General features: G+C 48.8%; 5 protein-coding genes across 6 annotated transcripts in view; 3 read left to right on the top strand and 2 right to left on the bottom strand.

The window, feature by feature from the left end:
• Positions 1-205: 205 nt before the first annotated feature.
• LOC129695088 (zinc-binding protein A33-like) lies at positions 206-6,366 on the bottom strand. Its single transcript, XM_055631838.1, has 6 exons — positions 5,919-6,366; positions 5,732-5,827; positions 4,505-4,738; positions 4,117-4,139; positions 3,901-4,019; positions 206-1,320 (listed from the first exon to the last, which is right to left on the bottom strand). Exons 1-6 carry the CDS (start codon positions 6,327-6,329, stop codon positions 806-808), a joined length of 1,398 nt encoding a protein of 465 aa, XP_055487813.1. The 5' UTR covers positions 6,330-6,366; the 3' UTR covers positions 206-805.
• A 7,600-nt stretch (positions 6,367-13,966) lies between these two features.
• LOC129695091 (zinc-binding protein A33-like) lies at positions 13,967-22,125 on the top strand. Its single transcript, XM_055631841.1, has 6 exons — positions 13,967-14,489; positions 14,580-14,675; positions 16,968-17,201; positions 19,925-19,947; positions 20,046-20,164; positions 21,396-22,125. Exons 1-6 carry the CDS (start codon positions 14,079-14,081, stop codon positions 21,926-21,928), a joined length of 1,416 nt encoding a protein of 471 aa, XP_055487816.1. The 5' UTR covers positions 13,967-14,078; the 3' UTR covers positions 21,929-22,125.
• Positions 22,126-28,158: 6,033 nt separating this feature from the next.
• LOC129695090 (E3 ubiquitin-protein ligase TRIM39-like) lies at positions 28,159-36,994 on the top strand. The gene is given in 7 exon segments (XM_055631840.1): positions 28,159-28,581; positions 28,672-28,767; positions 29,795-30,028; positions 33,109-33,131; positions 33,221-33,357; positions 36,256-36,491; positions 36,493-36,994. Coding segments are annotated over 7 exon segments (1,434 nt in total). The 5' UTR covers positions 28,159-28,173; the 3' UTR covers positions 36,793-36,994.
• Positions 36,995-42,800: 5,806 nt separating this feature from the next.
• LOC129695097 (zinc-binding protein A33-like) lies at positions 42,801-49,801 on the bottom strand. The gene is made up of 6 exons (XM_055631846.1): positions 49,238-49,801; positions 49,052-49,147; positions 47,358-47,591; positions 46,482-46,504; positions 46,265-46,383; positions 42,801-43,641 (listed from the first exon to the last, which is right to left on the bottom strand). Exons 1-6 carry the CDS (start codon positions 49,646-49,648, stop codon positions 43,112-43,114), a joined length of 1,413 nt encoding a protein of 470 aa, XP_055487821.1. The 5' UTR covers positions 49,649-49,801; the 3' UTR covers positions 42,801-43,111.
• A 1,293-nt stretch (positions 49,802-51,094) lies between these two features.
• The window catches only part of LOC129695106 (uncharacterized), a 15,606-nt gene continuing 5,752 nt past the window's right edge, over positions 51,095-60,948 (top strand). Inside the window, exons 1-7 of one of the 2 annotated variants that reach the window (XM_055631855.1) lie at positions 51,095-51,215; positions 54,038-54,953; positions 55,590-55,688; positions 57,561-57,668; positions 58,523-58,639; positions 59,256-59,390; positions 60,083-60,235. In XM_055631855.1, coding sequence (XP_055487830.1) covers positions 54,057-54,953; positions 55,590-55,688; positions 57,561-57,668; positions 58,523-58,639; positions 59,256-59,390; positions 60,083-60,235 — 1,509 coding nt within the window. In that variant the 5' untranslated portion in view covers positions 51,095-51,215; positions 54,038-54,056. The remainder of the gene's footprint in view (positions 51,216-54,037; positions 54,954-55,589; positions 55,689-57,560; positions 57,669-58,522; positions 58,640-59,255; positions 59,391-60,082; positions 60,236-60,948) is intronic. The other variant, XM_055631854.1, reaches the window with a different exon arrangement.

Here is a 60,948-nt window from a genome sequence, read left to right as displayed (position 1 = left end):
AGCAAATGCTGCTGCACATGCTATTAATTATCTGAGTCGGCGAACTTTAGGACCCAGGGGAGTCTGGAGCTCAGGACCCGCCGCCCACAGCTGCTGCTGAACCCGCGGGAAGGGAGATTGCTTCAATCTTTATATTTTCACAAAAGTAATTTCTGTTCCTTTGCCGGACGCGGTTAAGGCGTTAAAATGAACGGATCGACAGAGAGATTTCAGTTGCTGTTTATTTCACTCTTCCCACATTTATATTCCCCCTGGTTTTATTTCCGCGCTCACTGGGGATTCACGACGCGGAATTTGGGGATTCAATGGGAGCCGTTCGTTCAGCGCCGACCTGTTGTCCACCGGGTTTCTGCCCCACAGCCCCTGAGCCCCGCTCCTGACGCCGGCCCCGGGACCCATATAACCATATAACAATTACAGCATGGAAACAGGCCATCTCGGCCCTACAAGTCCGTGCCGAACAACTTTTTTTCCCTTAGTCCCACCTGCCTGCACTCATACCATAACCCTCCATTCCCTTCTCATCCATATGCCTATCCAATTTAATTTTAAATGCCAACGAACCCGCCTCCACCACTTCCACTGGAAGCTCATTCCACACCGCTACCACTCTCTGAGTAAAGAAGTTCCTCCTCATATTACCCCTAAACTTCTGTCCCTTAATTCTGAAGTCATGTCCTCTTGTTTGAATCTTCCCTATTCTCAAAGGGAAAAGCTTGTCCACACCAACTCTGTCTATCCCTCTCATCATTTTAAAGACCTCTATCAAGTCCCCCCCCCTTAACCTTCTGCGCTCCCGACCCTTTTACACACAGATTCTCAGCCACTGGTCTTTATGCCAAGGCCCAAAGTAAGGATAAAGTTTCTCCGTGAATTTATTCCCAGTGAAGGTGTGGAGATGGGACTTGGTGTCCGCGTTGTAAAATGAAACCGTCCCGGACTCGTAACTGAGATAAACTCCCACCCTCCCGGGGATGGGACGGGCGGGGAGAGGGGATGGAGGGGAGGCGGATGCATTAAACTTGTCACCCAGCTGCCAGATGCTCCAGACTCCGGTCTCTGGGGTCAGTGTGAGCACTCTCTTCCTCTCCACAGACTCTGCGGCGACTCCCAGACTCCAGCGCTGACTCCCCGCCACCTCCACCTCCCAGTAATGTCTCCCCGATGTGAATCCCTCCGATCCCAGCACACACCACAAGCCTGTAAACCTCTTCTCGGTGTCAGGGAGACTCCTCCGGGTCTCGGTCCATCTCACCCTCTTCCGATCCTCAGACACCTCGAGCCGCGGATGCGCTGTTTCCACATCCAGGGTGACGGAGACTGGGGGGAGAAGCAGAGAATCAGAGAGTCCCCGGGGGTCAGGGGGAGACTCTGGCAGCGCGGCCCCGGGACAGGGGGAGAAGTTGTCCGCACGCCTCAGCCTCAGGCACAGGCAGGCGGACAACTGAAACCTTGCCCAATGTTTCACCCACAACCACATCGGGTGGACAAAGAGACATCTTTCCCGGATTTTCTTAACTGAGCAGAAGAGGGGGAGTCCCCCGGGTTATCGGGAACGGGTGTGGGTGCTGAGCGCGGACGGGGAAAACCAAATGCTGAAAGTGAGGATGAACAAGAGATTACAGGTGGGGATGGAGATATCAGGCGGCTATTCAAATATCTTGCCAGTAGATGGCGAGGGAGAGGCAGACTGGAAGATGAGACAGGTGGGAGTGGAAAATTAGAGGTGGTTAAAGAGGATGTAGATATGTGGGGTGGAGTTGCCGCGATCACACACAACAGGAGTGGACAAGACAGGCGAAGCAATCTGCAAATGTTTTCTTGCTTTCTTGAGTGGAGGGCGAGACAGAGGGAGGGGTGGAGGGTGAGACAGAGGGAGGGGTGGAGGGTGAGACAGAGGGAGGGGTGGAGGGTGCACAGGTTGTTAGATAGAATGCGTGGAGACTTCAGTTTTTAATGTCGCTGGAATAGAGGGGGTCCAGGGGTGGATTTGATGGTCTATCCAACCAGGAACACATTGACCTCATTGTGAACCAATATATGAACTTCACTGAGGGACTTGACAATTACCGGTTTGTCAAGGAGGACTCTCTCTAACTTCTACAGGTGCACAGTAGAGAGCATGCTGACCGGTTGCATCATGGCTTGGTTCGGCAACTTGAGCGCCCTGGAGAGGAAATTACTACAAAGAGTAGTAAACACTGCCCAGTCCATCATCGGCTCTGACCTTCCTTCCATTGGTGGGGTATCGCCTCAGCGCAGAGGGAGAACTGGAGGGAAGAGACTGCAGCCCTAAGATTTTTTTGCCTCCATCACAGTGAGGGGGTGCTTGCTGGACTCACTGTGGTGGATGTTAATTTGTGTTAACTGTCTGTTTTGTTGTTTATTATTGTATGTATGGCTGCAGGCAATGACATTTCGTTCGGACCGCAACGTCTGAATGACAAATAAAGGATCTAATCTAATCTAATCGAGGGGATTTATCGCAGTCGCTGCCTCAAAAAGGCTGGCAGTATCATCAAGGACCCACACCATCCTGGCCACACACTCATCTCCCTGCTACCTTCAGATAGAAGGTACAGGAGCCTGAAGACTGCAACAACCAGGTTCAGGAATAGCTACTTCCCCACAGCCATCAGGCTATTAAACCTGGCTCGGACAAAACTCTGATCATTAATAACCCATTATCTGTTATTTGCACTTTATCTGTATTTAATCATGTGTGTGTATATATTTATACAATGGTATATGGACACACTGATCTGCTTTGTAGTAAATGCCTACTATGTTCTGTGTGCTGAAGCAAAGCAAGAATTTTATTGACTTAACAGGGACACATGACAATAAACTCACTTGAACTTGAACTTGATGTTCCGCATGCAAGGCTGGTCCGGAAAGTGAAGGCAGGTGGGATCCAAGATGTTTTGGTAAAATGCATCCAAAATTGGCTTGGTGGTTTGAGGTGGAAGGTAATGGTGGAAGGATGATTGTTCTGCTTGGAGGTCTGGTGATGGGTGGAGTGCAGCAGAGATCGGTGCTGCAACCTTTGCTGTTTATTTTATGTTTTCATGGCTTGGATGTGAATGTAGGAGGTGTGATTAGTAAGTTTATGGAGAACGGGAAATGTTATGGATAGTGAGGAAGGAGATGAAAGTCTGCAGCAGCAGGATAGAGGCTAGATCTTCGGAAACCTTATGTTCATACAGGGATATGAAAACTGGGGGTTTAACACAAGAAGATGCAGTTTTAAAGTGGATCTGAGTGGTGAGTTTTTCTTCACACACAGATAGTGGTTGATATTTGGAATATTTTGCCAGAGAAGGTGGTGGAATCAGATGTAATCGCTACATCAAAGAGGCGTTGCGATTTAGCAAACGAGGTGTAGAATAATACGGTTCTAATGTGAGCTAATGGGATTTGTGTTGCTGGGAAAAAAGGTGAACATGGACGCGATGGGCAGAAGGGCCTGACTCTGTAATGTACAACTATGGCTCTCTTCCATGGGTGCAGGGAATTCCAAAGGTTGCCCAGTCTCTGCGTGCAGTAATGTCTCCTTGTCTCTGTCCTGAATGGTCCAGCCCACATTCTAAGAGGGTGTCCTCTGGCTCCAGACCCCCTCAGACAGGGGAAACATCCTCCCTGCATCCAGCCCACTGAGCCCTGTAAGGACTTTGTGTTTCACTGAATTCTCCTCTAATACACCTGAACTCTCGAGTACACAGGCCTAGTCTACGCAATTTCACCCAGCACAGCAAACCCATTCTCCCAGGAGCAAGGATTTGTTCAAGTGCAAACAAACTTCGCCTCTGTGATACTTCTCCCAGAGTCCATTAATATTCACATATTAGTATTGCATAAAGATGTCTTAAAAAGGAACAATGGAAATAGTATTAGTTTTACCTCGGTTGATGTGATCAGATGTTTCTCTCAATGCCACGTTGTAGAAAAAGACACAATCATAGTTTACAGTGGGCAATGCACCATCTACCACCGACATTGTTTTGGTTTCATCACTAACCCTGCAAATATTTAACAGCTGGTTAGAAACTGAGCATTAGTTGTTTTTTGAGCTGTACTATAAAAACAAACATTGTTTCAGTCAAAAGCATGTCCTACCTGCTCTTGCGACCAGCTTCCTCCTGAAATAAATAAAACACAAATCTCAATAGACTGAGATGGATCGTCATGATCCTGACGGCGGGTATTTCACCAAATTGCTACAAAAAAACCCTCTGATAATTCCCATTTCCCAACTTTGCCGCTGTCACCCAGACAGAAAGTGGATATTGTCGTAGAGACATCGAACACGGGGGAAAGCATTAGGAATGTCGATGAAAATAACTGCGAGCATGCAACTTATGAGTAAGACCGGGCAGGTTGTGGGATATCAGGGATAGAATATTTTAAGATCAGCGGTGGATTTAAATGGGTGGGGGTTGGAAATATTATCATGACTTGTGGGGAGAATACTTTCACTTTGCCAAACTGTAGTGTAACCCCTCACCTTCAGAAATATCACGCCGTCCTTGTGGTCTATCTGTTCCTGTAACTTTGAGAGTTCTCCCTGAATGGAATTTAAATTATTTTGTATCTCTTGAAGATTTTTCTCCATCGTTTTTACAATCTTCTCCTCTTCTTCCCGGACATTTCCGAGTAACCGCTGCTCTTTCTCAGTGAGAATCTGGTGCAGTTCCACAAACTGGGATGTGATCAGTGACTGAAGGTTGTGTGACTCTTCCTATCAGATGAAAGATGAGAAACAATATATTATGTCACTATTGAGTGCAGAAATATGCCATTCGGCCCAACATGTCCATGCTGGGCTCTGTACGTATCTACACTAATCCCATTTACATGTATTTAATCCATAGCTTTCATTACCGTGGCAATTTAAGTACTCGTCTTGATAATTATGAAATATTATGTGAAAGTAACGCACAATCAAATAATTCCCATTTCCCCAGTATAATTCCCTACAGCCTATTCCATTTCATGTGTCCATTAACCCTCAGTGGACAGAACCAGGTCCCCAGAACTAGCAGACAACAGCACCACTTAGAATTACAGAATTCACAGAGTCAAACAGCAAGGGGTATTGGCTATCGGCCAATACGCCCCATCTGTGCTATTTCCAATTGTCCACATTTGGCCAAGACAGTTCTAAAACTTTTCTCTCCACAAATGTTTGAATATCTTTTAAATGTTGTTACGGTATCCGACTCAACTACCTCATCTAGCAGCTCGTTCCATGTACCCACTACCAAAATTGTCCTTCATGTCCGTTTTAAATCCTTTCCCTCTCACCTAAAACATATACCCCCCCCATTCTCGACCCCCCTACTGAGGGTAAAAGACATATATTTTTTAAGTTGTTACACTACCCGACTCAACTACCTCATCTGACAGCTCGTTCCATGTACTAAAGTTGTCCTTCATGTTCATTTTAAATCTTTTCCCACTCACCTAAAACATATACCCTCACATTCTCGACCCCCCTACTGAGGGTAAAAGACTGACCATCCAATGTATCATTTTGTTTCATGATATTATACACTTGCCACAGACCATTCTTCAGACTGCTGCGCTCCAGGGAGTAAAGTCCTTGGCTGCTCAACCTCCCCCAACAGTTCTGGCCCTCAACTACTGAGCTCTATAGAGGTGCCAAACTATTGCACACATCACAGGGATTAAATCTACACAAACACATTAAATCCACAGTACAAAGCCTCACCTGAACTCCAGAAATGCTCTCTTTCTGTACCTGCTCCATTTTCTGGATCTCTGATTCCTTTTCTGTGAGAGATTCGAAGGAAGATTTCACCTGTTCCTGGGGTGGGGTTTCAGATCAGAGAACACAAAAAGTCAGACAATAAAGAAAAGATTAGACAATGATGAGATCAGAAGTGATTTGGTTTTACCTTGTAGAATTCAATTGCTTCTTCTATCAGCATTAAGCTGTGAGACTTGTGTTCCTGCACAGTTGTGCAAATAAAGCAGATCAGTTTCTTGTCAGTTTCACAAAACAGTTTCAGTTCTTCCTGATGTTTCTCGCAGTGAAGTTTACTTTTCTTCGCGTTGAGATTCAGGCTCAGTGTTCGAGCTTTCTCAGACAGTCTAACCAAGGCCCGATTCACCCTGAGGGTGCGGTTTGCAGATTCCTCTCTACATTCCGGGCAGGAGTTTCTCCCCTCCCTGTCCCAACTCTGTGTGATGCAGGAGCGGCAGAAGTTGTGTCCGCAGTCCAGCGCCACCGGATCGGTGAAGAAATCCAGGCAGATGGGACAAATGATCTCCTGGGTCCAACTCTCGACCTGGTCTTTCGCAGCCATTTTAACTCCGGGACTGCGAGGTTCAAAATGAGTCCCGCAACAAAGCAAAAATATCATCTTTGGCCACAAGAGTTGCTGAATCCTTGCAGTACCTCGAGCGCCCACTGCAATCCCGGGCAATGAATAATGGGCTATAGGTCTGTACACCTGCAGCTGGGGAGAGAGGGAGGCACAGAGACAGACAGACAGACAGACAGAGAGAGAGAGAGACACAGAGAGAGAGAGAGAGAGGCACATACAGAGAGACAGAGAGAGAGACACACACACACACACACACACAGACAGAGAGAGAGACACACACACAGGGAGACAGAGAGGGAGAGAGAGAGAGAGAGAGAGAGACAGAGAGAGAGAGAGAGAGAGAGAGAGAGAGACAGATAGAGAGAGAGAGAGAGAGAGAGAGAGAGAGAGCATCTATGGAGAGACACAGACAGAGAGAGAGAGAGAGAGACACACACACAGGGAGAGAGAGAGGGAGAGAGAGAGAGAGACAGAGAGAGAGAGAGAGAGAGAGAGAGAGAGAGAGAGAGAGAGACAGATAGTTACACAGAAAAGCTGGAGAAACTCAGCGGGTGCAGCAGCATCTATGGAGCGATAGTTGATTGACATTAACTGACACTAAGAAATTAATATTGAATTGCTAAACTTGCTGTTGTGAAAAATTGTACTGCTTACAGCTGTAAGAACGTGTAGCAATCAATAGGCAAGTTTATGTACAGGGACATATCTATCCATGCACTGTAGACTTGTATTTATACTTATGCATTTTAAATATGTATGTCATGTTTTATACTTTGGCAATATAACCATGTATTTTATCATGCCAATGATGTTTTTTAAAATAGAAATTGAATTGAATTGAATGTTCTATGGCTGCAAGCGTTCAGCGTGAAGGTGTCCTGGCCGCATCCAACCAGAGCTCAGAGATCGAGTGGAAAGTGTCCCAAAGTGCTTTACTGACTTAAAATAATAAACTGCAGCCACTAATGGTCAGAAATGCAGGAGCCAATTTACAAACAGGAACATTCACAAATAGATTTTAAAACCGAGCTACATATCAGGAAGTTTTAAAGAAGGAACTGCAGATGCTGGAAAATCGAAGGTACAGAAAATAGCTGGAGAAACTCAGCGGGTACAGCAACATCTATGGAGCGAAGGAAATAGGCGACGTTTCGGGCCGAAACGTTGCCTATTTCCTTCGCTCCATAGATGCTGCTGCACCCGCTGAGTTTCTCCAGCTTTTTTGTGTATCTACATATCAGGAAGTTCAGTTCAGTTCACTACAGTGCCGCGTCAACCATGAAAGACAGGTGTCTAAATGTTTGCGGGCGGCGGGTTCCAACAAAAGATCTAGGATCTAGGATCCTCTAGGATCTTTGGGTTCCACTGGCCAACGGGAGCAACGCCTCCTCAGTTACACCTCCATAGCGCTGGTCCCTGTTCCTTTCTGCCCTGCCTTAGACAATCTCAGGGCAATCTCTTTGCTTTCGTCTCACTTCAGGCTTGTATAAACATAGAAACATAGAAAATAGGTGCAGGAGTAGGCCATTCGGCCCTTCGAGCCTGCACCACCATTCAATATGATCATGGCTGATCATCCAACTCAGTATCCAGTACCTGCCTTCTCTCCATACCCTCTGATCCCCTTAGCCACAAGGGCCACATCTAACTGCCTCTTAAATATAGCCAATGAACTGGCCTCGACTACACTCTGTGGCAGAGAGTTCCAGAGATGCACCACTCTCTGTGTGAAAAAAGTTCTTCTCATCTCGGTTTTAAAGGATTTCCCCCTTATCCTTAAGCTGTGACCCCTTGTCCTGGACTTCCCCAACATCGGGAACAATCTTCCTGCATCTAGCCTGTCCAACCCCTTAAGAATTTTGTAAGTTTCTATAAGATCCCCTCTCAATCTCCTAAATTCTAGAGAGTATAAACCAAGTCTATCCAGTCTTTCTTCATAAGACAGTCCTGACATCCCAGGAATCAGTCTGGTGAAACCTTCTCTGTACTCCCGCTGTGGAAAGAGTGGCTTTCCTCAGATTTGGAGACAAAACTGTACGCAATACTCCAGGTGTGGTCTCGCCAAGACCCTGTGCAACTGCAGTAGAAACTCCCTGCTCCTATACTCAAATCCTTTTGCTATGAAAGCTAACATACCATTCGCTTACTTCACTGCCTGCTGCACCTGCATACCTACTTTCAATGACTGGTGTACCATGACACCCAGGTCTCGCTGCATCTCTCCTTTTCCTAGTCGGCCACCATTTAGATAATAGTCTGCTTTCCTGTTTTTGCCACCAAAATGGACAACCTCACATTTATCCACATTATACTGCATCTGCCAAACATTTGCCCACTCACCCAGCCTATCCAAGTCACCTTGCAGTCTCCTAGCATCCTCCTCACAGCTAACACTGCCCCCCAGCTTAGTGTCATCTGCAAACTTGGAGATATTGCCTTCAAATCCCTCATCCAGATCATTAATATATATTGTAAATAGCTGGGGTCCCAGCACTGAGCCTTGCGGTACCCCACTAGTCACTGCCTGCCATTGTGAAAAGGACCCGTTTACTCCTACTCTTTGCTTCCTGTTTGCCAGCCAGTTCTCTATCCACATCAATACTGAACCCCCACTGCCGTGTGCTTTAAGTTTGTATACTAATCTCTTATGTGGGACCTTGTCGAAAGCCTTCTGGAAGTCCAGATACACCACATCCACTGGTTCTCCCCTATCCACGCTACTAGTTACATCCTCGAAAAATCCATAAGATTCGTCAGACATGATTTACCTTTTGTAAAGCCATGCTGACTTTGTCCAATGATTTCACCACTTTCCAAATGTGCTGCTATCCCATCGTTAATAACTGAATCTAGCAGTGTCCCCACTACCGATGTTAGACTAACTGGTCTGTAATTAAGATTTTCTCGTCCCTCCATTCTTAAAAATTGGGGTTACTTTTGTAAATCCAATCCTCAGGAACTACTCCAGAATCTAAAGAGTTTTGAAAGATGATTACTAATGCATCCACTATTTCTGGAGCTACTTCCTTAAGTACTCTGGGATGCAGCCTATCTGGCCCTGGGGATTTATCGGCCTTTAATCCATTCAATTTACCCAACACCACTTCCCGGCTAACCTGGATTTCACTCAATTCATCCAACTCCTTTGACCCGCGGTCCCCTGCTATTTCCGGCAGATTGTTTATGTCTTCCTTAGTGAAGACGGAACCAAAGTAGTTATTCAATTGGTCCGCCATATCCTTGTTCCCCATGTTCAACTCACCTGTTTCTGACTGCAAGGGACCTACATTTGTTGTAACTAATCTCTTTCTTTTCACATATCTATAAAAACGTTTGCAGTCAGTTTTTATGTTCCCTGCCAGTTTCCTTTCATAATCTATTTTTCCTTTCCTAATTAAGCCCTTTGTCCTCCTCTGCTGGTCTCTGAATTTCTCGCAGTATGCTGCTTTTTATGGCTAATTTGTACGCATCATCCTTCGCTTTGATACTATCCCTGATTTCCCTTGTTATCCACAGATGTACTACCTTCCCTGATTTATTCTTTTGCCAAACTGGGATGAACAATTTTTGTAGTTCATCCATACAGTCTTTAAATGTCTTCCATTGCATATCCACCGTCAACCCTTTTAGAATTAATTGCCAGTCAATCTTGGCCAATTCACATCTCATACCCTCAAAGTTACCTTTCTTTAAGTTCAGAACCATTGTTTCTGAATTAACAATGTCACTCTCCATCCTAATGAAGGACTCAACCATATACCCAAGGCGGTACGTACAACAAGACTGCTAACTAACCCTTCCTCATTACTCAATACCCAGTCTAAAATAGCCTGCTCCTCTACATGTTGATTTAAATAACTATCCCGCATACATTCCAAGAAATCCTCTTCCTCAGCACCCCTGCCATTTTGATTCACCCAATCTATATGTAGATTGAAGTCACCCATTATAACTGTTTTGCCTTTGTCGCACGCATTTCTAATTTCCTGTTTGATACCATCTCCAACTTCACTACTACTGTTAGGTGGCCTGTACACAACACCCACCAGCTCTTTCTGCCCCTTAGTGTTTCGCAGCTCTACCCATACCGATTCCACATCCTCCAAACTAATGTCCTTCCTTTCCATTTTGTTAATCTCCTCTCTAACCAGTAACGCTACCCCACCTCCTTTTCCTTTCTGTATCCCTCCTGAATATTGAATATCCCTGGATGTTCAGCTCCCAGCCTTGGTCACCCTGGAGCCATGTCTCTGTGATCCCAACTATATCACAGTCATTAATAGCTATCTGCACATTCAACTCATCCACATTACGAAGGTACACAAAATTGCTGGAGAAACTCAGCGGGTGCAGCAGCATCTATGGAGCGAAGGAAATAGGCAACGTTTCGGGCCGAGACCCTTCTTCAGACTGATGGGGGGTGGGGGGGGAGAAGGAAGGAAAAGGGGAGGAGGAGGAGCCCGAGGGCGGGCGGAGACAGCTCAAGGGTTAAGGAAGGGGAGGAGGCAGTAAGGGCTAGCAAAATTGGGAGAATTCAATGTTAATGCCATCCGGACGCAAGGTCCCCATGCGGAATATGAGGTGCTGTTCCTCCAATTTCCGCTGTTGCTCACTCTGGCAATGGAGGAGACCCAGGACAGAGAGGTCGGATTGGGAATGGGAGGGGGAGTTGAAGTGCTGAGCCACCGGGAGGTCAGGTTGGTGATTGCGGACTGAGCGGAGGTGTTCCGCGAAACGATCGCCCAACCTACGCTTAGTCTCACCGATGTAAATCAGCTGACACCTAGAGCAGAGGATGCAGTAGATGAGGTTGGAGGAGATGCAGGTGAACCTTTGTCGCACCTGGAACGATTGCTTGGGTCCTTGAATGGAGTCGAGGGGGGAGGTGAAGGGACAGGTGTTGCATTTCTTGCGGTTGCAACGGAAAGTGCCCGGGGAGGGGGTGGTGCGGGAGGGAAGGGAAGGGAAGAATTGACAAGGGAGTTGCGGAGGGAGCGGTCTTTGCGGAAGGCAGACATGGGGAGAGATGGGAAGATGTGGCGAGTGGTGGGGTCACGTTGGAGGTGGCGGAAATGGCGGAGGATTATGTGTTGTATTTGCTGGCTTGTGGGGTGAAAGGCGAGCAAGTCTTCCTTGACAAACCGACTCTCCGTAGTCTTCTCAGGAAGTAGAGGCGCTAATGAGCTTTTTTGATAGTTGCGTTAGTGTTCTCGGACCAGGAAAGATCTTCAGAGATGTGCACGCCCAGGAATTTGAAGTTCTTGACCCTTTCAATCTTTGACCCGTTGATATAAATGGGGCTATGGGTCCCCCTCCTACTCCTTCCAAAGTCCACAATCAGTTCCTTGGTTTTGCTGGTGTTGAGGGCTAGGTTATTGCGCTGGCACCATATGAAAAGTTGCTCGATCTCTCTTCTGTATTCTGACTCATCCCCATCAGTGATACGCCCCACAACAGTGGTGTCGTCAGCGAACTTGATGATGGAGTTCGCACTGTGACTGGCTACGCAGTCATGACTATAGAGTGAGTACAGCAGGGGGCTGAGCACGCAGCCTTGAGGTGCTCCCGTGCTGATTGTTATCGAGGCTGACACATTTCCACCAATACGAACAGTCTGTAGTCTGTGGATGAAGAAGTCGAGGATCCAGTTGCAGAGGGATGCGCAGAGACCCAGTTCTGCGAGTTTGGTAGCCAGTTTGGAGGGGATGTTTGTGTTGAATGCCAAGCTGTAATCGATGGATAACAGCCTGACATATGAGTTTTTGTTGTCCAAGTGGTCCAGTGCTGAGTGGAGGGCCAGCGAGATCGCATCCACCGTTGATCTGTTGTGGCGGTAAGCGAACTGCAGTGGGTCCAGGTTTTTGTCGGGGTAGGAGTTGATTTGCTCTATGATCAGCCTCTCAAAGCACTTCATCTCCACCGGCGTTAGTGCCACTGGTCGATAGTCATTGAGGCACGTCACCTTACTCTTCTTGGGCACCGGTATAATTGATGCCCTCTTAAAGCAGGTGGGGACCTCAGACCTCAGGTTGAAAATGTCCGTAAAAACTCCCGCCAGTTGGTCAGCACAGGTTTTTAGAACACGACCGGGTATACCATCAGGACCAGGTGCTTTTCGGGGGTTCATCCCTCTGAAGGATTTCCTGACGTCGGCCTCTGTGGCTGAGACTGAAATGCCATCACAGCGAATGCGGGGTCTGTAGACCCCCGTTAAGGAGGAACGGTAAGAAAAGACAAATAAATCACAATAAAAGCGAAAAGATGCCCTTGCTCCTTCCACAGCATGCGGGGAGCCTGGACCAGATCAGCATGGCCAAGACACCAGAGTGAAGTTGCGGGGAGGTTTACAAGGTTTATTATTTAATGTCCCTTGTCTAGTCTGAAATAAAGTTCATCATTGGACATAAAAATGAGAAGAAATATAATTGTGTGTGTTGCATGGTTATATACATCTATATCATTGATATATATTGAGGGGGATCTTATAGAAACTTACAAAATTCTTAAGGGGTTGGACAGGCTAGATGCAGGAAGATGGTTCCCGATGTTGGGAAGTCCAGAACAAGGGGTCATAGTTTAAGGATAAGGGGGAAATCTTTTAGGACCGAGATGAGGAAAACATTTTTCACACAGAGTGGTGAATCTGTGGAATTCTCTGCCGCAGAACATAGTTGAGGCCAGTTCATTGGCTATATTTAAGAGGGAGTTAGATGTGGCCCTTGTGGCTAAAGGGATCACGGGGTATGGAGAGAAGGCAGGGATGGGATACTGAGTTGGACGATCAGCCATGATCATATTGAATGGCGGTGCAGGCTCGAAGGGCCGAATGGCCTACTCCTGCACCTAATTTCTATGTTTCTATGTTTCATATTGCTATTATTTTCCCAAATACTGCAGTTGTGGACAGTGTGATTACATTAGTGTGATTAGATGAATGAATTACAGAGTGCTAATGGAATACAAAATCAACTCAAACACAGCATAGTGTTATTATGTGTGAAATGTTTTAAATTTCATGTGCGACACTCCGGTATTCCCTGGGAAACGTCTTTTCATTTTGCACTGTACAACTGTTGCTTGCAAGATGACAATAAAGGTTGATTTCTGAAGGTCAGTCTGAAGAAGGGTTTCGGCCCGAAACGCGCCTATTTCCTTCGCTCCATAGATGCTGCTGCACCCGCTGAGTTTCTCCAGCATTTTTATGTACCTTCGATCTTCCAGCATCTGCAGTTCCTTCTTGAACAATAAAGGTTGATTGATTGATACGAGCTATTTAAAAAGAAATGATTTTTAAAAAATGAAAAAAGCAAATTACCAGCGGCAAAATTTATAAACATTTTATTCTTTAACAAGAATTAACAGAATTATGAACTGACAGAATTATGAATCTAACCCTATATCACGCACAAAAACTGTTCCCCCGCAACGTTGATTACCCTGCGAGTCGGGTCGGGTAGGTTCCGGTTACTAAAATGGGCGGTGAAAATGCCCAGAATCCGCTCCGTAGCTACTACACGTCAGCCCATTGCATTTCGCAGGAGTAGCCTATCTTGCTCCGCTATAAGATCTTTGGTTGGACAGGGCATTGAACACTGAACACTTGCAGCCAAATAACATTCACTGCCCGGGACTGCAGCGAGCGCAGTGGACACACGCGGTACTGCAAGCGTTCTGCAACTACACGTGGAGTGAAAACACATTGAACCAGGAAGTGCGGGAGATAATAAAATGGCTTCGAAACGCCAGGTCGAGAGTTGGACCGAGGAGGTAGTTTGTCCCATCTGCAAGGATTTCTTCACCGATCCGGTGGCGCTGGATTGTGGGCACAACTTCTGCCGCTCCTGCATCACACAGAGTTGGGACAGGGAGGGGAGAAACTCCTGCCCGGAATGTAGAGAGGAATCTGCAAACCGCACCCCCAGGGTGAATCGGGCCCTGGTTAGACTGTCTGAGAAAGCTCGAACACTGAGCCTGAATCTCAACGCGAAGAAAAGTAAACTTCAGTGCGAGGAACATCAGGAAGAACTGAAGGTGTTTTGTAAAACTGACAAGAAACTGATCTGTTTGAATTGTGCAACTGCGGGGGAACACGAGTCTCACAGCTTAATGTTGATAGAAGAAGCAATTGAATTCTACAAGGTAAAACCAAATCACTTTTGATCACATCATTGTCTAATCTTTTCTTCATTGCCTGACATTTTTATTCTCTGATCTGAAACCCAACCCCAGGAACAGGTGAAATCTTCATTCGAATCTCTCACAGAAAAGGAATCAGAGATCCAGAAAATGGAGCAGAAACAGAAAGAGAGCATTTCTGGAGTTCAGGTGAGGCTTTGTACTGTCGATTTAATGTTTTTGTGTAGATTTCATCCCTGTGATGTGTGCAATAGTTTGGCACCTCTATAGAGCTCAGTAGTTGAGGGCCAGAACTGTTGGGAGAGGTTGAGCAGCCAAGGATTTTACTCCCTGGAGCGCAGCAGCCTGAAAAATGGTCTGTGGCACGTGTATAATATCATGAAACAAAATGATACATTGGATGGTCAGTCTTTTACCCTCAGTAGGGGGGTCGAGAATGTGGGGGTATAGGGAGGTTTCACGGCAGTCGGGTCATGACCCATGACCCGTGCTGTTGCTACGCTACGCCAAGTGGAGTACACGCGATGAACTGCAGGTAGGCACTTACCATTGTTTCCAGCGTAGCGGGCCCGTTAAAACCCGCTGAAATTGTCAATTTTTGCGCTGTAAATAATTATGGAAATGGGGATAAGCGTGAGGGACATTTAGCCTACTTCAGAATTCCAAAAGTGAGGAGAAATGACAGTAGATAGAAGCAAGAGCTGAAGGGACAACAACAGCCAGAGTGCTTGGCGAACATTTGCCGTTTGCTCACTGCATTTCATCAACAAAGGCATATTTTGTGTTTTTTCTTGATTCCTTTGGCATCTAAAATGTTTCAGAAGTGATAAATCTGGCTGTAATGTTTTTAAATCGCCCATGGTTCTCGTACATACAAAATGCAAACGCATCTGAAGAAAAATTTACAGCCAGATTTATCACTTCTGAGACTTTTTAGATACCAAAGGTATCAAGAAAAAACACAAATAATGCCTTACTTGATGAAATGCAGTGAGCAAACGCTATAATTCCCAATATTTTCAATGTTTACTAAGCACTTTAGCTGCTGTAGTCCCTTCAGTTCTCGCTTCTCTATACCTTCATTTCGCTTCACGTTTGAAATTCTGAAACATAGAAACATAGAAATTAGGTGCAGGAGTAGAGGCCATTCGGCCTTTCGAGCCTGCACCGCCATTCAACATGACTGATGGCTGATCATCCAACTCAGTATCCCGTACCTGCCTTCTCTCCATACCCTCTGATCCCCTTAGCCACAAGGGCCACATCTAACTCCCTCTTAAATATAGCCAATGAACTGGCCTCAACTACCTTCTGTGGCAGAGAGTTCCAGAGATTCACCACTCTCTCTGTGTGAAAAAAGTTCTTCTCATCTCGGTTTTTTAAAGGATTTCCCCCTTATCCTTAAGCTGTGACCCCTTGTCCTGGACTTCCCTAACATCGGGAACAATCTTCCTGCATCTAGCCTGTCCAACCCCTTAAGAATTTTGTAATTGTCTATAAGATCCCCTCTCAATCTCCTAAATTCTAGAGAGTATAAACCAAGTCTATCCAGTCTTTCTTCATAAGACAGTCCTGACATCCCAGGAATCAGTCTGGTGAACCTTCTCTGCACTCCCTCTATGGCAGTAATGTCCTTCCTCAGATTTGGAGACCAAAACTGTACGCAATACTCCAGGTGTGGTCTCACCAAGACCCTGTACAACTGAAGTTGGGTACATGTCTCTCACACTTACCCCGACTCCCACAATTTTTTTCAGCGCAAAAAGTCAACATTTTGGCAGTTTTTAACAGGTAGGAAAGTACGCGTTTCTAGCATTAATAACATATACCGGAAGTTACGGATGTCCTCCAGATGGATTGAGCGGCTCCGTGCGTCAAGCCCTATGACCCAGTGACCTTACATGCAACCCCCCCTATAGGTTTTAGGTGAGAGGGAAAAGATTTAAAACGAACATGAAGGACAACTTTGGTCGTGGGTACATGGAACAAGTTGCCAGATAAGGTAGTTGAGTCAGATACCATAACAACATTTAAAAGATATTCAAACAAATTTATGGAGATAAAAGTTTGAGAACTGTCTTGGCCAAATGTGGATAAGTGGAAATAGCGCAGATGGGCGTTTTGGTTGGTATCTAACATCCCTTGCTGTTTGACTCTGTGAAGTCTGTCATTCTAAGTGGTGCTGGTGTCTGCTACTTCTGATGACCTGGTTCTGTCCACTGAGGGTTAATGGACACATGAAATGGAATAGGCTGCAGGGAATTATACTGGGGAAATGGGAATTATTTGATTGTGCGTTACTTTCACATAATATTTCATAATTATCAAGACGAGTACTTAAATTGCCACGGTAATGAAAGCTATGGATTAAATACATGTAAATGGGATTAGTGTAGATACGTACAGAGCCCAGCATGGACATGTTGGGCCGAATGGCGTATTTCACTCGAGTTACATAATATATTGATTCTCATCTGACAGGAAGAGTCACACAAACTTCAGTCACTGCTCACATCCCAGTTTGCAGAGCTGCACCAGATTCTCACTGAGAAAGAGCAGCGCTTACTCGGGAATGTCCGGGAAGAAGAGGAGAAGATTGTAAAAACAATGGAGAAAAATCTTCAAGAGATACAAGAGAATTTAAATTCCATTCAGGTGGAACTCTCAAAGTTACAGGAACAGGCAAACCACAAGGACAGCGCGATATTTCTTAAGGTAAGGGGTTACACTACACTTTGGTAAAGTAAAAGTGCACAAAATGGTGGGTTCAATTTCTGAAATAAATGCTGCATTTACCAGTAATTCAGTACTGGGTCAATGTTCCGTCTGTTCCATCTACTCACCACATCCAACAATAATGCCCCAAATTCCAGGAATCCTCTTTTGTCCCATTTCAACTTACATTTATCTGTAATATTATCTTGAGGCCACCCCGTGATTTCCACGTTTTGTTTACTGAATTTCTTGTGGAATTTAGTAATGGCCATCATACATTTCAGTTTTTATTTTTGGTCTCCCCACAAATAGTGATAATATTTCCAACCCCCCACCCATTTAAATCCACCGCTGATCTTGAAATGTTCCATCCCGTTATCTCTGACATCTTACAATAATAGACAAAAGGTGCAGGAGTAGTTCATTCTGCCCTTCGAGCCAGCACCGGCATTTAATATGATCATGGCTGGTCAACCACAATCCGTATCCCGTTCCTGCCTTCTCCCCATATCCCCTGACTCAGCTATCTTTAAGAGCTCTATCTAACTCTCTCTTGAAAGCATCCAGAGAATTGGCCAACACTGCCTTCTGAGACAGATCATTCTATAGATGCACAACTCTCTGAGTGAAATTTTTTTTCCTCATCTACGTTCTAAATGGCCTGCCCCTTATTCTTGAACTGTGGCCCCTGGTTCTGGATTCCCCGGACATCAGGAACGTGTTTCCTGCCTCTAGCGTGTCAAATTCCTTAATAATCCTATATGTTTCAATAAGATCCCCTTCCATCCTAAATTCCAGACTATACAAGCCCAGCTGCTCCATTCTATCAATATATGACAGTCCCGCCATCCCCGGAATTAACCTTGTGAACCTCGGAACCTACACTACACTCCCTCAATAGCAAGAATGCCCTTCCTCAAATTTGGGGACTAAAACTGCACACAATACTCCAGGTGTGGTCTCACTAGGGCTCTGAACAACTGCAGAAGGACCTCTTTGCTCCTATACTCAAATTTGAAGGCAAACATGCCATTAGCTTTCTTCACTGCCTGCTGGACCTGTATGCTCACTTTCAGTGACTGATGAACAAGGACCCTCCCAGATCTCTTTGTACTTCCCTTTTTCCCAATTTGACACCATTCAGATAATCTGCCTCCCTGTTTTTGCCACCTAAGTGGATAACCTCACATTTATCCTCATTAAACTGCATCTGCCATGCATCTGCCCACACACCTAATCTGTCCAAGTCACCCTGCATCCTCATAGCATCCTCCTCACAGTTCATACTGTCACCCAGCTTTATGTTATCTGCACATTTGCTAATGTTACTTTGAATCCCTTCATCAAAATCATTAATGTATATTGTAAATAGCTGCGGTCCCAGCATTGAGCCCTGCGGTACCCCACTAGTCACTGCTGGTCCCAGCGCCGAGCCTTGCGGTACCCCACTAGTCACTGCCTGCCATTCTGAAAGGGACCCGTTAATCCATACTCTTTGTTTCCTGTCTACCAACCAATTTACTATCCATGGCAGTACCCTAACCCCAATACCATGTGCTCTCATTTTGCCCACTAATCTCCTATGTGGGGCCTTATCAAATACTTTATGAAAGTCCAGGTACACTACACCCACTAGCTCTCCCTTGTCCATTTTCCTAGTTACATCCTCAAAAAATTCCAGAAGATTAGTCAAGCATGATTTCCCCTTCGTAAATCCATGCTGACTTGGACCGATCCTGTTACTGCTATCCAAATGTGCCGCTATTTCATCGTTTATAATTGACTCCAGCATCTTCTCCACCACCGATGTCAGGCTAACTGGTCTATAATTCCCGGTTTTCTCTCTCCCGCCTTTCTTAAAAAGTGGGGTAACATGAGCTACCCTCCAATCCACAGGAACTGATCCTGAATCTATAGAACATTGGAAAATGATCACCAATACGTCCATGATTTTTAACTCTTGATTCATCTTGCGCTCTATATCCAGGCTATCGTTTGGTGGCCTGTAGATAACTCCCATTAGGGTCTTTTTACCTTTACAGTTCCTCAGTTCTATCCATACTGACTATACATCTCCTGATTCTATATCACTTCTCACCAGGGACTGAAATTCATTCCTCACCAACAGAGCTGCCCCACCCCCTTTCCCCCACATGTCTGTCTTATCGATAGGACGTATACCCTTGAATATTCAGTTCCCAGCCCTGGTCATCTTGCAGCCATGTCTCTATAATTCCCACAACATCATACTTGTCAATTTCTAACTGAACCTCAAGCTCATCCACTTTATTTCTTATACTTTGTTCATTCATATATAATACTTTTAATCCATTACTCCCCGCACCTTTCACATTGATTGCTATTTCACTTGGACTTACTCTCCTATCCCTTCCTGGGCGTTCTGCCCCGTTAATTCTGGTGTCTTAACTTTTCTTTTACTCTCTTTCCCTTATCTCCGTTTTGTCTCCTCTCTTCTCCAGATAAAATACCTGGTCTTACTCGTCAGTTGCATACTCGCAGTTATTTTCATTGACATTCCTAATGCTTTCCCCCTTATTCGATGTCTCTGCGACAATATCCACTTTCTGTTTGAGTGACAGCGGCAAAGAGTTGGGAAATGGGAATTATCAGAGGGTTTTTAGTAGCAATTATGTGAAATACCCGCCGTCGGGATCATGCCGATCCATCTCAGTCTATTGAGATTTGTGTTTTATTTATTTCAGGAGGAAGCTGGTCGCAAGAGCAGGTAGGACATGCTTTTGACTGAAACAATGTTTGTTTTTATAGTACAGCTCAAAAAAACAGCTAATGCTCAGTTTCTAACCAGCTGTTAAATATTTGCAGGGTTAGTGATGAAACCAAACCAATGTTGGTGGTAGATGGCGCGTTGCCCATTGAAAAGTTTGATCGCACCTTTTTCTACAACATGGTATTGAGAGAAACATCTGATATCATCAACCGAGGTAAAACTAATACTATTTCCATTGTTCTTTTTTAAGACATCTTTATGCAATACTTACATGTGAAGGTTAATGGTATTAATGGACTCTGGGGGGGAGCATCACAGAGACAGAGAGCAAAGTTTGTTTACACTTGAACTAATCCTTATTCCTGGGTGAATGGGTTTGCTGTGCTGCGTGAAATTGCGTAGACCAGGCCTGTTTACTCGAGAGTTCAGGTGTATTAGAGGAGATCTCAGTGAAACACAGAAAGTCCTTACAGGGCTCAGTGGGCTGGATGCAGGGAGGATGTTTCCCCTGTCTGAGGAATCTGGAGCCATTGGGAACCCTCTCAGAATGTGGGCTGGACCATTTAGGACAGAGACAAGGAGACATTACTACACGTAGAGACTGGGCAGCCTTTGGAATTCCCTGCACCAGTGGCTGTGGATAATTGGTCATTCAGTGCTCTTGCAGCCAGAGAGCCATAGTTGTACATTACAGAGTCAGGCCCTTTGGCCCATCGTGTTCATGTTCACCTTTTTTCCCATCTGCACAAATCCCATTTGCCCACATTAGAACCGTATTATTCTACACCTCGTTTGTTAAATTGCAATGTCTCTTAGATGTAGTGATTACATCTGATTCCACCACCTCCTCTGGCAAAATATTCCAAATATCTACCACTATCTGTGTGTGAAGAAAACTCACCACTCAGATCCACTTTAAAACTCCATCCTCTTGTGTTAAATCTAGAATTTAGAAGATTGAGGGGGGATCTTATAGAAACTCTTAAGGGGTTGGACAGGCTAGATGCAGGAAGATTGTTCCCGATGTTGGGGAAGTCCAGAACAAGGGGTCACAGTTTAAGGATAAGGGGGAAATCTTTTACGACCGAGATGAGAAAAACATTTTTCACACAGAGAGTGGTGAATCTGTGGAATTCTCTGCCACAGAAGGTAGTTGAGGCCACAGTTCATTGGCTATGTTTAAGAGGGAGTTAGATGTGGCCCTCGTGGTTAAAGGGATCAGGGGGTACGGAGAGAAGGCAGGTACAGGATACAGAGTGGATGATCAGCTATGATCATATTGAATGGCGGTGCAGGCTCGAAGGGCCGAATGGCCTCTACTCCTGCACCTATTTTCTATGTTTCTATGTTAAACCAGCTGATCTCGCGATTTTTTAAACATTTAGAACTTTTTTATTATTTCACCGGCCCCCGGCGACTCTCTGATTCTCTGCTTCTCCCCCCAGTCTCCGTCACCCTGGATGTGGAAACAGCGCATCCGTGGCTTGAGGTTCCAGAGGATCGGAAAAGGGTGAGATGTACCGGGAACGGGAGGAGTCTCCCTGGCACCAGGAAGAGGTTTACAGACTGGACGTGTGTGCTGGGATCGGAGGAATTCACATCGGGGAGACATTACTGGGAGGTGGAGGTGGCGGGGAGTCGGGGCTGGAGCCTAGGGGTCGCCGCAGAGTCTGTGGAGAGGAAGGAATGGGTCCCACTGACCCCGGAGGCTGGAGTCTGGAGCATCGGGCGTTGGGGGTGTAACGAATTTGATGCATTCACCTCCCCTCTATCCCCTCTTCCCACCCGTCCCATCCCCGGGAAGGTGGGAATTTATCTCAGTTACGAGTCCGGGACAGTTTCATTTCACGACGCGGACACCAAGTCCCATCTCCACACCTTCACTGGCAATAAATTCACGGAGAAACTTTATCCTTTCTTCTGGACTTGGGATGAAAGCTGGCTGAGAATCAGCTCCGGTTCCGCTCTGGGTGTGTAAAAGGGTCGGGTCCCAGGACCGGCATCAGGAGCGGGGCTCAGGGGCTGTGGGGCAGAAACCCAGTGGACAACAGGTCGGCGCTGAACGGATCACATTTAATCCCCAAATTCCGCGTCGTGAAACCCCAGTGAGCGTGGAAATAAAACCAGGGGGGAATGTGGGAAGAATTAAATAAACAGCAACTGAAATCTGAGCTCTCTGTCTGTCGATCTGTTCATTTTAATGCGTTAACCGTGTCCGTCAATGGAACAGCAATTACTTTTGTGAAAATATAAAGATTGAAACAATTTCCCTTCCCGCGGGTGGCGGGTCCTGAGCTCCAGGCTCCCCCGGTCCTAAAGTCCGCAGATTCAGTGGATTCAGAGTGTGTGTTTGCAGCATTTGCTCTCCACACAACAGATTCCTTTTCTTCGGAACGGATCTTTGGACGAATGGGTTCAAACCGAATTCCCGGTTCCAGGTGGGATCCCGTTGTGCTCAGGCTCTGCCTGTCTATCTGTAGGATACGTAGATCATTCCTTGTTTCAGTCGCCACCAGACCCCTCCCTCACCTCTCTCTCAGGTACATCATGTCTGTATCGGTGCTGCCTCCTGCTCTCGTTCACCGCTTTAACGCTTCATCTCCCCCACTGCCAGTCTCCAACCAGCTCCCACTTTCCTCTGCTCGAGCCCCAACTCTTTCCTTCACTTTCTCGCCGTCTCTGTCTCCGTTTCAGGGAACACCCGAGTGGACAAAGTCCATTCCAGGCCCATGGATGCCATCGGCTACTTCGTCTATCCACTACCCCTGTTTGTGCTTCGGAAATGGAATATTCCCTCCAAGATCGAGTGCGTACAGCAACAACCCGCTTACATTTACACAATGTCCTCGCATCTCTTTTAGGAGACCACGAAGTGCTTTACTGGTGGAATTCTCTTTGAAGTACAGCCAGGAATGGCAACTGAAATGCAGGAGTCAATTTACAGACAGGGACATTCACAAACAGAGTTTAAAAGCAAACTATACTGTCCAAAGCGATTTGTGTTTATTTTGATTGGAGTATTAGAAGCATCAAGCACATGATTCAAATAAACACAATCTTTCTATTCGGTTCTTGTGAATGTTACTGGTCGTACGCATTATCCAAATTCAACAACAGGGTATTAAATGTGTACGTTGGATTAATCTACAAACCTACAATATATTGTAAGTGGGTTTGGTTTCAATGATCCAATTCCATTACAAATTTCCCTCTGATTATCTGCCTCTGTTTCTTCCCTTCTTTTTCACCCAGTCCATCAGGTGAAACTTTAGTCGCCGCCCTCAGCCGAAGAGAGAGAAATAGTCATGTCAATTCAATTCATTTCAAGCACAGTGCAGGGCTAATAATTCAGTTCACTCATACACGGCGTAGAATCAAAGTTCTGGACTCAAATCTCACTCACAATCTTCCAGACTGACTGACTCACGTCCGGCATCTGGGGCTTTATTCTCCTGGCCCCCGGAAGGGTCGTTACCTTCATCATGGTGAGTGACAGGCGAGAAGACCAATCAGCTGATCTCACGATTTGTTAAACATTCAGAACTTTTTTATTATTTCACCGATCGGAAAAAACCTTGGGGCATTTGGAGGAGAGGGGAACGATGAGTAATATGGCAAAAAAAATCATAGCTATATAGGGTACCATTTTTTCTAAAATGTATTTACAAAGCAGACAGGAAGTGGTCAAGATGAGACTTTTAGTAATAGTATAGATATGTACCGAGGTGGAGTAATGAAATTCTTTCGTCCTTAATGTGAGGTTGCATCTATATCAACCCTCATGACTTTCCCTGCCAAAACTGCGACACACAACTTCTCTTCCTGACTCCAATGTTAGCAAATCATGCTCGCTCTGTGGCAGGGCCTGGCAGGAGACCAGCCAAAAACTAGTCGGACACAAGTGTGTGCTCCGGACGTGTTTATTCTTCTGCATACAGTTCCCTACTCCTCAGCTGAGAAGGGCCTTAAATAACAACTCAGATAACGACTCCGTGACTCACGCCTCCCCCATCAAGACGCTGCCCTCTAGCGCCGATGGTTCCTCGTGACCATGGGTTGCTATCAGGCGCCTCCACAGCTCCTCACCAAGTAATGTTGCCATTCCATTACCCAATCTTCCAGACTTGTAATCAGTATTCCCAAATCCCAACAAAGTGGGTTGCAAAATCACAAACTCAGACCCTTTTGTCTGAGTCCAGACCTCCGTTGTGTGGGTGGACAAAACTGCGATGGTGAAGTGGGCTTGGGATGGGTCCGCTGTTGGTCGGGCAGGATCTGGGCAGAGAGAACCTGAATTGGCATTCTGAGTCTCTGGTCGGAATTTGCCCTGACCCTGTCAGTCCTGCAGCACATGAAAAACATTTCTGTTATTGATGCTGTTGAAGTCCTGAATTCACGGAGATACAAAAGTCTGCAGATGCTGGAATCTGTAATCCAGCATAGAAACATAGAAAACAGGTGCAGGAGTAGGCCATTCGGCCCTTCGAGCCTGCACCGCCATTCAATATGATCATGGCTGATCATCCAACTCAGTATCCCATCCCTGCCTTCTCTCCATTCTCCCTTTAGCCACAAGGGCCACATCTAACTCCCTCTTAAATATAGCCAATGAACTGGCCTCAACTACCTTCTGTGGCAGAGAATTCCACAGATTCACCACTCTCGGTGTAAAAAATGATTTTCTCATCTCGGTCCTAAAAGATTTCCCCCTTATCCTTAAACTGTGACACCTATTTCTGGACTTACCCAACATCGGGAATAATCTTCCTGCATCTAGCCTGTCCAACCCCTTAAGAATGTTGTATGTTTCTATAAGCATCATTTCGTCCTGATTCTGGGTCTCGACCCTTGACTCTTATCCTCCACAAATACTTCTTTATCCTTTTAATTCTACCAGATGTTTATTTCTCGCTCCTGCATTGAGGGGGGCCTCCACTATTCCACCTCAATAAGATCAGTTCATTGCATTGCTGCCTTCAGCCACCAGATGGAGATGCCGAGCTGTGCAAAGGTTTGTACATTTTCGCCACTGCTGGAGCCCCTCCTGCTGATAGAAACCGGTATTGCAGGATCGGTCGATGTATTAACCGCGGGGAAAGTGAACCTGGGGCAGAGAGAACGCCTGGAGATCTACATTTGATCATACATTGCACTATTACAAGTGTTAATTGTGCATTAACTTCAACAGTTAATAAAATAACATCTTCCATAAACACGACATCTTCCTATTGAGGAATTATTTAAATAGATGATATTTATCGGTGTTCAGGGTTTGGTTGTCGCTGCAGGGACATCACTTATGCCCCTGTCCCACTTAGGAAACCTGAACGGAAACCTCTGGAGACTTTGCGCCCCACCCAATGTTTCCGTGCGGTTCCCGGAGGTTTTTTTTGTCAATCTCCCTACTTGCTCCCGCCACCTGCAACCTCCGGCAACCACCTGCAACCTCCGGTGCAACGAATGTTACAGGGTCATATAATATCCTTTAAACAATGCATACAAACATAGATTGCCCCGAAGACTGCTGCATGAGAGACAGGTGCACTGTTGTGGGTTAAAATAAGGGCGGAGGGAGGTGTCCGTCCATGCTGATCGGGGGCTGTGAACGGAGATGCGGGCGGCGGGCTCCACAGATGCAACGCCTCCTCAAGTTACACCCGAGGCTTCCTTAGCACCGGCCCCTTCCTTTTCTGTCCTGCCTTAGTCATTTCCAAGCCCTTTCTTACCTTTCGTCTTTATTCAGGCCAGTTTAATGTCTAACTGACCCCTCGCTCGTGTGAGATGACTTGGAAGCGGCCAGGCCACCTTCACAGCGCTGAGCGATCACAGATCACCGGCCTCGGGGATACTCGGCGATAGAGCCATCGACCGAGCGGGGGAGAGGGTGTGTGAAGAGGCACCCCCCCTCCCACGGTAAGGACCTTTTGAAATTTGATGTATTCAAAATGTTTTAGTGCATTGTAAAAGTATGATTTCAATGTTTTTTGTTTAAAGTATTTTTTTTAGAGAATGTAGGGTTTACATGGGAGGTGGGAGCATGTGATTATGGACATTGTATGGACGCTGCTTCTGTGGTGTATAACTCGTATAATTCATAGCGTGTTTGCAGCATTTGCTCTCCACACAACAGATTCCTTTTCTTCGGAACGGATCTTTGGAAGAATGGGTTCAAACCGAATTCCCGGTTCCAGGTGGGAGCCCGTTGTGCTCAGGCTCTGCCTGTCTCTCTGTAGGATACGTAGATCATTCCTTGTCTCAGTCGCCGCCAGACCCCTCCCTCACCTCTCTCTCAGGTACATCATGTCTGTATCGGTGCTGCTTCCTGCTCTCGTTCACCGCTTTAACGCTTCATCTCCCTCACTGCCAGTCTCCAACCAGCTCCCACTTTCCTCTGCTCGAGTCCCGACTCTTTCCTTCGCTTTCTGGCCGTCTCTGTCTCTGTTTCATGAAACCGCGAGTGACCAAAGTCCATTCCAAGCCCGCGGTCGCCTCTGGCTACTTTGTCCATCCACTACCACTGTGTAAATTCTGTAAAGGCTTGTTCTTTTTTACGCGCGATTTAAAATACAAGAAAATCGTCCATCAAGTCTGAGGGTGACGACTCCAAACGTGAAACATCCATGTCCCGCCACAGATGCTGCCTGACCCGTTGAATCATCCGGCAATTTGTTTTTTGCTCAAGATTCTAGTATCTCCTGTCTCTTGTGTCTCAACACTCTGCCGCCACTCACTGTATTCCCATCAGCCCCACTGCCTGCACTCATTTATCGCGCTCGTACCATCACCTCCCCTCACCCTACCCTATTCTCCCTTCCCTTCACCTCCACACTAACCTACACTGGGGCCACATCAAGTATTTATAGAAACATATACAATTATAAAAGGACTGGACAAGCTAGATGCAGGAAACATGTTCCCAATATTTGACGAGTCCAGAACCAGGGGTCACAGTCTTAGAATAAAGGGGAGGCTATTTAAGAGTGAAGTGAGAAAAAACTTTTTCACCCAAAGAGTTGTGAATTTGTGGAATTCCCTGCCACAGAGGGCAGTGGAGGCCAAGTCACTGGATGGATTTAAGACAGAGTTAGATAGAGCTCTAGGGGCTAGTGGAGTCAAGGGATATGGGGAGAAGGCAGGCACGGGTTATTGATAGGGGACGATCAGCTATGATCACAATGAATGGCGGTGCTGGCTCGAAGGGCCGAATGGCCTCCTCCTGCACCTATTTTCTACGTCTATGTCTTTTATATGTTACTTTCTCTGCAAACTTTCTAAATAGTCTCTGCGCGTGAGGCCACCATCAGAAATAGGCGCCCCCTCTCCCGGATCACGAATAACACGGGGGAGGAACACAAAACACCGGAGGATGTGACCCCCCCCCCCCCCCCCCCCCCCCCCCCCCCCCAGCACTCACCCCCCACCACCCGACCCGACATGCAGCAGTGTCTCCAGTACCAAACTGGTTTAGGTCTAAGTTCATCATTTTCACGTGTACAAGGGTTTTGTTTTCCATACTGTCCAGTCAAAGTAGATAGTAACAAAGATAACTGCACCCAAGCAAACTCCAGTACAATGGGTAGAAATGGGTTTAAGAAGGAACTGCAGATGCTGGAAAATCGAAGGTACACAAAAATGCTGGAGAAATTCAGCGGGTGCAGCAGCATCTATGGAGCGAAGGAAATAGGCAAAGTTTCGGGTAGAGAAAAGAGACAGATATAATGTGCAGCATATAGTTCTCAGCATTGCATAGTCACAACCCGCTAACATTTATACAATGTCCTCGAATCTCTTTTCTGAGACCACAGAGTGCTTTACCTGCGTAAATCACATTGAAGTGCAGCCAATAATGGCAACTGGAATCCAGAACCTCATCAATGAAGGCCCAGAGTACAACATTAAGACATTGTCACAAAATGCTGGAGTAACTCAGCGGGACAGGCAACCTCTCTGGAGAGAAGGAATGGGTGACGTTTGGGGTCGAGACTGTCTGAAGTAGGGTCTCGACCCGAACCGTCACCCATTACTCGTGATGCAGCCTGTCCCGCTGAGTTACTCCAGCATTTTGTGCCTTTGGAAAAGGGGATAAAGCATCGAAGTCAGCATCGAACCCGTGTCTCCGGCGCTGCATTCGCTGTAAGACAGCAACTCTAACGCTGCGCCGCCGCGACCGCCCATATTCAGCAGCTCCGCGTCAGTGAAAACATTTTAAACCAGGAAGGGAAAATGGCTTCGAAAAAACAAGTCGAGAGTTGGACCGAGGAGGCAGTTTGTCCCATCTGCCTGGATTTCTTCACCGACCCGGTGGCACTGGAGTGCGGGCACAACTTCTGCCGCTCATGCATCACACGGCTGTGGGACAGGGAGGAGAGAAACTCCTGCCCGGAATGTGGAGAGGCGTTTGAAGAGCGCACCCTCAGGGTTAGTTGGGCCTTGGCGAGACTGGCTGATAAAGCACGAAATCACAGCCTGTATCGGAAAGATGAGCGTAAACGTCAGTGCGAGGAACATCAGGAAGAACTGAAGCTGTTTTGTGAAACTGACAAGAAGCTGATCTGTGTGATTTGTGCAGCCGGGCAGGAACACAAATCTCACAGCTTCACAGTGATATCAGAAGCTGCAGAAATCTATAAGGTAAAAGCAAACCCGATTCTGATCACTTGATCGTTCAATTCCTTGTTTATTGTCTGACATTTTATTCCCTGTTCTAAACCCAAATTCCAGAATCAGATGAAATCTTCCTGCGAATCTCTCACGAAAAAGGAATCAGAGATCGAGCAAATGGAGCAGCAACAGAAACTAAAGATATCTGGAGTTCTGGTGAGGCTTTTCCAGTTTCCATTTCCTGATCTTGTGTACGTTCATTACCTGTGACGCGATAGCAATAGGCCAGGCCTCTATAGCACGGTCGAGAACCTGAGCTACAGAGCGAGATTGGGCAGCCAATAACTTTACACCTTGGGGTGCAGGGAGATTATAGAGATGTTACGGCATTGTGGTCACGATGGAAATAGTTATGTCTCTCCCCCCCCCCCCACTCCCCTCCTCTCCCTCCCCCTCCCCCTCTCTCCCCATCCCCCTCTCCCTCCTCCTCCATCCCCCCTCTTCCCCCCCTCCCCTCCCCCTCTCCCCCACACCCCTCCCACCCCTTCCCCCCTCCTCGCTCTCCTCCCCTACCCCCTCACCACCCCCTCCCTCACCCCTAACACCCCCCCCCCCCACCCCTTTCCCCTACCCCTTTTTTCTCCCCTTCTCCCCTCCCCTCTCCCCCTCCCCTCCCCCTCACCATCCCCTCTCTCTCCCATCCCCCCCTTCCCCTTCCCTCCCCCTTCCCACTCTCCTCCCCTCCCCCCCTCACCATCCCCCTCTCTCCCCCTTCCCCCCTCTCTTCTCTTTCCCCTCCCCACTCTCTCCCCCATTTCCCCCCCCCTCCCCCTCCCCCTCCTCTCCCTACTTCTCCCCCCCTCTCCATCCCATCCCCCCCCCTCCCTCCACTCCCCCCTTCTTCCCTCATCTCTCTCCCATCATCTCCCTCCCCCCCCCCCCTCCCCCTCTCTCACTCTTTCTCTGCCCCACTCTCTCCTGGGATTGATGGGATTATCATATTCCTTGCACAACAAATAAGCAATCACCTGGACAAGCTCTTCAATTGATAAGGTAAAAAGTGCAAAGTGAAATGCAGGTAGAATGGACCAAGACAGATATGTACAAAGGCCAACGTGACATGGTTGACCGAAGCCCTATTTCAATGCTCCATGAAATCACTGAGTGAAATGTTCGTCTTCCATGTCTTAAGGTAAGACAACTCCACAACGTGATATATTAATCTTCATCTTTCATTTGACAGGAAGAGTCACACAACCTTAAGTCTCACTTCAAAGCCTGGTTTGCTGATCTGCACCAGATCCTCTCCGAGAAAGAGAACCGCTTACTCAGAGATCTCCGGGAAGAAAAGAAAAAGATCGTAAATGAGATGAAGATAAATCTGACGGGGATTCAAAACCATTTAAATGATGTTCAGCGGGAGCTCGTGGAGTTACAGGACAGAATGGATCAAAAAGACAGCGTGCTATTTCTGAAGGTGAGGCGTCACATTACAGGTTCATTTAAAGGAAATCATAGAAACATAGAAACATAGACAATAGGTGCAGGAGTAGGCCATTCGGCCCTTCTAGCCTGCACCGCCATTCAATATGATCATGGATGATCATCCAACCCAGTATCCTGTACCTGCCTTCTCTCCATCCCCCCTGATCCCTTTAGCCACAAGGGCCAAATCTAACTCCCTCTTAAATATAGCCAATGAACTGGCCTCAACTACCTTCTGTGGCCGAGAATTCCAGAGATTCACCACTCTCTGTGTGAAAAATGTTTTCCTCATCTCGGTCGTAAAAGATTTCCCCCTTATCCTTAAACTGTGACCCCTTGTTCCGGACTTCCCCAACATCGGGAACAATCTTCCTGCATCTAGCCTGTCCAACCCCTTAAGAATTTTGTAAGTTTCTATAAGATCCCCCCTCAACCTTCTAAATTCTAGCTAGTACAAACCGAGTCTATCCAGTCTTTCTTCATATGTAAGTCCTGACATCCTAGGAATCAGCCTGGTGAACCTTCTCTGTACTCCCTCTATGGCAAGAATAACCATATAACGATATAACAATTACAGCACGGAAACAGGCCATCTCGACCCTTCTAGTCCGTGCCGATCACATAATCTCCCCTAGTCCCATATACCTGCGCTCAGACCATAACCCTCCATTCCCTTCCCGACTATATAGCTATCCAATTTAAATGGCACCCAAAGTGGGGTGCCCCAGCATTGAGCCTTGGGGCACCCCACTAGTCACTGCCTGCCACTGTGAAAAAATCGCACTGTAGCAAAACGTTGGGACATTGTTCTGAAATAACGCAGCTTTTTGTGCATCTGTGATCAACATAGAATTCCGCCCCTCTCTACATCATGGACATTCGGCCCATCCACTGCTCTCAGTTTTCCTGCTACCCCCAAGCCTCTCACCACCTACTCACAACATCCACCAGCAGTGCCTACAGTTCCCACATCTCTCGTGTTTATATCCACCTCCCCATGAAATTACCACTCCTGTGGTAGCGGGTTCTATATTATCTTAACCGAATCTCTATTGGAACTTTTGAAAGACAATCGACAATAGACAATAGGTGCAGGAGGCCATTCGGCCCTTCGAGCCAGCACCGCCATTCAATGTGATCAGGGCTAATCATCCCCAATCAGTACCCCATTCCTGCCTTCTCCCCGCATCCGCCACCTTTAAGAGCCCAATCTAGCTCTCTCTTGAAAGTATCCAGGGAACCGGCAGATGATTCCTCAGATTCACAAGTCTCTATGAGAAAAGGTGTTTCCTCATCTCCGTTCCAAATGGATCACCCCTTATTTTTAAACTGTGACCCCTGGTTCTTGACTCCCCCCAACATCGAGAACATGTTTCCTGCCTCTATCGTGTCCATACCCTTAATAGTCTTATATGTTTCAATTACATCCTTCTAAACTCCAGAGTATACAAGCCCAGCCGCTCCATTCTCTCGGCATATGACAGTCCCGCCATCCAGGGAATTAACCTTGTAAACCTACGCTGCACTCCCTCAATTGCAAGAATGTCCTTCCTCAAATTAGGGGACGAAAATTACTCACAATACTCCAGGTGTGGTCTCACCATGGCCCTATACAACTGCAGAAGGACCTCTTTGCTCCCATACTCAACTCCACTTGTTATAAAGGCCAACATGCCATTCGTTTTCTTCACTGCCTGCTGTACCTGGACCAGGCAGGAAGACCACCTGAGATTTTATCTTCAATTCACTTTCTTATCATGATCTGATATTTCAATGTTTAATCTTGCACTAAATGTTGTATCCTTTATCCTTTATCCCTACACTGTGGACGGATTGTTTTTATTCACGTACAGTCTTTTCTTTGACACGGTAGCTTGCAAACAAATGCTTTTCGCCGTACCTCGGTGCATGCAGCCATTAAAAGTGCATAAATTCAGAAGTGATAGGAGCAGAGTTAGCCCATCAAGTGTACTCCGCCATTCAATCGTGGCTGATCTACCTGTCCTAACTCCATTCTTCTGCCTTTTCCCTATACCCCTGACTAATCAAGATAATATTAATTTCCGTTAATTTTCCTTTAATTAGCCAAAAAACCCCCATGACGTGTGCAGTCTTTCCTGTAAGTTTGATCCGCAGATTAACGGCAGGTTTTTCACTAACACTCCTTGCACATTCTCCCTGAGTTCTTTGTTCGTTCGTGTAAGACCCCCTATGCATGTCCGCAGGGGTCAGAGTTGGGAAATGGGAAATGAGGACTATAAAACCCGGAAGTGTAGACGTGCCTCAGTCTCTGCAAGATGAGGGAGCAAGAGGTCATGACTGAGCTGTGAATAACACTGAACACATATCTACTAAACTGTGAATGTGGTTTTACTGACCAGTGAGTGCCCTTAATGCGGTTTGAATATGAAGTTTGAAAATGAAAAGGTGGTTGGTTTGAAAATGAAAAGGTGGTTGGTTTGAAAATGAAAAGGTGGTTGGTTTGAAAATGAAAAGGTGGTTGGTTTTGAAAATGAAAAGGTGGTTGGTTTGAAAATAAAAAGGTGGTTGGTTTGAAAATGAAAAGGTGGTTGGTTTGAAAATGGAAAGGTGGTTGGTTTGAAAAAGAAAAGGTACTTGAATTTGGAGGCCTTGCACCCTGCTTGAAGTGGTAGGAAACTGCACTTGAATTTGGTGGCCTTGCACCCTGCTTGAAATGGGATTTCAAGGAATAGCCCTGACTCAACTGCCAGCCCACCAGCCGTGAGTGAGTGAGATGCCAGCCCACCAGGCTTGAGTGACTGAGCTACCAGCACAAGAACCCATTCGGCACACAATGTCCATACTAGCTCTCTGGAAACCAGTCCCTTCAGCCCACAACACCCATACTAGCGCTCTGGAAATCTCCTTCTCCCCCACTGGCCAGCAATATTGGAATTGGTGGAGAGGTGGAATATTGCGTTGGGGGACCAGCCCTCCCATGTGAAGATGGGTCCCAACGGGTCCCACTTGGTCCAGTATATATATATATAAGCCGGCATTTTGCATTTCTTGTATCTCAATTGATTCAGATTTGTGTTTCATTTATTTCAGGATGAAGCTGGTCGGAAGAGCAGGTAGGACATGCTCTGTGAAACTCTGTGTGGATGTGTAATGTAACAACAATTACATGCTCAATTTATAACCATGTGTTTACTATTTGCAGTGCGAATGTTGATACCGTGTCGTTGTCAGTGACTGATGCTACCCCGGCCTTTGAAACGTTCTATCACCCCTTTGTGTTTAGCACAATGATAAGAGAAATGTCTGATGCCATGAAGCGGAGCAGATTACAACCTGACGGTATGAATATAGCATTCTCTGTTTTTTGTAAACTTACATAACCCCCACACAAACACCCACCTTCTCCCTCCCTCCCCCACCCATCCTCCTGCAGCTTCTCGATCACCGCCCACCCCACACCAGATTTTCCCTGTACCTCACCTGGACTCGTATCCATTTCTCCCCTCCACCACAATCTCCACGGACATCTCTTCCTCTGCCTTCACGTTTCTCACCCCTTCCATCCTTATCTCACACCTTTTGTCTTTTCATATCTGGCATTCGTCCAACAATTGGCCTATCAAAACAATCCTCTCGCTGGTGTCCGCCTCTCACTTGTGTTGGGTGGAGATGGAATCCCACCACTGGCCACAACGTCCCATCTCAACCCTATCTGCTTTCCGCAGACCGTTCCCTCCGCAATTCCCTGGTTAACTCGTCTCTTCCCACCCAAACCACCCCCTCTCCAGGTACTTCCCCTGCACCTGTCCCTCTACCTTCCCCCTCTGACTCCGTGCAAAGACCCCGAAAGTCTTTTCAGGTGTGGCCGAGGTTCACTCGCACCTCCTCGAACATCATCTACTGTATCCGCAGTATCAGGTGTGGACTCCTCTCTATTGCATCCGCTGCTTGAGGTATCAGCTGCTCTAAGGTACACAAAATTGCTGGACAAACTCAGCGGGTGCAGCAGCATCTAAGGAGCGAAGAAAATAGGCGACGTTTCGGGCCGAAACCCTTCTTCAGCCTGATGGGGGGGGGGGGGGGGGGGGGGGGGGGGGGGGGGGGGGGGGAAGGAAGGAAAACGGGAGGAGGAGGAGCCCGAGGGCGGGGGGATTGGAGGAGGCAGCTCGAGGGTTAAGGAAGCAGAGGAGACAGCAAGGGCTTGCAAAATTGGGAGAATTCAATGTTCATGCCATCAGGATGCAAGCTGCCCAGGCGGAATAGGAGATGCTGTTCCTCCAATTTCCGGTGTTGCTCACTCTGGCAATGGGAGGGGGAGGTGAAGTGCTGAGCCACTGGGAGTTCAGGTAGGTTATTGCGGACTGAGCGGAGGTGTTCGGCGAAACGATCGCCCAACCTCCACTTAGTCTCCGCTATGTAAATCAGCTGACATCTAGAGCAGCGGATGCAGTAGATGAGGTTGGAGGAGATACAGGTGAACCTTTGTCGCACCTGGAACGGCTGCTTGGAACCTTGAATGGAGTGGAGGGGGGAGGTGAAGGGACAGGTGTTGCATTTCTTGCTCTGATTCTCAGCTGCTCTACATCGGTGAGACCAAGCGCAGGCTTGGCGATCGCTTCGCCCAACACCTCCGCACAGTTCGCATGAACCAACCTGATCTCAGACTACATTTTATCTCATGTAGTCTGTCATGTTACATGTAGTCATGTTACATGTAGTCTGAGACAGACTCTGTCTGTCTCAGACTACATTTTATCTCTGCACTGCCCACTCCCCTGACATCAGTCTGATGAAGGGTCTCGACCCAACACATCACCCATTTCTTCTCTCCAGAGATGCTGCCTGTCCCGCTGAATTACTCCAGCTTGTTGTGTCTATCTTCTGCATGTTCAATAGTTCGGTTCAGTGAACCGTCACACATAATTTAATGACATGCAGCCCGACTTGATTATGTGGACCGTCACTAGTATCTTAATAGCAACCCCAAATTAATGGCTCCCTGAGCAGTTGAATATTCACCCTCCATCAAGTAAATGGGAATGGAGGGTTATGGTATGAGTGCAGGCAGGTGGGACTAAGGGTAAAAAGTTGTTCGGCACGGACTTGTAGGGCCGAGATGGCCTGTTTCCGTGCTGTAATTGTTATATGGTTATATGGTTATATGGTTATATGGATCTCCCGGTGGCTCAGCACTTCAACTCCCCATCCCACTCCGAATCCGTTCTTTCTGTCCTGGGCCTCCTCCATGGCCAGAGTGAGTTCCACCGCAAATTGGGGGAGCAGCACCTCATATTCCTCTTGGGCAGTTTACACCCCAGCAGTATGAACATTGATTTCTCCAATTTCAGGTAGTCCCTGCTTTCTCCCTCCTTCCCCTCCCCTTCCCAGCTCTCCCACCGCCCACTGTCTCCGCCTCTTCTTTTCTTCTTCCCGTCCCCGCCACCCCCACATCAGTCTGAACAAGGGTCTTGACCCGACATGTCACCTACACCATCGCTCCATAGATGCTGCCTCACCCGCTGAGTTTCTCCAGCATTTTTGTCCACCTTAGATTTATTCTCTTCATTTATCAGACGCATCAGAGTAACGTGTGGATGGAGAGCTAGTGTGTAATTATGGGCTGAGGTGGAATTGTCGTTTTATTCCAGTAGCAAATGCAGCTGCTGGGAAGGTTCACGGTCACACAGGCAGCTGGAGATGGGAGATCCCTGAACACAACCGACAGTCACACCCCTCCCTCTGTCTCTGCCTCACCGCCTCTCAAGAAAACAGAAGCGGGTCATCTGGCCCCATCATGTCCGCCCTCGTTCAGTATGATCATGGCGACTCCACCACAACTCTACGTCCTCTTTAGCCACCTCTCGTCGCTACTCGTAGCCTTCTCGTCTTCCTACAATCTCCCTCAGCACCACCCGCCCCAACACCATCTACCAACAAGATGTCAGAATACTTCTGAATGTCTGAACAAGGGTCCCGAGCTTTTGAATACACCTCCTCATTTGTCAACCAATGTCAATGTCCGAACTCATCCCCCCTCTTGAATCCGCCCCCTGAAGTTCCACAATGGCCATGAAATTCCCCTCTCCAACCGGGAGAAAATCTGCGGGAAAGATGTCTGATGACCATCCGATATTGTTGTGGGTGAAACCCCGGGCAAGGTTCCAGTTGTCCGCCCGCCTGTGCCCGAGTCTCCCCCCGACCCCCGACGACTCTCTGATTCTCTGCTTCTCCCCCCAGTCTCCGTCACCCTGGATGTGGAAACAGCGCATTCCCAGCTCGAGGTGTCTGAGGATCGGAAGAGGATGAGATGTACCAGGACAGTGAGGATTCTGCCTGACACCGGGAAGAGGTTTACAGGCAGTCTGTGTGTGCTGGGATCGGAGGGATTCACATCGGGGAGACATTACTGGGAGGTGGAGGTGGTGGGGAATCAGTACTGGAGTCTGGGAGTCGCCGCAGAGTCTGTGGAGAGGAAAGGAGGGGACCACACTGACCCCGGAGACTGGAGTCTGGAGCATCAGGCGGTGGGGGGCTGACAAGTTTGACGCATTCACCTCCCCTCCATCCCCTCTCCCCGCCCGTCCCATCCCCGGGAGGGTGGGAGTTTATCTCAGTTACGAGTCCGGGACAGTTTCATTTTACGACGTGGACACCAAGTCCCATGTCCACACCTTCACTGGGAATAAATTCACGGAGAAACTTTATCCTTTCTTCACGACTTGCCATGATAACCAGTGGCTGAGAATCTGCTCCGGTTCCGCTTTGGGTGTGTAAAAGGGTCGGGTCCCGGGACCGGCGTCAGGAGCGGGGCTCAGGGGCTGTGGGGCAGAAACCCGGTGGACAACAGGTCGGCGCTGAACGAACGGCTCCCATTTAATCCCCAAATTCCGCGTCGTGAAACCCCAGTGAGCGCGGAAATAAAACCAGGGGGAATGTAAATGTGGGAAGAGTGAAATAAACAGCAATTGAAATCAGAGCTGTGCGTCGATCCGTTCATTTTAACGCATTAACCGCGTCCGGCAACGGAACAGCAATGACTTTTGTGAAAATATAAAGATTGAAACAATCTCCTTTCCCGCGGGTTCAGCAGCAGCCGCGGGCCACGGGTCCTGAGCTCAGGGCTCCCCCGGTCCTAAAGTCCGCCGACTTTGTATTTATATCGTGTTTGCAGCATTTGCTCTCCACACAACAGATTCATTTTCTTCGGAACGGGTCTTTGGAAGAATGGGTTCAAACCGAATTCCCGGTTCCAGGTGGGAGCCCGTTGTGCTCAGTCTCTGCCTGCCTCTCTGTAGGATACGTAGATCATTCTTCGTTTCAGTCGCCGCCAGACCCCTCCCTCACCTCTCTCTCAGGTACATCATGTCTGAATCGGTGGTAGACAAAAATACTGGAGCAACGCAGCGGGTGGGGCAGCATCTATGGAGAGATGGAAATAGGCAAAGTTTCAGGTCGAGACCCTTCTTCAGACTGTATCGGTGCTCTGTCTGTATCGGTGCTGCTTCCTGCTCTCGTTCACCGCGTTAACGCTTCATCTCCCTCACTGCCAGTGTCCAACCAGCTCCCACTTTCCTCTGCTCGAGCCCCGACTCTTCCCTTCACGTTCACGCCGCGTCTCTCTCCGTTTCAGAGAAATCGTGAGTGACCAAAGTCCATTCCAAGCCTGGGACGCCATCGGTTACCTCGTCCATGCACTGCCCCTGTTTGCACATCGGAAATTGAACATTCCCTCCAAGATCGAGTGCGTACAGCAACAGCCCGCCTCCATTTACACAATGTCCTCACATCTCTTTTACGTTGAAGTGCAATCTTGTACAATCTCGTTGAAGTGCAGCCTCGAATAGCAACTGAAATGCAGAAGTCAATTTGCAGTCAGGGACATTCACCGAGTTTAAAAGCAAGCTCCACGGCCAAAAGGGATTTGACTTTATTTGTAATGTTGTATTAGAAGCACAAAATGCGAATAAACAGTGTTTCTATTCGGTTCCAGAACAAGGGGTCACAGTTTAAGGTTAAGGGGGAAATCTTTTAGGACCGAGATGAGGAAAACATATTTCACACAGAGAGTGGTGAATCTCTGGAATTCTCTGCCACAGAAGTTCATTGGCTATATTTAAGAGGGAGTTAGATGTTGCCCTTGTGGCTAAAGGGATCAGGGGTCACAGTTTAAGGTTAAGGGGGAAATCTTTTAGGACCGAGATGAGGAAAACATATTTCACACAGAGAGTGGTGAATCTCTGGAATTCTCTGCCACAGAAGTTCATTGGCTATATTTAAGAGGGAGTTAGATGTTGCCCTTGTGGCTAAAGGGATCAGGGGGTATGGAGAGAAGGCAGGTACAGGATACTGAGTTGGATGATCAGCCATGATCATATTGAATAGCGGTGCAGGCTCGAAGGGCCGAATGGCCTCTACTCCTGCACCTATTGTCTATGTTTCTTTGTTCTTGTGAATGTTACTGGTCGTGTGAATTGTCCATATTCAACTACGGGACATTCAATGTGTCTAGTGCATTTTTATCGCCACTTTTCGATAACCACGCTGTGGAGAGAAACCTATGGCATAAAGCGAGGTAAAACGTGTACAGTTTTCTTTGTTCCTATTGATGACAACTTGAAGGGTCTCGACCCGAAACGTCACCTATCCCTTTTTTTCCAGAGATGCGGTCTGGCCCGCTGTTACTCCAGATTTTTGTGTCTATCATCAGATGCAAAGGTCGGCCTGTAGTATTTGTACCCGTGTCTGATCTTCATCTGGTAGCTCGTTCTATCTCCCTACCGCCCATTGGAATGGCTGCCCTTCACGGCGCTCAGTCTCCCCATCCTCTCCTTAAACTGGTGCCCCCTTATTTTACACCCATCAACCAACTCCGGCTCTTGAGCTTACCGTCTCGCTGGTGACCCGTCCCACACCCACCCACCCATCCAGAAGGTGAAGATAATCCGGCCGATCAAACCGCTCCTTCTAGCTCAAACCCCCCAGACCCGTTAAAATCCGTACCCATCACAGCGAGATGAATTGAGTAGAGACGTAAGGAGGCCCTACTGCAGATGTACAGGACCCTGTCGAGACCACACCTGGTGTATTATGTGTAGTTTCCATCTCCTAATTTGAGGGAGGACATTCTTGCTCTTGAGGGAGTGCAGGGTAGATTTACCAGGTTAATACCTGGGATGGCGGGACTGTCATGTGATGAAAGAATGGATCGATTTGGCTTATCTATCTATCTTCTATATTACCAAAAGTCTGATCGTGACCACTTTTGGCCCACTGTGGTGCGATTTCCGAGAGAACGCCGCCACCCACGGCCGTCATTTTTGGACACCTCACTCAGAGACCCCCTCCGCCTTCATGGACCAGAGGATTTTTCCCATGATGAAAAATCAGAGAGAAATTAATGTTTTTAAATGATTCCCCATTCTCTCTGCTGCCCCTGCTGGCGGAAGAAGGAGCGACTATAATACCCGGAAGTGTCGTGCCTCAGTCAGTCTCTGTCAGACCCAGGAAGCGAGAGGGTCACGGCTCTCTGGGCTGCGAATAACACTGAATGCACGTCCACTCCACGGTGAGTCCCCTCGATGCGGCTGTAAAGTGGCTGCAGCCCATTTGTTTGCCTCGCCTTGGCTTTTAAAATCGTTGCAACAGTTGGCTGCCAGCCCAAGAATCCATTCGGCTCACAATATCTATACTAGCCCTCTGGAAACCAGTACCTTCTGCCCGCAACAACCATACTAGCGCAACAGACAGCCCCCCCCCCCTTCCCAACTGGCGAGCAGTATTCAAGATGGCGGCGCTGGCTTAACAGCTGCGGCCCACCTGCAGTCCGTTTGGTTTTTCTTTTTTTTTTGTTCCTTTGTCCTGTTTTTAGTTAATTTTGTTTTATTAATTTGTGTATGAGTGTGGGTGGGGTGGGAGAAACATCTTTTGATCTCTTCCTTCGGGGGATGCAACTTTTTTTTCTGTCGTATTCCCCATCTCCGTCTGCGCCGAGGCCTAATGGCGGAGCTAAGAGCTGTGTCGGCGGCAGCAGCAGCGGCAGCGGCGACCCGACTCTGCCTCGGAGCTGTGGCGGCAGCAACGGCCACCCGCGGAGTTTGAACCGGCCCGTTTGTGGAGCACGGTTGAGCCGTGGGACTTACCATCACCCGGTGGGGTCACAAAATCTGGAGCCTGGATCGCCTCGGTGCAAAGGGAGAACAAAGAGGGAAGAGACAGAGACTTTAAGATTTTGCCTTCCACCACAGTGAGGGGGTGTTTGGTGAACTCACTGTGGTGGATGTTAAATTTGTGTGGATTGTGTGTTTTTGTCATTTTTATTATATGTATGACTGCTGGGAAACGAATGACAAATGAATTCAATTCAATTCCATATTTGAATTGGTGGAGAGGTGGAATATTGCGTTGGTGACCAGCGGGTCCCACTTAGTCTAGTATTCAATGGAATTGAGAAGGAGGAGAGGGGATCTTATAGAAACATATACAATTCTTAAGGGGTTGGACAGGCTAGATGCAGGAAAAATGTTTCTGATGTTGGGGGAGTCCAGAACCAGGGGTCACAATTTAAATATAAGGTGTAGGCCATTTAGTACTGAGATGAGGAAAAGCTTTTTCCACACAGAGAGTTGTTAATCTGTGGAATTCTCTGCCTAAGAAGGCAGTGGAGGCCAATTCACTGGATGTATTCAAGATAGTTAGACATAGCTCTTAGGGTTAATGGAACCATGGGATATGGGGAGAAAGCAGGAATGGGGTATTGATTTTTCATGATCAGCCATGATCATATTGAACGATGGTGCTGGCTCGAAGAGTGAAATGGCCTACCCCTACACCTGGTTTCTATTTATCTAATCTTTGTTACATCATTCCCGGTTTGACGGTGCCCTTAAAGCAGGATGACTAGAACTGCACACTCTAATGTACATTTTAAAAATAGATAAGGTACCTCAGTGGTTCATAGAGCACCTCTAGAGAAACTTGATGGTTTGGGAGCCTACCAGACTGATTCTGGTGGTGGGGGTGCAGGGAGGGAGGAGGGCCAGAAATAAGGGGGGGGGGGGGGGGGGCGAGAGACAGATGTTGGGGCAGTGGTTAGAGACAAAAAGCTGTGAGGTAAAAGGATTGAAGGAATACGGTCTATGAAGCAAGAGGATGGAATGTCGAAGGGAGGGGCCGCGGAGAATTATGTATGAGTCTTTGTGGGAAGCACGGGAGAGAGGGGGAGATAGGATAGAGAAGAAGGGAGGGTTGTTCGTTACCTGAGGTTGCAGAATTCAGTATTCATACCATCGGGTTGTGAGCTAACATAACATTAAATGGCAGACTGCAGGAGTGGGGCGCATTGTGTATGGTAGCTCTCCCTGCAGTCCGCCCTTTCACCCTTTTTTATTTTTATTTTTAGTCCTGTCATAAAACAAATGTTAGTTGGAGGTATTTTATGTGGTGGGTGGGGGAGGGGAAGGGGGAAACTTTATTTCTTGGTCCCCGACCTGGTCAGAGAGGCGGCTTCCCTCCGAGCTGCTTATTCGCCCCTACCTTCGGACTGGAGCGGCGTTTCCTGTCGAGACGGCAGCTTCGGCACAGCGCTGGAATACCAACACGGAGCGGGCGATGCCTTACCGGGTCGCCGTGCGGTTAGCTCCGGTGTGTGGTGCCCGCCGACTCCAACATCGAGGAGCTGTGGCTGTGGCTGTGGGCGTCCAGCCGCGGGCGGGCGGGCGGCGCTGGATTTAAAATACCGCGGAGCCTGGGGTCGAGATCATCAGAGTCAGGGCTCCAACCAGCGTGGCCTGAGGACTGCGGGAACCGCGGTCTCTGGGGAGGGAGCGGCCGCTCCAAACATTTTCCAAGCCGCTGAGGAGTGTTTTACCTGATGCCGGAGTTCCAGCTTTCCAGCAAAAGAGGTTCCTGAAAACATCGGACTGGCTGCGGAGGCCACAAATAGGCCCTGACCTCGGGTGATTCACAGAAGGAAGAGGACTTAACTTTTTGTTGCCTTTCCCCACAGTGGAATATTTTGATTCTGCTGTGGGGGGACATTCTTGTTGAATTCTATAATGTGTTGTGCCATTTTTCTGATTTTTAATTTTTCTATTGATGTACGGAAACTTTATTATTTCTTTTATTATTTATTTTATGTAAAGCACCTTGGTTTCAAAGCGAGTTGATTTAAACGTGCTATATAAATAAAATTTACTTACTTACTTACTTACTTACTTCAGGGCCTGTCCCGCCAGCATGCGATATCATGCATCTAGCGCGACCTAACGTGGTCGCTTGAGGCGTACGGCCTCGCGGGGCCGGTCCCACTTTGATCGGCAGAGGCGTATGGAGTTGTGCGGGGCTGGTTCCGACATCGCGCGGGGCTCCAAAAATCTTGCACTGTCCGAAAATCCCGCACGACAACGGCCTGTCGGCCCGCAGGCGTATCGAGGCCGTACGCAGCGCCTCAATGGGCGTACGCAGCGTCTTAACGTCGTACACCTAGCACGTGCTGTTGCGCGATGACGTCACTGCCCGGTGTGCCGTTGCACGATGACGTCACCGCCCGACGCCGTGCAACGTGCAAATTCAGTCAGGCCGCCTCCTGCCCAGCTGATTGGTGAGTATGATGTCGGGACCAGCCCCGCACAACTCCATACGCATCCGCGGTTCAAATTGGGACCGGCCCCCGCGAGGCGGTACGCCTCAAGCCACCAGGTTTGGTCACACTAGACGCATGCAATCGCATGCTGGTGGGACAGGCCCTTTACCACCATGGGAATATGAGGTACTGTTCCTCCAGTTTGTGTATGGCCTCACTCTGGCAACGGAGAAGGCCCAGAAAAGAAAAGTCAATGTGGGAATGGGAAGAGGAGTTGACATCCGCCAGACCTTGGTGGACCCAGTGCAAGTGTTCAGCCAAATGGTCGGTGACTCTGGACTTTCACACGAATGTGCACCAGGAGTCTGCAGGATGCGGTAGATGAGGTGACCGTGAACCTCTGTCTCATTTGGACGGACAGCTGGGATCCCTGGATGGAAGTGAGGGGGAAGGTACCTCTGTCCCACAGCCCCTGAGCCCCGCTCCTGACGCCGGTCCCTGCACCCGACCCTTTTACACACCCGGAGCGGAACCGGAGCTGATTCTCAGCCAGTTTCCATCCAACGTCCAGAAGAAAGGATAAAGTTTCTCCGTGAATGAATTCCCAGTGAAGGTGTAGAAATGGGACTTGGTGTCTGCGTCGTAAAATGAAACTGTCCCGGACTCGTAACTGAGATAAACTCCCACCCTCCCGGGGATGGGACGGGCGGAGAGAGGGGATGGAGGGGAGGTGAGTGCATCAAACACGTCATCCCGCCGTCTGATCCTCCAGACACCAGTTTCCGGGGTCAATGTAACCAGACTCTTCCTCTCCACAGACTCTGCGGCGACTCCCAGGCTCCAGTACCGACTCCCCGCCACCTCCACCTCCCAGTAATGTCTCCCCGATGTGAATCCCTCCGATCCCAGCACACATGACCTGTCTGTAAACCTCTTCTCGGTGTCAGGGAGACGCCTCCCGGTCCCGGTCAGTTTCACCCGCTTCTGATCCTCAGACACCTCGAGCTGTGCATGGACTGTTTCCAGATCCAGGGTGACGGAGACTGGGGGGAGAAGCAGAGAATCAGAGAGTCCCCGGGGTCGGTGGGGGGGGGGGGGGGGGGGGGGGGGGGGGGGGGGGAGAAGACTTGGGCACAGGCGGGCGGACAACTGAAACCTTTACCCGGGGTTTCACCCACAACAACATTGGATGGACAACACATCTTTCCCAGGGATCTCAACTGGTCAGGCCAATAAACAATAGGTGCAGAAGTAGGCCATTCGGTCCATCGAGTCAGCACCGCCATTCACTATGATCATGGCTGATCATCGACATTCAGTAGCCCGTTCCTGCCTTCTCAATATATCCCCTGACTCCGCTATCTTTAAAAGCTCTATCTAACTCTCTCTTGTAAGCATCCAGAGAATTGGCCACCACTGCCTTCTGAGACAGAGAATTCCATAGATTCACAACTCTCTGGGTGAAAATGTTTTTCATCATCTCCATTCTAAATTATGCCCCCTGGTTCTGGACTCACCCAACATTGGGAACATGTTTCCTGCCTCTAGCTTGCCCAATCCCTTAATAATCCTATATGTTTCAATAAGATACCTTCTAATCCTTCTAAATTCCAGAGTATACAAGCCCAGCCGTTCCATTCTGTCACCATATGACATTCCCGCCAATCCCGGGAATTTACCGTGTAAACCTACGCTGCACTCCCTCCATAGTAAGAATGTCCTTCCTCAAATTTGGAGGCCAAAACTGCACACAATACTCCAGGTATGGAAGGAACTGCAGAAAGACCTCTTTGCTCCGATACTCAATTCCTCTTGTTATGAAGGCCAACATGCCATTAGCTTTCTTCACTGCCTGCTGTACCTACATGCTTACTTTCGGTGACTGATGAACAAGGACCCCCAGATTTCATTGTATTCCCCCTTTCCCAACTTGACACCATTCAGATAATAATCTGCCTTCCTGTTTTTGATACCAAAGTGGATAACCTCACATTTATCCACATTAAACTGCATCTGCCATGAATCTGCCCACTCACCCAATCCGTCCAAGTCACCCTGTGTCCTCATAGCATCCTCCTCACAGGTCACACTGCAACACAGCTTTGTGTCATCTGCAAATTTGTTAATGATACTTTGAATCCCTTCATCTAAATCATTGATATATATTGTAAATAGCTGCGGTCCCTGCACCAAGCCTTGCTGTACCCCACTAGTCACTGCCTGCCATTCCGAAAGGGACCCGTTAATCCCTACTCTTTGTTTCCTGTCTGCCAACCAATTCGCTATCCTTGTCAGCACTCTACCCCCAATACCCTGTGCTCTAATTTTACCCACTAATCTCCTATGTGGGAACTTATCAAATGGTTTCTGAAAGTCAAGCATGATTTCTCCCTCGTAAATCCATGCTGACTCGGACTGATCCTGTTACTGCTATCCAAATGTGCCGCTATTTCATCTTTTGTAATTCTTCAGAAGATCCTTCTTCAGGCAGATATTCAAATATCTTGCCAGTACATGGCGAGGGAGAGGCAGATTGGAAGATGAGGAGACTGGTGCGAGTGGTGATTAGAGATGGTTAAAGAGGATGTGGAGATGTGGGGTGGAGTTGCCGTGATCATACTGATCGGGAGTGGACTCGACGGGCTAGGCAATCTGCTACTGTTTACTTGCTTTCTTTAGTGGAAGGTGGGTTTGATGCGTCTGTACAACTAAGAACACATTGATCTCATGGTGAAGCAATATCTAATGGTTTTATAAGTGATATACTAATATTTTATGTATTTTATGGTGTTTTTATATGCAATGTATTTTGATGTAATGTTGTCCTTCGTCTAGAAAATTGAGTGAAATAGTTTATAATAATTATTAATAATATGGTTCTAATGTGGGCTAATGGAATTAGTGTGTCTGGGAAAAAAGGTGGGCAAGTATGTGATGGGCCGAAGGGCCTGACTCTGTAATGTACAACCATGGCTCTCTGGCTCCAAGAGCACTGAATGACTGATTATACACAGCCACCGCCGCAGGGAATTCCAAAGGTTGCCCAGTCTCTGCGTGCAGTAATGTCTCCTTGTCTCTGTTCTAAATGGTCCAGCCCACATTCTGAGAGGGTGCCCGCTGGCTCCAGACCCCCCAGAGAGTGGAAACAACCTCCCTGCATCCAGCCCACTGAGCCCTGTAAGGACTTTGTGTTTCACTGAGAGCTCCTCTAAAACACCTGAACTCTCGAGTACACAGGCATAGTCTATGCAATTTCACCCAGCACAGCAAACTCATTCACCCAGGAACAAGTGTTTAAGAAGGAACTGCAGATGCTGGAAAATCGAAGGTAGACAAAAATGCTGGAGAAACTCAGCGGGTGAGGCAGCATCTATGGAGCAAAGAAATAGGCGACGTTTCAGGTCAAGATCCGTCTTCAGCCTGAAGAAGTGTCTCGACCCGAAACATCGCCTATTTCCTTCGCTCCATCGATGCTGCCTCACCCGCTGAGTTTCTCCAGCATTTTTGTCTCCCACCTAGGAACAAGGATTTGTTCAAGTGCAAACAAACTTTGCTCTCTGTCTCTGTGATGATCCCCCCAGAGTCCATTAATACCATTAATCTTCACATATAAGTATTGCATAAAGATGTCTTAAAAATGAACAATGGAAAAGTTATTAGTTTTACCTCGGTTGATGATATCAGATGTTTCTCTCAATGCCACGTTGTAGAAAAAGGTGCGATCATAGTTTTCAATGGGCAACGCGCTATCTACCACCAACATTGGTTTGGTTTCATCAATAACCCTGCACATATTTAACAGCTGGTTATAAACTGAGCATTAGCTGTTTTTTTGAGCTGTACTATATAAACAAACATTTTTTCAGTCAAAAGCATGTCCTACCTGCTCTTGCGACCAGCTTCCTCCTGAAATAAATAAAACAAATCTCAATAGACTGAGATGGATCGGAATGATCCCGACGGCGGGTATTTCACCAAATTGCTCACAGAAAAAACCCTCTGATAATTCCCATTTCCCAACTCTTTGTCGCTGTCACCCAGCCAGAAAGTGGATATTGTCGCAGAGACATCGAACACGGGGGAAAGCATTAGGAATGTCAATGAAAATAACTGCGAGTATGCAACTTACGAGTAAAACCGGGCAGGTCGTGGGATTTTATCTGGTGATGGTGTCAGAGATAATGGGATGGAATATTTTAATATCAGCGGCAGATTTAAATGGGTGGGGGTTGGAAATATTATCACTACGTGTGGAGAGACCAGAAATCAAAGCTGAAATGTATGATGGCCTTTAATAAACTCCACGTGCTGCAGCAAAGGGAACGTGGAATTCAGTGGACGGCCTGAAGACAAAATTGCAGATACATTTAAGTTGAAGTGGGATATGTTTACCCTCATGGACTGTTTACCCTCCTACCATCTGGGAGGCGCTACAGGTCTCTCCGTTGCTGAACCAACCAGGAACAGCTTCTTTCGCGGAACAGCAACGTACCCGGCGGCTGTCACTCTAATTTATTCAAATCGTTTGCTATGTCCTTCAAGGGTGACTAAATGCATTTCACCACTGTACACCCCCCTGAATCCTGATAAATACATGAGGATTCCTGGAATTTGGGGCATTGTTGTTGGAAATACGAGTAGATGGAACAGATGACACTGTTATGAATTACTGGTAAATGATGCATTTATTTCCGAAATTTAACCCACCACTTTGTGAGTGTGCACTTTCACTTCACCAAATTGTAGTGTAACCCCTCACCTTCAGAAACATCACGCCGTCCTTCTGGTCTATCTGTTCCTGTAACTTTGAGAGTTCCTCCCGAATGGAATTTAAATTCTCTTGAATCTCTTGAAGATTTTTCTCCATTGTTTTCACAATCTTCGCCTCTTCTTCCCGGATATTTCCGAGTAAGTGCTGCTCTTTCTCAGTGAGAATCTGGTGCAGTTCAGCAAACTGGGATGTGACCTGCGACTGAAGGCTGTGTGACTGTTTCTGTCAGATGAGAATCAATATATTATGTCACTCTGCTGTGTTTCCTCATAACCATGTAACAATTACAGCACGGAAACAGGCCATCTCGGCCCTTCTAGTCCGTGCCGAACACTTACTCTCACCTAGTCCCATCTACCTGCACTCAGACCATAACCCTCCATTCCTTTCCCGTCCATATACCTATCCAATTTATTTTTGGAAGCTCATTCCACACAGCTACCACTCTCTGAGTAAAGATGTTCCCCCTCATGTTACCCCTAAACTTTTGTCCCTTAATTCTCAAATCATGTCCTCATGACATGGAAGGTGACATTTGGCGAATCAATGACGAGTTCTGGAGTGCAGAATTATGCCCTTCGGCCCAACATGTCCATGCTGGGCTCTGCATGTATTTACACTAATCCAATTTACATGTATTTAATCCATAACTTTCATTACCTTGGCAATTCAAGAGCTCGTCTTGATAATTCTGAAATATTTGGTGAACGAAATGTACAATCACATAATTCCCATTTCCTGGTACAATTCCCTGAAACCTATTCCATTTCATGTGGCCATTAACCCTCAGTGGGCAGAACCAGGTCACTAGAACTAGCAGATAGCAGCACCACTTAGAATGACAGACTTCATAGAGTCAAAGAGCAAGGGATGTTAGATACCAACCAAGACGCCACATCTGCGCTATTTCCACATGTCCGCATTTGGCCAAGACAGTTCTAAAACCTTTCCACAAATTTGTTTGAATATCTTTGAAATGTTGTTATGGTAACCGACTGAACTACCTCATCTGGCATGTGTTTAAGAAGGAACTGCAGATGCTGGAAAATCGAAGGTAGACAAAAATGCTAGAGAAACTCAGCGGGTGCAGCAGCATCTATGTCTGAAGAAGGGTTTTGGCCCGAAACTTTGCCTATTTCCTTCGGAGTATGAAGAAGGGTTTCGGCCCCAAACGTTGCCTATTTCCTTCCTCCATAGATGCTGCTGCATCCGCTGAGTTTCTCCAGCATTTTTGTGTACCTACCTCATCTGCCAGCTCGTTCCATGTACCCACTACCAAAGTTGTCCTTCATGTTCGTTTTAAATCTTTTCCCTCTCACCTAAAACATATACCCCACATTCTCGATCCCCCAACTAAGGGTAAAGGACTGACCATCCAATGTATCATTCTGTTTCATTATATTATACACCTGCCACAGACCATTCTTCAGACTGCTGAGCTCCAGGGAGTAAAGTCAGGGGATATGGGGGGAAGGCAGGAACGGGGTACTGATTGGGGATGATCAGCCATGATCACATTGAGTGGCTCGAAGGGCCAAATGGCCTCCTCCTGCACCTATTGTCTATTGTCCAAGTCCTTGGCTGCTCAACCTCTCCCAAGAGTTCTGGCTCTCGACTACTGAGCTCTCTAGAGGTGCCAAATTATTTCACACATCACATCACATTAAATCAGCAGTACAAACCTGAAATCCAGAAATATTCTCTTTCTGTTGCTGCTCCATTTCCAGAATATCTGCTTTATTTTCAGCGAGAGATTCGAAGGATGATTTCACCTGATCCTGGGGTTGGGATTCAGATCAGAGAAGAAAAATGTCAGAAAATAAACACGACACGACACAATGATGTGATCAGAATGGGTTTGCTTTTACCTTGTAGATTGCAACAGCTTCATCTACCGGCATGAAGCTGTGAGACTTGTGTTCCCTGCCGGCTGCACAAATCACACAGATCAGCTTCTTGTCAGTTTCACAAAACAGCTTCAGTTCTTCCTGATGTTTCTCGCAGTGAGGTTTACTTGCCTTCTCTGTCCGATTCAGGCTCAGTGTTCGAGCTTTCTCAGACAGTCTCGCCAAGGCCCGATTCACCCTGAGGGTGCGGTCTGTAAACTCCTCTCTACATTCCGGGCAGGAGTTTCTCCCCTCCCTGTCCCAACTCTGTGTGATGCAGGAGCGGCAGAAGTTGTGCCCGCACTCCAGTGTCACCGGATTGGTGAAGAAATCCAAGCAGATGGGACAAACTGCCTCCTCAGTCCAACTCTCGACTGGGTCTTTTGCAGCCATTTAAACTCGGGCTCTCACAGACGTGGAGCTGCTGAACACAGATCTGAATGTGGGCGGTATCGTGAACGTCACGGCGACGCAGCGCAAGTTGCTGCCTTACAGCGAATGCAGCGCCGGAGTCGCGGGTTCGATCCTGACCACGGGTGCTGTCTGTACGGAGTCTGTACGTTCGCCCTGTGATCTGCGTGGGTTTTCTCCGAGATCTTCGGTTCTTCAGAGGCTTGGTAAATGTAAAGAATGTCCCTAGCGGGTGTAGGATACTCCACACCTGGAGTATTGTGTGCAGTTTTCGCCCCCTAATTTGAGGAAAGACATTCTTGCTATTGAGGGAGTGCAGCGTAGGTTCACCAGGTTAATTCCCGGGATGGCGGGACTGCCATATGCTGAGAGAATGGAGCAGCTGGGCTTGTACACTCTGGATTTTAGAAGGATGAGAGGGCATCTCATTGAAACATATGATTGTTAAGGGTTTGGACATGATAGAGACAGGAAACATGTTCCCGATGTTGGGGGAGTCCAGAACCAGGGGCCACGTAATTTAAGAATAAGGGGTAGGCCATTTAGAACGGAGATGAGGAAACACCTTTTCACACAGAGAGTTGTGAGTCTGTGGAATTCTCTACCTCATGGCGGTGGAGGCAGGTTCTCTGGATGCTTTCAAAGAAACATAGAAATATAGAAAATCGGTGCAGGAGTAGGCCATTCGGCCCTTCGAGCCTGTACCGGCATTCAATATGATCATGGCTGATCATCCAACTCAGTATCCTACTGAGAGGATACTAGAGAGAGAGAGAGCTAGATAGGGCTCTTAAAGATAGCGGAGTGAGGGGATATGGGGAGAAGGCAGGAACGGGGTACTGATTGTGGAAGATCAGCCATGATCACATTGAATGGCGGTGCTGGCTCGAAGGGTCGAATGGCCTACTCCTGCACCTATTGTCTATTGTCTACAGCTCGTTCTTAGGGCTAACTGAATCAAAGGATATGGGGGAGAAAGCAGGACTGACGGGGACCCGATTTTTGCATGGTTCAGACTGAAGAAGTGTTTCGGCCCGAAACGTTGCCTATTTCCTTCGCTCCATAGATGCTGCTGCACCCACTGAGTTTTTCCAGCTGTTTTGTGTACCTTCGATTTTCCAGCATCTGCAGTTCCTTCTTAAACACCTGATTTTGCATGTTCAGCCATATTGAATGGCGGTGCTGGCTTGGAGGGCCGAATGGCCTACTCCTGCACTTATTCTCTATGTTTCTACCGGTCATTGGGACGCTCTTGGTTTGACTGTGGAGGGGTGTGGTGTCCTTGTGCTGGGCGGTGGCTCTTGCTCCGGGCTATCCCGCCTCCTGCGCTCCAAAGTCTGTCGTCATGAGTTCACCAACTAATCCATGGCTGAGCGATTCAGGGCGCGCCCCGCTGCCGGGGAGGGAGAGAGGGAGGGGGAGGGAGAGAGGGAGGGAGAGCGGAAGACGCCGAGCCACACTCGGACGCCGGCACCCTCTGTCCCGGCCGCTCCTGACGGGACTGGACTGGCGACACAGGCTTACCTGTATCTGGAGTTTACCTGCGCAGGTGAGACGGGAGACTCGGTGTCAGGGGACGGAAGGTGGGGGAAGTGTAGCCGGGTGGGGGGTTGGTGGTGTAACAGGGAGAAAGAGAGAGAGAGTAGGGAGCGATGTGGGGTACCGGGAACCGGCTGGTGGGATAGTACCGAGCCCGGGAGACCTTTCGGCCAGCGAGTTCTTCTGGGACGGTGAAAAGTTTAGAGCGAGTCCGGGCGAGGAGGGAGGGAGAGGTAGTGAGGGGGGGTGGAGCAAGTGACGGAGAGTAGGAGGGTCAAACAGGCGACGGGACGTCTGCAACATGAAGACGCCAGCGTCGCCAGGAACTGCAGGCGCTGAAATCTCGAGTAAAAGCTGGAGTAACTCAGCGGGTCAGGCAACATCAGTGGAGAGAAGGAATGGGCGACATTTCGGGTCGAGACCCTTCTTCAGACCAGGGGAAGGGTCTCGACCCGAAAGGTCGCCCACTACTTCTCTCCACAGATGCTGCCTGACCCGCTGAGTTACTGCAGCATTTTGGGCAAGACAGCATCTGTGGGGAACATGGATAGGTGACGTTTCACAGAGTGCTGGAGTAACTCAGCGGGTCAGGCAGCATCTGTGGAGAACATGGATAGGTGACGTTTCACAGAGTGCTAGAGTAACTCAGTGGGTCAGGCAGCATCTGTGGAGAACATGGATAGGTGACGTTTCACAGAGTGCTGGAGTAACTCAGCGGGTCAGGCAGCATCTGTGGAGAACATGGATAGGTGGCGTCGCAGGTCGAGGCATTCTGAAGAAGGGTTCATGTTCTAACCTGTCTATGTTCTCCAGAGATGCTGCCTGACCCGCTGAAGCGGTTGTTAGGACCAGCGTTTGTCAGGAGCGGGGCTGATCCGGTCCCGTACGTAACTCGAGGGTAATACGGATCGCGGTTCGGAGCAGGAAGCGGCGACGCCGCCTCTGTGTCGGTTGCCCTGGGCTCATACCTGGGACGCCTCGGACATTATTGAACTGATCACCTCGCAGCCGGTTAAACCAGATGCGATTTACCCCCAAACCACTGGTGGGAGAGTCTAGGACTAGAGGTCACAGCCTCAGAATTAAAGGACGTTCTTTCAGGAAGGAAATTATGAGGAATTTCTGGGTGGTGAATCTGTGGAATTATTGGCCATAAAAGGCTAAGGAGGCAACAAGTCAGTGAAGATTTTTAAGGCAGAGATAGACAGATTCTCGATTAAAACGGGTGTCGGGAGTTATGGGGAGAAGGCAGGGAAATTGGATTAGGAGGCAGAGATCAGCTATGATTGAATGGCAGAGTAGATGGGCCGAATGGCTTAATTCGACTTCTATAACTTGTGGAGTTGTAAATAAGATGATCAGGATTAACGTACATGTTCCATGCTTCAATAATCTTTCAATAGACAATAATAGACAATATGTGCAGGAGTAGGCCATTCGGCCCCTCGAGTTAGCACTGCCATTCAATGTGATCATGGCTGATCATCCCCAATCAGTACCCCGTTCCTGCCTTCTCCCCATATCCCCTCACTCCGCTATTTTTAAGAGCCCTATCTAGCTCTCTCTTGAAAGTATCCAGAGAACCGGCCTCCAGAGGCAGAGAATTCCACAGACTCACAACTCTCCGGGTGAAAACGTATTTCCTCATCTCCGTTCTAAATGGCCTACCCCTTATTCCTAAATTGTGTGGCCCCTGGTTCTGGACTCCCCCAACATCGGGAACATGTTTCCTGCCTCTATCATGTCCAAACCCTTAACAATCATATGTTTCAATGAGATGCCCTCTCATCCTTCTAAACTCCAGAGTGTACAAGCCCAGCTGCTCCATTCTCTCAGCATATGGCAGTCCCGCCATCCCGGGAATTAACCTGGTGAACCTATGCTGCACTATGTCAATAGCAAGAATGTCCTTCCTCAAATTAGGAGACCAAAACTGCACACAATACTCCAGGTGTGGTCTCACTAGGGCCCTGTACAACTGCAGAAGGACCTCTTTGCTCCTATACTCAACTCCTCTTGTTATGAAGACCACTTCACTTTCTTCATTGCCTGCTGTATCTGCATGCTTACTTTCAGTGACTGATGAACAAGGACACCCAGATCCCGTTGTACTTCCCCCTTTCTCAACTTGACTCCATTTAGATAATTTCATCAGATCTCTAACCTCCTAGTTGACCTGGAAGTCAAACTAACTTCTTCACTATACACCACCATGCCAATTATCATATTATTTCCATATTTGCTCCGCATGCTACACATTTACATATCCAAATCATGAGAGGAATAGATCGGGTCTCTTGCCCAGAGTAGGGGAATCGAGGACCAGAGGACATAGGTTCAGGGTGAAGGGGAAAAGATATAATCGGAATCTGAGGGGTAACCTTTTCACACAGAGGGAGGTGGGTGTATGGAACGAGCGGAGTAGACTTGATGGGCCGAATGGCCTAATTCTACTCCTATCATACGACCATATGGGTAGCTTTTTAACACAGATGGTGGTGGGTGTATGGAACAAGCTGCCAGAGGAGGTAGTTGAGGCTGGGACTATCCCAACGTTTAAGAAACAGTTGGACAGGTACATGGATAGGACAGGTTTGGAGGGATATGGACCAAGCTCAGGCAAGTGGGACTAGTGTGGGTGGGGCTGTCGGCCGGTGTGGGCAAGTTGGGCTGAAGGGCCTGTTTCCACACTGTATCACTCTACGGGTTTAGAAGGATGAGAGAGGATCTCATAGAAACATGTAAATTGGACAGGCTAAATTACAGAGACTCGATGGCTCCGCGCGTCTACCCACTCTCCCCCGGTAATGTCTCCGTTTTTCTCTCGTCTAGCAGCCGTCTAGCGGCGACGATGACCGAGGGCTGTCGCGTCTGCTCCGCGCGACTGAAGGGCAACCAGCGGCGATGGATCTTCAACGCGCGGTCGTCTGTCGACCTGCGGGCCGTCCTGTCCCACGTCCTGCGCCGCCCGCTGTCCCGGGACCAAGGTGACGGCGAGTTCGTGTGCGGCAAATGCGCGGCGGCTCTGGAGAGAGTCCAGCGCTTCGACGGGGTGGTCGCTCGGGTCCAGAGCCTGTCGCTGGAGCGCATCCGGCGTCTCCTGGCCGAGCGCGACCGCTTGTCCGACCTCTTGCGCCGCTTGCACGGGCAGGCGGGGGCGGGGGACACGGGAGAGCGGGAGGAGGCGAGGCGCGACTATGCCGCTCTGCTGAGCGAGGACCTGCGTCTGGCCGCTTTTGAGAGCTGGTCAGACTTTGGCCAGCCCGCCCGGTGTCCATGCCAGAACCGCCGATGCTACGGCTGCTGCGCCCTGCGCGTCCCCGACTCGCAGTACGACGCCGTGTGTCGCGTCCCGCGGCGTCTGGCCACCAGCCGCCTCTCCCGCAGTCAGTCGGCGGGCGGCTCACTCGACGCCAGCCCCTCGCCCCGTGGCTCCGACTCGCCCTGGGCCACCCGCTGCCTCTCGCTCGCCTCTCTGCCGGATAGCTCCGAGTGGGACGGGGAGACGGAAGGGAGCGAGGATCTGTCGCCCTGGACCAGTGCTGGAGCGGACCAGGCGCTCGCCGCCCTCGCCCGTCAGCTGCAAGCCGTGGTCTATCGGCCCGTCCGCCGACCGCCGCGCTGCAAGCTCCCGGTGTTGATTAGGGTCGGTGCCGGGGCGTCCACACCGAGGCAAAGGCTCAGCTTCGCGGGGGAAGAGGAGGGCGAGCACGGGTTCGCGGACGAGTATCGCCCCTTCAACCTCCAGGTGAGTGTGTCTTCCACACCCCTCTCCGTCTCTGCAACCCCCCTCCCCTCCGGTCCCTACACCCCTCTCCCCGTATCTGCAACCCCCTCCCCTCCATTCACTGGAGTTTAGAAGGATGGGGGGGAGGTTCTTATAGAAACATATAAAATTCTAAAAGGACTGGACAAGCTAGATGCAAGAAAAATGTTCCCGATGTTGGGCGAGGCCAGAACCAGGGGCCACACAGTCTTAGAATAAAGGGGAGGTCATTTAAGACTGAGGTGGGAAAAAAACGTTTTCGCCCAGAGTGTTGTGAATTTGTGGAATTCCCTGCCACAGAGGGCAGTGGAGGCCAAGTCACTGGATGGATTTAAGAGAGAGTTAGATAGAGCTCTAGGGGCTAGTGGAATCAAGGGATATGGGGAGAAGGCAGGCACGGGTTACTGATAGGGGACGATCAGCCATGATCACAATGAATGGCGGTGCTGGCTCAAAGGGCCGAATGGCCTCCTCGTGCACCTATTTTCTATGTTTCCATTCCGCCCCCTTCACCCCCCCCCTCCCTCTGTGACCCATCGGAGCCGTGGTGGGGGGCAGTAGGTTGGGGTCACGGAGATGTGTTCACCGCCCTCCCTCCTCCCCCATCTCACCCTGCAGAAGCTACTGCCGCTGGGAGCCCCGCGCCAGCCGGGCGGGGAGCGAGGAGAGGCGGGGAGGCTCGATGGACTGACCGGGGGAACTACAGCTCTGGAACAGGTGAGTTCAGGTCCTGGCACGACTGGGAATGGGCAGCGGGTCTGGTCAATACTTCAGCCCCATGGCAGCTGGGAGCAATGTGTTGGAAAAGGGAGGGGGAGGGGGAGGGAGATTAAGAGAGGGATTTAGAGAGGGGGGGAGGGAGAGGGAGGGAGAGAGGGGAGAGAGGGGGGAAAAGGGAGCGGAGGGGGGAGAAGGGAGAGGGAGTGAGGGAGGGAGAAGGGGAGGGCAGGGGAGAGGGAATGAGAGGGGGGGGAGGGAGGAAGGGGAGTGGAGGGGGGGGGGGGAGGGAGGGGGAGAGGGAGAGAGTGGAGAGGGTGGGTGTGGGAGATGGAGGCAGGGGTGGCGGGGGAGTGAGGGGGGGAGAGAGGGCGATGGGGAGGGAGGGAGAGAGGGGAGGGGGAGGGGAGGAAAGGAGAGAGTGGGGGGGACAGAGGAGGGGAGAAGGAGAGAGGAGGGAGAAGGGAGGGGGGAGGAGAGAGAAGAGGGAGGGATTGGGAGGGAGGGAGGGGGGGAGGGAGGAGAGGATGGGGGGAGAGGGGAGAGAGGAGAGGGGGAGGGGAGGTAGGGAGCAGGAGGTGGTAGCCAAAGAGTCTTTGAGAGGGGGAAGAGAAGGTTTTGGACGAGCCAGGGGATCAGAGGAGGGAGGCGGAGGTGCTGGCTCGAAGGGAGGGTGGCCGACTTCTGCACCTATTGCCTATTGTCTTTTGTTTACCAAAATGTAGAACAAAAACTACAGAAGGTGACGTTTCACAGAGTGCTGAAGACTCAGGGGGGCAGCAGTGGAAACATGGAGATAGGTGACGTTTCAGGTCGGGACCCTTCTTCAGACTTCACCCGAGATGTCAAGTGATCTCTATAGGCTGGCTCCTTGAGTTACTCCAGCACTCTGTGAAAACGTCACCTATCCATGTTCCTCCACAGATGCTGCCTGAGACGCGGTTAATACTAGAACTGTGTGTGGGACGTCACCTATCCAGTCTCCACAGAGCTGCCTGGCTGAGTTTACTCCAGCACTCTGTGGGTCAGGCATCCATGTTCTCCACAGATGCTGCCCTCACCCGCTGAGTTTACTCCAGCACTGTGTGAAACGTCACCTATCCATGTTCTCCACAGATGCCTGACCCACTGAGTTACTCCAGCACTGATGTACTATCCATGTTCTCCACAAACGCTGCCACCTGAGGTATGAGCTTCTGTGTAGTTCTGTAGTTTTTGTTTCTACATTTTGGTAAACAAAAGACAATAGACAATAGGTGCAGGAGTCGGCCCTTTGAGCCATTCAATGAGATCATGGCTTGTCCAAAACCTTCTCTTCACCCTCTCCAAAGGCTCCACGTCTTTCCTGTAATAGCGGCGACCAGACCAACGCACTGCGCTCCAAACAGGAGCAGAACTAGGCCATTCGGCCCATCAAATCTACCCCGTCATTGAATCATGGCTGATCTATCTCTCCCTCCCAACCCCATTTTCCTGCCTTCTCCCCATAACCTCTGACACACGTACTAATCAAGAATCTACCTATTTCTGCCTTAAATATATCCACTGACTTGTGGCCTCTACAGCCTTCTGAGGCAAAGAATTCCACAGATTCACCACCCTCAAAACATTCCTCCTGATCTCCTTCCTAAAGGTACGGCCTTTAATTCTGAGGCTGTGCCCTCTGGTCCTAGACTCTCCCACTAGTGGAAACATCCTTTCCACATCCGCTCTATCCAGGCCTTTCACTATTTTGTATGTTTCAATGAGGCTCCCCCTCATTGTTCTAAACCCCAGCGAGTACAGGCCCAGTGCCGACAAACGCTCATCATACGTTAGTTAACCTGCGATCATCCCAGTAAAATGATGGATCTGTCCTGTCATTCGCTTTAGGATTCCGGAGAGCAGCCGGAGGAAGGGGACGGACTCAGGAATTACACCGGATACCGCCTGGTTCAAAGCCTGGCTCGTCAGCTGCACAGCAAGGAGCAGCTGCTACAGGTGAGTGGACAATAGACAATAGGTGCAGGAGTAGGCCATTCGGCCCTTCCAGCCAGCACCGCCATTCAATGTGATCATGGCTGATCATCCCCAATCAGGACCCCGTTCCTGCCTTCTCCCCATATCCCCTGACTCCGCTATCTTTAAGAGCCCTATCTAGCTCTCTTGAAAGTATCCAGAGAACCGGCCTCCACCTGAGGCAGAGAATTCCACAAACTCACAACTCTCTGTGAGAAAAAGTGTTTCCTCATCTCCGTTCTAAATGGCTCACCCCTTATTCTTAAATGGTGTGTGGCCCCTGGTTCTGTTCTCCCCGAAGCTCTGTGGCAGAGAACGGAATTGAGGGAGATAGGGAGAAAGTAGGAATGGGGTACTGATTGAGGATGATCAGCCACGATCACATTGAATGGTGCTGGCTTGAAGGGCCGAATGGCCTCCTCCTGCACCTATTTACCTATGTTTCTATGGTTCACCTGGATCTCTGGTTTCCTCCCACACTCCAAAGACTTTTTTAGGCTTAATTGCCCTTAATTGGCTTCGGTAACAATTATAATGTATTCCTGGTGTGTGTGGGATAGTATTAGTGTGCGGGCATCGCGGGACGGCGCAGACTCGGTGGGCCGAAGGGCCTGTTTTCACGCTGTATCTCTGAACTAAAATACTAGTTTCTAATCTCTGCTTATTTTATCTCCCTCCCCACACCCCCCCGCCCCACGCCCCCCTCCCCCCACCCCCTCCCCACGCGCCCCCTCCCCACACCCCTCCCAACGCCCCCCTCCCCACACCCCCTCCCCAACGCCCCCCCTCCCCACGCCCCCCCTCCCACACCCCCTCCCAAACGCCCCCCTCCCCAGGAGTGCGTGAGGCTGATCCAGCAGCTAACAGCTGGTGACAGATGCACATCTGGCACAGAGACGGGAAGCATCAGGAGTCTCTGCATCTGGCTCAATAAATGGGAGCAAGGCCGGGAGGTAAGTCACGGGCAGAATATGCGCACAGGCCCTCGATGGGCCAAAGGGTCTCTCCATGTAAGCATGCAGGTACGGCAGGCAGCGAAGAAAGCGAATGGCATGTTGGCCTTCATAACAAGAGGAGTTGACTACAGGAGCAAATAAGTCCTTCTGCAGTTGAACAGGGCCCTGGTGAGACCACACCTGGAGTATTGTGCGCTGTTTTAGTCTCCCAATTTGAGAAGAACTTTCTTGCGATCTACCTGGGAAGCCACCCTCAATTAGCTATGTACCTGCACTCCGAGATCACTCTACTTGCAGGGAGATATGTCCCTTCATTCCTAGATCCTTCTACTCATGAACACGTTCCAGAGCCGCCCTGATTCTCATCCCCCCCTCCCAACCCATTTTCTCTTGCCCAGTGGGTGGTGGTGGGTGTGGGGTTGGAGGGAGCCCTCCCTAACCAGCCGCTGTGTTGACTGTCCGCCACAAGTTCACTCTCTGAGCTTCTCTTACCAGCCGCTTTGCCGACTGTCGATCACAGGTTGACCCTGTGAGTTTCTCTCATCAGCCGCTTTGCTGACTGTCGGTCGCCAATTCAAACTCTGAGTGTCTCTCTCTGCCGTTGCCCCCACAGACTGATGGCGGGATGGGAGGGGTCGTGGCGGAGCTGGAGGGGGAGATCGAGCGGCTGCGGAAGGCCGTGGACGACAAGGACCGGGACGTGGAGCGTCTGGGACGTGTGGTGTCCCTCAACGAGGAAACTATCAATGTCAGGCACCCACAGACGCTGACTTCCCCCATTTCCCTCCGCCGCGACCCGCCACTCCCCCTTCTTCATGGTTCCCCCCTCTCCCCCTCCATCCCTCTCTCACCTAGTCTCCTCCTCCTTCCTCTCGCTACCCCTCTCTCCCCATATTTCCCCTCCCTCCCAGTCCCCCTCTCTCCCCCTCAATCGCCCCCCCTCCCTCCCAGTCCCCTCTCCCTCACTCTCTCCCCCTACCTCACTCCCTCGCCCTCCCCTGTGCCCTCTCCCATACCCAGCCCATCCCTCTCCCTCTCTTCCCCTCCCACAGTGCGGCGCCCCCCCCCCCCCCCCCCCGTCTCTTTATCTGTCTTTGTCTATATCTCTGTCTCTCTCTGTCTCTGTCTCTCTCTGTCTCTCTCTGTCTCTCTCTCTGTCTCTCTCTGTCTCTGTCTCTCTCCCCCTCTCCCTCTATCTCTGTCTCTCTTTCTCTCTCTCTATCTCTGCCTCTCTCTCTCTCTCTCTCTCTCTCTCTCTCTCTCTCTCTCGCTCTGTCTCTGTCTCTCTGTTCTCTCTCTCTCTCTCTCTCTCTCTCTCTCCCTCTCTCTCTGTATGTCTCTCTCTCTGCCTCTCTGTCTCTCTCTCTCTCTGTCTGTCTCTGTCTCTTTCCCCGTGTGACCCATCTTCACCCTGCCTCTCTCTCTGTCCCGCCGCTACAGATGCTGAACGCCAGCCTGGGGCAGCAGCAGAGCCAGGTTGAGCGGCTACGGAGCAGAGACCAGCGGGGGCAGCCCGGCCCAGAAGATCGGGGCGCCGACGGAATCATCCACCAACAGCGGGCTGCTCTCCACAGCCTGGCCCGCGACGTGGAGGTAGAGGGGGGAGGGTGGAGAGAGAGATGAGGGGAGAGACATCGGGTACGAGAGAGGGATAGGGGGAGAGGGGAGGAGAGAGAGAGACAGAGACAGACAGACAGGGGGAGAGACAGACACAGAGAGAGACAGACAGAGGAGAGAGAGAGAGACAGAACAGAGAGAGAGACAGAGAGAGAGAGACAGAGAGAGAGACAGAGAGAGAAAGAGAGAGAGAGAAGAGAGAGATGGGGGAGACGTCGGGGAGAGAGAGAGAGATGGGGGAGAGGGGAGAGAGGAGAGAGGGAGAGAGAGAGAGAGGAGGAGATGAGAGAGAGAGAGAGAGTGGGGAGGGGAGGGAAGATAGAGAAAGAGAGAGGGGTGGGGGTCCAGGTGTTCCCTCTATCTCTCACTGTCTCTGTCGTTCTATTTCAATGACTGTCTGTGAGTGTGACTGTCTGTCTCTCTCTCTCTCTCACTCTCTCTCTCTCTCTCTCTCTCTCACTCTCTCTCTCTCTCTCTCGCTCTCTCTGTCTCTCGCTCTCTCTGTCTCTCGCTCTCTCTGTCTCTCGCTCTCTGTCTCTCTCTCTCTTTGTCTCTCTCTCTTTTTCAATTCAATTAAAAAACTTTATTGGCCTGATAAAAATACATGGTTATATTGCCAAAGTATAAAACATGACATTCATATTTAAAATGCATCAGTATAAATACAAGTATACAGTGCATGGATAGAT

This window comes from Leucoraja erinacea, unplaced genomic scaffold (genome assembly GCF_028641065.1).
Source record: "Leucoraja erinacea ecotype New England unplaced genomic scaffold, Leri_hhj_1 Leri_93S, whole genome shotgun sequence".
NCBI classification, from domain to species: domain Eukaryota; kingdom Metazoa; phylum Chordata; class Chondrichthyes; order Rajiformes; family Rajidae; genus Leucoraja; species Leucoraja erinaceus.
Note: the sequence above shows the minus strand (reverse complement) of the source record. Positions and strands in the feature narration are given on the sequence as shown.

Bases quoted from the DNA above. Each gene is read 5' to 3' on its own strand.
- LOC129695091 (XM_055631841.1), top strand. From the start codon at position 14,079: ATGGCTTCGAAACGCCAGGTCGAGAGTTGGACCGAGGAGGTAGTTTGT. The intron at 14,490-14,579 runs GTAAAACCAAAT...ACCCAACCCCAG, and splicing joins AAGCAATTGAATTCTACAAG to GAACAGGTGAAATCTTCATT. The intron at 20,165-21,395 runs GTAAAACTAATA...TTCTCCCCCCAG, and splicing joins ATCTGATATCATCAACCGAG to TCTCCGTCACCCTGGATGTG.
- LOC129695088 (XM_055631838.1), bottom strand. From the start codon at position 6,329: ATGGCTGCGAAAGACCAGGTCGAGAGTTGGACCCAGGAGATCATTTGT. The intron at 5,828-5,918 runs GTAAAACCAAAT...ACCCCACCCCAG, and splicing joins AAGCAATTGAATTCTACAAG to GAACAGGTGAAATCTTCCTT. The intron at 4,739-5,731 runs GTGAGGCTTTGT...TTCATCTGATAG, and splicing joins AGAGCATTTCTGGAGTTCAG to GAAGAGTCACACAACCTTCA.
- LOC129695097 (XM_055631846.1), bottom strand. From the start codon at position 49,648: ATGGCTGCAAAAGACCCAGTCGAGAGTTGGACTGAGGAGGCAGTTTGT. The intron at 46,384-46,481 runs GTAGGACATGCT...AAATATGTGCAG, and splicing joins GAAGCTGGTCGCAAGAGCAG to GGTTATTGATGAAACCAAAC. The intron at 43,642-46,264 runs GTAAAACTAATA...TTCTCCCCCCAG, and splicing joins ATCTGATATCATCAACCGAG to TCTCCGTCACCCTGGATCTG.